Below are 58175 nucleotides of genomic sequence, written 5' to 3'. Positions count from 1 at the left end.
ATTTCAAATTCAAGTTGTCTTCTAATTCAAAGTTAAGGAATGACATCTCCATCGACTTCGGCTCAAGGTTATGGTGCGAACATGGGCGAGCACCATTCAGAGGTCCCACTTTCAACCTGTGCATATGATATGCAAATTGGGATTTGTCGTACCATGTACAATACTGCACAGATGCTGAAGATTACACTATCATCAATTAAATACTACATGTCCCTAGAAGAAATAAATAAGTAAGTAGCATTACACTACATCTCCATGGAAAGACAAAAAGTACAACATGTAGTAACTTTTGCGTATTCCAAAAGAAATGTACTCCAAGAGAATTAATCGTTGGGCATACAAAGAGTCTCCACCTTGCTATATAATAAGTGAAGTTTCTTCTCTCCCTACTCACAACCATCACCATCCATCTCTTGCAATGACAGATCTTAAGCTGACCCCATTATAGAAGAAAACACCAACCAAAAGCCATAAAGTCATTACACCAAATAAGAAGAGGATGAGGTTGGATCATGAACCTTCACCTGTAAAAAATGTGGATAAAATGTGCAAGACTCTGAAGCAAGAAAAGACAAAGTTGAAGAATGAAATTTCTGAGATGTTCCGTCGGTTTCTGTCTGCGGGAAATGTCCAACAAATTGGTGAATTGTTGTTGGATAATCGTCCTCTTCTCAAGTTGTATGAGCTTTACTTGGAAGTAAAGCTCGATACGACAAACAAAGATCAAGAAGGAGGTTCGAGCTATATCCCGCTGTTGATCCCAGATTCGAGTACACGTGACGTGTGATTTGGTTTCAATGTAATTTGGTTCCAAAAATTGGGTTATCATGTTTTTTTATCCAAGTTACTCCGCATTTCCTTTCTATTTAATGTCTCAAGCATTCTTCTAAGTGTATTGTATCACCAAATTATAAGAGCCACAAGTCACTGCAACTATTAATTTAGACGATATTAGTCATTTAACACAAATAAAACAAAAAAAAACACATCAAAATAGCAAATGCTATGAAATGAATATTGCCAAGCGCAACTATATCTTTGTCATTATTCATCCAATAAGAGGAAGATTGCTGATTATGGCCAGCTTCAATCTGTAAGGACCAGAGCTACAAAGTTGGTTTGAGTTTAAACTTTGAAGATGATGATGGGAGCAACTTCAATCCAAAACAGCCGATTCGAAATGAGGGGTTGGAGACTTCGCCAGCAGCGGAAGTAACACACGAGGGACCGACGACATCTGAAACACCGGTTGTAATAGAACTTTCAGCTTTCGTGGGACATAATGTGGTTGGCCGACCTTGGGTGACCCTACTTCGTCTGTCACATAACACCCTTTAAACAATAAATTTCAGTAGAAAACTTGCAGAACTTAGGTCGAACATTTGGCGTGCAAACAACTCAACCTTCAATCCTAACAACTGCTGAGGACTTAGGTCGAACATCTGGCGTGCAAACAACTCAACCTTAAATCCTAACAACTGTTGAGGACTTAGGTCGAACATTTGGCGTGCAAACAAATCAACTTTGTATCATAACTCAGCCTTCAATCCTAACAACTGCTGAGGACTTAGGTCGAACATTTGGCGTGCAAACAAATCAACTTTGTATCAGGAAAATACATATTTCAATTGTACGTTGATTTTTTTTGATTGATTCATATTTTAAAAGATGTACTCATTTAGCTTAAATTTGGTTAAGTTCAATGTACAATCTCCATATAGTACTACTCTTTGCAAATGAAGATGTGGAAATAATGAGAGAAGGAAAGTTTAGAGAGAAAAGAAGATGATAGAAGACAGAGAGAATGTCGACGAAGCAAAAAGTAATCTTTAATTTCCAATTTAGAGTTAGACTATTAAGTTGGAGTAGTTAATGCATCTTGAATTTAAATTTTAAATTTGAAAAATGTCAAATTCTGGAGGGAATATGAACTGAAAATGATGTAAGGATATTTAAGTAATTTTAATTTTTTAATATCTGTAAATTGAATAAATTAACCCTATGTGGCTGACCATAATATGGCCATTTAGCACCACTCTTTGAATAAATCATATCCAACAACAATACTCTTAGGGCATCAGCAGTGGGGAGCCCTAAAGCCTGCCCTATGCACCAGCACGTCAGCATTTTATCCCCCTACCCTTCCACCTGTAGTGGGGCGCCCTAAGGCGTGCCCTATAGGTTTTGCTATTGTTTTGTTAATTAATTTAAATGTTTTCAATTATATAAATGCAAACTAATTAAAAAACACAACGATTAAATGAAAAACGGCAAATACTACATTGATTAAAAAAAAGTTACACGGGTTAGAAATAAAAACAAAGTTCTACTCTATAAGATTCCCAACTTCCGTCGCAGCTCATCGATCAACCCCTGGAGGTATTTGGCTCTGACCGGAACCGTACACTTCATGAGGGCGTTGTGCGTGTCCAACAACGTCCGCGCCATCGAGGCCGTTGCCTAACTCCGAGTAGGCAAGTGCCGCCGGGGTCGGGTCAGGATCGGCGATGGGGAAGCGGCTTGCGAGGAGGATGTCGCCTTCACCTTCCCCTTGTTCTTGGCAGCCTTGACGCCTATGGGACGCCGGGAGGAAATCAGTGTGTTGGAACTCTCTTCCTCTATGTACGTCCGGTTGAGGTCCACTGGATGAGTTCCGATTTCACTGCTCGTGTAACCACCAGCGTCGGTGGTCTTCGTCCTCTTCGTCGCACCGGTGTGCAGAATCCCGCCTTGGAACTTCTGCTTGTCCCTCAAGAGCGCCCAGATGCTGAAATGCTTGAAATCGCCGTACAGATACTGGTAAGACAACAACGCTCTATCACGCACATCGTTCAAGCTCTCGCCACTTCCCTGCTCCCTCGAGCACTTCTCGTACTCCTCCACGAACAAGTTGACTTGCTTCTTCACCTGATCCCAGTGCTTGCGAAGCTGCTCCCTATGGCGCTTATACGCGGTCAGCGGCTTTGCCTTATTGTAGCGCTCGGCGATGCGCTCCTAGTACGCGAGCTGTTTTTGGTTGTTCGCCAATATCGGATCCTCCGATATATCCACCAAACACCTCGCCAAGACGAGGGTTTCATCCGGTTGGTAGTTCGTACGTCGGGGGCGTACTGTTCATTCGTTGCCGGAGGTGGCAACTTGTACGCCCTGTACTTGGTCAGCTTCTTTCTGGCGGGGGCGGCAGCGGTTGAGGGGGCGGCGGCCGAGGGGGCAGGGCGAGTTGGAGACGGCTCCATGTCAGAGAGACCGTACGAATTCGTACTGAAATTGGGATCGTACTGCCTGTTGGGGTCGAACGACCGATATTCGTCAGGTTGTGTACCTGGGCAAACGTACCGTCTCCAAACATCGGGTTATTGGGACTTGAGAATCCATTTTATAGCGTAAGTTGAGAGTGGAAAAATGAATCACAAGGTTACAAATGAAATGTGGGGTAGGAGTATATATATAAACACAATTTTTGAATTTAAAAAATGAAATAAAAAAAAAAATGCGTTGCATCGTCCGCGCTTCGTCCGCGGACTAAGCTTAGGGTGAGGACGACGCATCGTCCATCGTCCGCGCACCCACAGTGGCTGACGATGGCGCGCCCGAGGCATTGGGGGCCTATCGTCCGGCCCACTGTGGATGCCCTTAGATGGTAAATATCTGAAATCTGAATATCTATAACTAAATTGAATTTTTAATTTTAGATTGGACTTTTTGGATTTTAGATCGGATAACAATTAAAGCAAATTTTGTATTTTCAGATTTATTTAAGATCGAACATATTAAAAATTGAAAAATATTCCAAAAACCAAAATATACTCCTCCCTCTACTATTTTTTATTATAACTACTAAAACTTAAATTGAATCGAGACATTCCTTCCATTCATTTATTTATTTAGAATTTAAATGTTTATGTACTTAATTAAATGGTGTGTTATGATTCTTAAATTTAACTCTAACATTTGTATGTACTCTAAATTTATTTAGACTAAGAAGAAATTATTATAAAATTTTATGATGTTTTATTTGATTTTGGGTTTTGTGGTTTGGATCCAAACTTGTCGAAAAATTCAGTTGGATCGAACTTATATTTTTCATAAAAGTTAAGATTTTCGAATCAGATTGGGTTAGAGTGAAAATCGACTCAAAATCTGAATGAGCACTCTAAAAAGTATGAGATTGTAATAAGCTCATATCGATTTATGCTCCATTTCACTATTTGAATAAGGTTGTTGGGATCGTGCTTGGTCAAATGGTTTTTGACTAATAATAAATGTTACCAGATATTTAATTTTGTGAAATTAAATGCAATAGCGCTCCTAGTAGATGACCGTAGTATATTCATTTTCTCAAATCCGATTCATGGTGAGTGAGAAATAATATATTAAAGTTGGTTGCAATAAAGCTAGAAATTAGCTATGGGAAAAACCAAGGGATTAATTAACTAAGTGTTAATTATCCCACATCGGGGATGATAGACTTCTTTGATGAAGTATTTAATCAGATGAATTATCATGTGTAATAATTATCGTGGAATAAGACGGGTGACAGAGCCCACACGCGCACACGCGCGCGCCGCCTCCGCCCGCCCGCGAGCCGCGCACCGTGTGCCTTGGATCTTGGATCTTGGCAATTGGTCTTTGGGCTGTGGAACTGGTCGTTGAGCGTGGTTCATGCCCCGCTTGTTCTTTTTAGACCACATCAAACTCCACTCTATCCCTGATGGACCCCGACTCATGGTGGTCCTGGTCCACGTCATGTCCCTGCTGGACCCCGACGCACAACGGGAGACAAAAGGTCCTCGCTGGACCCCGACACACAACGGGAGTCAAAGGGTCCCCGCTGGACCCCGACGCATAACGGGAGATAAAAGGTCCCCGATGGACCCCGACGGTCCATGGTGTATCCTGTCGTGTAGCATGTCCAGGTGCATCGTGTCTTTTCAGCTCCCACTGGCTAGTGCACCAGTCAATAACCCCCAGCGGTTACAGTCAAGTCATCATGGCACACATAATGTCGGCTGTTGACTCCATCAATGCCCTGCAGGTGGACTTGGCCTATAAATAGGCATGCATCCATTGCATTCTACAAAGAACATATAAGCATACTTGCATACACGCTCTCTCCGTCTCTGCATTGTCTTCCCGTCGAAGCTCTGCCCTCGCCATCATCTAGTTCGCCGGAGCTTGTTGCGTCTGCGGTGCTGCAACGAACAAGACGAAGCCGTTTCATCATTGGGGACGACACGCCAAACCGAGAGCACTACCGGGGCGTATCTCGTCTTGCAGAAAGATGACTCCTCGACTCGGCTTACAAATTATATCTACGGTTTATAGTTTCTAATTTGTTATTTCAATTCAGTTTATTTCCGTTTAGTTTCTTCATGTAAAAATCATGGATTAAATATGCCCGGTCAATGGATTTTGACCAAGTAATAAATATGACGAGACATTTAATTTTGTGAAATTAAATGATATAGCGTCGATCTACATTTTACGTAGATAAATGTAGTATATTCACTTTCTCAAATCCGATTTCCGGTGAGTGAGAAATAGTGGATTAAAGTTGGGCATAATTAGCTTTTAATTAAAGCTTGGAGTTTGAGCTTAGGGAGTAATTAACTAGTGTTAATTATCCCACATAGGAGAAGTAACACATATTTTAATGTGTTTAAATTAAGTGACTTTATGTTACTTAATAATTATAGTGGACCAAGATGGGTGAAAGAGCCCACATGCGCGCACACGCGCGCGCCGCCGCCGCCGCCGCCGCCGCCCGCCCGCCTGAGCCCGTGCACGTGGTCGTGGCCGCGGCCGCAGCCGCGGGCCCAGGCCCGATCCCGATCTCGATCTTAATCTTGGACTTGGACTTGGATCTTGGCAATTGGTCTTTGGGCTTGGTGCTTGGCTCAAACTAATCTTTTTAGACCACCGCCGAGTCAGCAATCCTAGTGGCTTGACACATCGTCAAGCGAGGCACAGTCACGGCTGCCACATAAGAAATCCACATGCTCCACACGTGAAAGGCACACTCCTACCACACGCCTGTAACCGACGACGGTTACGAATTTGCCATGATGAGCCTTCAATGGCTTGGTTGACCCTGCATGGTGGCTTGGCCTATAAATAGGCTAGCCATACCACTGCATTAGCTACACACAAACAAGCATTCTCTGCATTGTCTTTCTGTCGAAGCTCTGTCCTCTCCTCCGTCCAGTTCGCCGGAGCTCTGCTGATAGCGGTGCTGCTTCACCAGAGACGTAGCCGTTTTACCTTTCGGGACGACACGCCAAACCGAGAGCACTACCGGGGCGTATCTCATCTTGCGGGAAGAGGCCTCCTCGACTCGGCTAAACTTTGTTCACGGTTTATTGTTTCTTTTCGTTGTAATTTCAGCTTCAGTTTCTCCATCTGTATTCCTTCCTTTTGGGTTGTATTACGCCCGGTTGTATCTCTTGTAATCCTCAGAAACGACTCCATATTCACCACAATCTAACGGTGTTGCAGAACGCAAAAATTGAACTATAAAAGAGATGATGAATGCACTGCTTTTGACTTCAGGATTACCACATAACATGTGGGGGGAGCTGTTTTGACAGCCAACTATATCTTGAATAAAATCTCTCTCAAAGGAAAAGATGTTACTCCTTATGAGTTGTGGAAGGGAAGGAAGTCATCCTACAAATACCTCAAAGTGTGGGGGTGTTTGGCAAAGGTAATGGTTCCTCCACCCAAAGAAGTTACAATCGGACCTAAAACGGTTGATTGCATCTTCATTGGATATGCACTTAACAGTAGTGCATATCGATTTATTGTTCACAAGTCTGAAATATCGACTATCATAGTAGGAACAACAATTGAGTCGAGGAATGCTGTATTTCTCGAAAATACATTTCCTTGCAAAGACAAGGAAAAAGTCTCAACCAATTCTGAGACAAGAATTGAAGAAGCCACTAGTTCTAAACCAGTGGAAGAAGAAGCCACTAGTTCTAAATCAGCGGATGAGGAACCTGAATCGCGCAAGCGTGCAAGGCCCGATCCAAAAGATACAGTACTAAGACGTGGTAATAGAGTCAGAACACCAAAAACATTGGGTCCTGACTACATTGCTTTCATGTTGGATGAAGAACCAACATCGATAAAAGTAGCCTTTGCTGGCCCAGACGGGCTGCATTGGAGAGAAGCTGTTCAAAGCGAAATTCATTCAATTTTGCTAAACCACACTTGGGTGTTGGTAGATCTACCTGAATGTGCGAAACCTCTAGGTTGCAAATGGGTACTTAAAAGGAAATTTAAGGCCGATGGAACAGTGGATAAGTATAAAGCCCGATTAGTAGTAAATGGTTTTAAATAAAAGGAAGGACATGACTTCTTCGATACCTATTCACCCGTAACAAGGATTACATCTATCTGAGTGCTTCTCGCTATTACTGCATTGCACAATCTTGAGATTCATTAAATGGATGTAAAGACCGCGTTTCTAAATGGTGAACTAGAAGATGAAATATATATGGAACAACCCGAAGGGTTTGTAGTACCTGGACAAGAGAAAAATGTATGCAAGCTCGTAAAGTCCTTATATGGATTAAAACAAGCGTCATTGCAATGGCACTTGAAGTTTGATAATGTGATGTTATCAAATGGGTTTAAAATCAACGAGTGCGACAAATGTGTCTACATCAAGAGCACTAATAACGGCCATGTTATAGTGTGTCTATACGTTGACGATATGTTAATCTTGGGTAGCAACACTCAAGTAATTAACGATACAAAGGCCATGTTAAAGAGAAACTTTGACATGAAAGACATGGGTCTAGCCGATGTAATTCTTGGAATGAAGATTCTAAGAACGTCTGATGGAATCATCTTAACACAATCACATTATGTTGAGAAGATATTGAATAAATTCAAGCCTATGATGGCTCGCCGGTTAAGACTCCAATTGAACTCGACGTTCACTTGAGCAAAAACAAAGGCGAGCCCGTTGCACAAATAGAGTATGCACGGGTCATCGGGTGCATTATGTACTTGACTAATTGCACTCGACCTGACATTGCTTGTACCATGAACAAGTTGAGTCATTACACGAGCAATCCAAGCAAAGAGCATTGGAGAGCTCTTGTGAGGGTTTTGAGATATTTAAAACATACTCAAAATCTTGGGCTACACTTCTCGAGATACCCCCGGTACTTGAAGGGTACTGTGATGCGAACTGGATATCCGATAATAGAGACTCACTTTCAACAAGTGGATACGTCTTTACTATTGAGGGTGGTGCTGTATCGTGGAAATCCACAAAACAGACATGTATAGCCCGATCAACAATGGAATCGGAGTTCATTGCCTTAGATAAGGCGGGCGAGGAAGCCGAGTGGCTTAAGAACTTCCTTGAAGATATTCCATGTTGGTCTAAGCCAGTGCCACCAGTGTTGATCCACTGCGATAGCCAAGCGGCTATTGGAAGGGCAAACAATGGCTTCTATAATGGTAAGTCTCGACATATACGTCGACGACATAACACCGTGAGACATTTGATCACAACAGGGGTGATTACAATTGACTATGTGAAGTCAATAGATAATCTAGCGGATCCGCTAACCAAAGGGTTAAACCGTGATCAAATGAATAAGTTGTTAGAGGGAATGGGTTTGAAATCCACAAACTAAAGAATTATCATAGTGGTAACCCAACCATGATAACTGGAGATCCCAAGAACTTGGTTCAAAGGGACAACTAAGCTATGAGAGTTCATGAGAAACACTCAACTATATCTATTCACTAGAGAGCAATAGAGTGTTGGAGAACTTGCCTAGTGGTAAAGGCTAAGTCTATGACTTTTAATGGTTCTTAAGGATCTCAACGAGATGGAGTTCTCAAAGAGACCAAGTATGGCAAGGTACTTGACTAAGAATCACCTATGTAAGTGCGAAGTGTGGTCGCTTCATAAAACACACTTATGAATCCAAAGTCGTGTCCAAGACCGCAATGGACACAAAACGTGAGAACGGATGAGGTTGAGGTGTTTAAGCGTTAACACCATTGTCTCGGTGCATGCCGTGGGGGATTAGTTGAAAGCATCGTGCTACTAAGCCGCATGTGTATCTGATGGTGTCGACTATGGAGGGTTCAAAGCCAACAACTACCTATCCTTATGCTTATATACCTCTCGAGGGTTGAGCTTGTGTCTGCATGCATATGCATTCGGCTATTTCCACTCATGTGGGGAATTGTAAAAATCATGGATTAAATATGCCCGGTCAATGGATTTTGACCAAATAATAAATATGACGAGACATTTAATTTTGTGAAATTAAATGATATAGCGTCGATCTACATTTTATGTAGATAAATGTAGTATATTCACTTTCTCAAATCCGATTTTCGGTGAGTGAGAAATAGTGGATTAAAGTTGGGCATAATTAGCTTTTAATTAAAGCTTGGAGTTTGAGCTTAGGGAGTAATTAACTAGGGTTAATTATCCCACATAGGAGAAGTAACACATATTTTAATGTGTTTAAATTAAGTGACTTTATGTTACTTAATAATTATAGTGGACCAAGATGGGTGAAAGAGCCCACACGCGCGCGCGCGCCGCCGCTGCCCGCCCGCCTGAGCCCGAGCCCGATCTCGATCTCGGACTTGGACTTGGACTTGGATCTTGGCAATTGGTCTTTGGGTGGTCTTTGGGCTTGGTGCTTGGCCCAAACTAATCTTTTTAGACCACCGCCGAGTCAGCAATCCAAGTGGCTTGACACATCGTCAAGCGAGGCACAGTCACGGCTGCCACATAAGAAATCCACATGCTCCACACGCGAAAGGCACACTCCTGCCACACGCCTGTAACCGTCCATGATGAGCCTTCAATGGCTTGGTTGACCCTGCATGGTGGCTTGGCCTATAAATAGGCTAGCCATACCACTGCATTAGCTACACACAAACAAGTATTCTCTGCATTCATAAGCTCTCTCCCTCTCTCTGCATTGTCTTTCTGTCGAAGCTCCGCCCTCTCCTCCATCCAGTTCGTCGAAGCTCTGCCCTCTCCTCCATCCAGTTTGGGGATGACACTCCAAACCGAGAGCACTACCGGGGTGTATCTCGTCTTGCGGGAAGTGGCCTCCTCGACTCGGCTAAACTTTGTTCACGGTTTATTGTTTCTTTTCGTTGTAATTTCAGCTTCAGTTTCTCCATCTGTATTCCTTCCTTTTGGGTTGTATTACGCCCGATTGTATCTCTTGTAATCCCCAGAAACCAACACTTCATTCTTCATTGGGTCGTATTACGCCCGGTTAGTGTATCTTTGTATCGTAGTTAATCATTTTCAACCAACAAAGGTCGTTTTGCTCGTCGTGCCTCAGATAGCCACTTTCTCATCCTGTCTCTTGTTAAGTTCTTCATTTCCATTAATATCTTTAGTGGCTGCGATTATTAACTTTCTTTGCATTTGATTTTGTCGATTATTTTGGTCCATGACTATGGTTTCTAAGTATCTTCGTGTTCGAATTTATGATTTTGTCGATAGGGTTTTGATTGGTACCATTCCATTTCACCATTTGCTGATAATTATGATTCTCGATCGATGGATCTGGTAGCGGTGGTATCGCTTGGTTTTGTGCCTATTCATTTACTATGTCGATTATAACGATCAAGATGCCTTTATCAAATAGCTCTAACTAGATATCGACACACCATTTGATATGATCATACTCATATTCTCTTCCCGTTCTTGCATAATGCTTTTGTGCCATTTATTTAATTCATCATGTGCTTTAAGTTTCCTTCCCTTATAGTTTTCTATTTGGATGTTAGGGATGCAAGAGAAGATCGTTCTATTTAAATTAGTTACTTTCTATGTGAGTTAGCAATAATTATTTTCACATGCTACTTAGACCATCCACTACGCTGTCTCTATACCGTCCCTTAAACCGTCCCTTAACTACTATTTGACCACTATTTGAGGGCCCCACTGTCCTTTTTTCCTCCATCCCTTAACTAAGGGACGGAACCTGCAACGCTCCGTCCCTTAACTGTCCCTTATTCTGTCCCTTAATTATTATTCATTCAATTTCATTTTTTATTTTTTTTTTACAACCCAATTAAATTTAAACAAACACAATTCATTAAAATTAAAACAACATTACAACTTAAACTTAAAAAAAAGGAAAAAAAGACATAATTAAAATTCTAAAAAATAAAAAATGACATAATTTAATCTTCTCCGCCAAAGTTTTCCCAAATGTGCTCAATTAGATCCTCTTGGAGTTGGGTGTGGGCGCTAGAGTCGCGTGTCCTTGCCCGAATAGCCAACCGTTCTTGTATAGACGGATGCGCTCCACTTCGCGGCGGACTACTTGCGGTTGAGCTTCCGGGGGATTCGGGGTCGAACCAATTTCTCGCATCGGGTCCTTCATCTCGGACAATCATGTTGTGCAAGATTATGCACGTATACATGATGTCGACCATGCTCTCCATGAACCAGGAACGAGCCGGGGCTTTGATGATGTTGAAGCGCTTGGAGAACCCCGAACGCCCTCTCCACATCCTTGCGCGCAGTCTCCTGCTTCTGCGCAAAAAGAGCATGCTTTGGGTTCGCAATCCTGCCGCACGTCTTCACGAAGGTCGGCCACTTCGGGTAGATGCCGTCGGCGAGATAGTACCCCATTTTATACAGCCGGTTGTTGGCGACGAAGTTGATGGCCGACGCTTTACCATCCAAAACTTCGGTAAAGAGATCGGACTAGTGGAGCACGTTTACGTCGTTGTTCGAGCCAGGGACCCCGAAGTACGCGTGCCAGATCCAAAGCCGGTAGTCGGCAACGGCCTCGAGTACAACAGTTGGGTGGGTGCCTTTGTGGCCGCTAGTGTAGGACCCCATCCAAGCCACCGGGCAATTCTTCCATTGCCAGTGCATGCAATCGACACTGCCAAGCATCCCGGGGAATCCGTGTACTTGTTCGTGCAGGTTGAGGAGGAACTGACAATCGTCCGTGCTTGGCCTCCGGAGAAATTCGTCACTGAAGGCTGCCCGGGCGTCTCTGCAGAAGTTGAGCAAGCACATGCGCCCAGTGGTGTCTCCGATGTGGAGGTATTCGTCGAATATGTCGGTCGTTTGTCCAGTCGCAAGCTGACGGATGGCTGCAGTACATTTCTGCAGCGTCGTGTGGCTGGGACGGCCGACCGCGTCGAACCCTTCTCGGAAGAACTCTTCCCGGGCCGCCAAAGTATTCGCTATGTGGAGGAATAGCGGTTTACTCATGCGGAAACGGCGACGGAAGTAGGTATCTCCCCAAATCGGGTTATCGCAGAAGTAGTCGCGCACTAACCGTGCGGCGGCTTCCTCCCGGTTCCGATTGATGTACTTCCGGGAGCGTCGTGGGGATGGCACGGCTTCCTCCGCCTCTCGTTGTCGATCTTCTTCAAGTGATTGTTCCATTAATTGACGCATTTGCTCAAAAGGATCCATTTGTTTGAGTTGATTTAAGTTGGAAATTGGAGTGATAGAGAGGATTTGAGAGGAATAGATGTGTGTTTGTGTGTGAAATGAGTATGAAATAGGATTATTTATAGAGTAAATAAATAAATAAAATTAAAAATAATAATAATAAAAAATTAACGGTAACATTACCGCTTGAAATTTTTTTTTATTAAAAATCGATTTTTTTTAAAAAAAATGAATTATTGCGGCATCCGTGACGATGCCCACTCGCGGGCCAGCGAGTGGGCGTCACGCATGCATCGGGGGCGCGCCACGTCGCCCGGGCGCGGGACGGGCCGGCGCGTCCCTTGTCTCGCGGATGCGGGCTACGGGACGAGCTGGGGACAGGCTACGGGACGGGACGAGGGTTGCAACGCGTCCCGCGGCGGAACCGTCCCTCCGGGACGGAACGCGAGCCCCGCGCGGGACGCGTAGTGGATGCTCTTATGTTTATTGAATTGAACGCTCTCCCCAAACCCACAATAGAACATGTAGTCTTGGAAGTCAGGATGAGGGGTCTTGGGCGACGTTGGATTGAAAGAACACGATGTTAAATCAAATTCTGTTTCTATATTTCCCACTAGATTTAGGCACTTTAGGTGTCTTAATTAGGGAGGTAAGCGTAGCCAGCAATTCATGGGTTGACCCGAATAGCCCGCCAAATTTATAGGGTTAGGGTTGGAAATTTTTAGCCTGATAAAATTAAATCCAGATTAGCCCGCAACCCGTTAGGGCCAGACTCAAAAACCCGATGGGCTGGCCCAAAAACCCGATAAAATTTCTATTATTCTATTTTTTTACTCATAATTTGACACTTCATTGATTAATTTTATAATATAGATAACTAAAAAATAACTTTCAATTTTATATTAAATACAAAAAATATATATTAAATTTTTACTAATATAATAACTGATAAATAAATTAAAAGCTTCAATTTCACTTAAAAAATATTTAAATTTCTAAAACAGGCATTAAAATTTCACGAAATATCTCAAATATTAGTATTTGATCATGTTTATGATTGAGTTTAAGCATATATATCTCAAATTATCATAACTAAATATTTTTATATTTTATGAATGTAACTAATTTTTGTCCTTATTTATTGGATTGATCGTTTGCTAATCTTATCAGTTGCAACCCGATGGGTTAGCCCGGAACCCGAGCTTTTAGAGTTAGGGTTGAACCTTTATAACCTGAAAGAAATTACAACTCTATTAGCCCGTACCCGATTAACTCACAACCCGAGTAGGGCGGCCCGAAACCCTATGGGCCGGCCCGATTGACATCCCTAGTTTTAATATTTAAACAACGGAATTGAAATGGTAAAGACAAAAAAAGAACCTCTATATAGTACGACTTCATGTGTTGTGGATACAATCAATTTTTACATTTTCTAAAATTCTAAGTGGTAGTTGCAAAACATCAATTTGATGGAAACATTGACGTTTTTAATTGCCACATCAGTTATTTTGCAAATCATCTTCAATTATAGGGACCAGAATACAAGATTTTAGCCGTCTCAATTTATTCCTTTTGATACATGTTTAACACTGCCCCCACTGTTAATACCACAATCAAATGGACAATAACCCAAAACCGGGAGAATTAGCTTTAGATCCTTAATCCCCATAGCAAATTGCATTAGAAAAAGGTTAGTGATTTAGAGACATAATGTTTCTATGCCATAATGTCCCTATGTCACTTTGCCATAAACTAATTTAAATATAGACTAATACACCCTTATGTTATTTTGGTAGCATGCAATTAAGTATAGTTCTATTTTAGATGATTTAATGTGAAGAACAATCCGATGGAATATGATAAAATTAAGGTATGTCTCCAACATCTTCTACTCACAAATTAATATCGTTAAAATATTTATAAAAATGTGAAGTAATAGTTGTATTTTCCTTTTTTTTCTCTTTCGTTTTTTTCTTTATATTTTTATTAGTACCTTTCTTAAAGTATATATTCTTTAATTTTGTATTACAAGTTTTTTTATTAAGATTTGACTAAAACATTCCCAAAATTAAAAATTAAAATTAATTAATTTTTCTTGTGAAGTAAATAATTAAAATTTAAATAAAATTATAAATTCTCAAAATCAAAACCGTAAAATAGTACTCCCTCCGTCCCAAAAAAATATGAACTTTGGTTTTGATGCGAGTTTTAATGCAAAATTGATAAAGTATGAGAGATATAGAGAAAAAAGTAATTGAAGTATTGTTAGTGGAGAATGAGTCACACCTCAATAGAAAGAATATAGTTACCAAAATTAGAAAATGTATATTCTCGTGGGACGGACTAAAAAAGAAAGAATACATATTTTTGTGAGTATTAATATATCATATAACAAATTCTGTTTGTTGCTTGCTATAGTGAATAAACTAATAATTTTAATAGTATTTTATAAAAAATAAAAAAATATTAACCATGTATCTTTAAAAATATTAAATAGACGTGTTAAGAACATGAAATTATATTTATTTAAATTATGGACACTACAACGTCGATCAACACAATTATCATATATTCTTAAATCTATTTAATACTATTTTATAGATATGTAATTAGTATTTTCTCTTTTTTAAAATAAAATATTAGAATTTTTAGCTCAATTCATTATATCGTGAGTACTATTTGTCATATGTTATTAAAAGAATCTTGTGGATTAAAAGTAACAAAATGAATAAGTTTAACGATATTGAAAATTACAAATAAAGTTATTTTTGTCATATGTTATAAATCTTATATTATTTACTACTCCTACATTTTATTAAAATTAGATAACAAATTTTTTAATATTTCATATATTTAATTATTTTTATATTAAATTTTTCCAATTAAAAATTTATAAAGACTAGTTTTATAAGAAAATTCATCTAATTAATATCATTATTTTATTTGAATGGTGAAATGTACAACAAATATATATAATTAATGAAATTATAATACTTTAAAGTTATAATGATAAGTCTTTAAATAATAACAAAAAATTGTTCATGCAAAATTTTTGGGTCCTATGATGCCAAAATAATTTGGTATGTATGCCTAATTATATGCTATTCATAAATAAGCGTATTTAGTACACAAATTAATGCAAGGGTAATAATGTACATTGCATAATACAAATTTAATTAAAAATAAAATATAATGTATAATATATCGTCTATCATAATCTAAAGTGCTGGTTTAATGAAAAGATATTGATACCATTTTTGGAGGGAAAATAGAAAGATGAATTGACTTTTATTTCTTTATTTTATTTTAAGTATTGTCCAATAAAATTCTAGCTTCTTGAGGAAGTTTTGAAACACTTTTAAATAGGGCTCTGCCATTATTGAATCTGCATTTATGTATTGTGGACTAATTTTCTAATTTTCTGATTGAGTGTATAGGGGGTGGTTCTGCTTGGAATCCGGCGATGGCACTGGTGACAACTCCGACAATGGCTCTGGCGAAGGAACAAACATATCAAATTAACAAAAATCTACTTAGAATATTTCGATTTATATATTTCTGAAACTTTGAATAACTTAATATTAGTTTTAAATTCTATACTCTGAAACATGAAAAAGGATACTTCACCGGGGAAGAGGCCGGCGTCGGAGATGCACGGCCGGAAAGTAAAGGTAGCGGCGGCAGAAGGGACGGAGGCAGCGACGACGATGGAAGGGACGTAGGTAGCAGCGGCGGCTGGAAGAGAACCATCCGGTGGAAGAGAGTGTTGCAATCACAAATTATCATATGCAATGAGCAAGCTGAGGTGGAGAGGAATAAGCCACGTCAACAAGTGAGTGTAATCGTCTAATATGAGCTGGCGGAATTGAGCTGACTCAGCGAGAGTGTGTAGCTATAAATAGAAGGCAAATGGTAGTTGTTATTCAGTCATGACAATTGTGTGAATGTGTGCGTGAGCACCTTGGGCTGAGGATCCAGGATCCGAAGAATTTTATCAGTTCTCTTTATCGTTTTGCTTTCGTTATCATTTACTTATGGCATTGTTTCTCTGATCTCATTATCAATCTACATTCAGTGTTTATCTCGTTCCATTGCTGCGTTCAATTGTTGTTGTGTTGATTGTGTGGTTGGTTGTTGTGTCGATTGGTTGTGCGTTGCGATCTTAGCTGGATCGGGCTGGAATCGCAACAAGTGGTATCCAGAGCTGTTCATCCTCGGACAGAACGGCGACGCTAGCTACGAAGGTGAAATCCTAGGGCGATGGAAGCTGAGAGGAGAATTGGGGAAAGGTTGATCGAGGAGGTTGAGAGGCGAATTGGGGAAAGGTTGATTGGGCTGGTCCAACGGCAGGAAAAGATCAATGCTCGATGGGACGAGATGTTGAAGGCAGTCACGTCTATAAAAGATCGATTACAAGGGAGCAGTGGGGCAACTGCCATGGTAGATGTCGAATCTAACCTTGAATCACTTGTGGAAGAAGATGATCTGATCGTTCAATTGCGGAGTCTAAAACAGATATCACATATTCGAAGTTATATTGAAGCTTTTGATGAGCTAAATTCTAGGGCTGGTATAGAAGAGGATCAAGCATTGAGTATATTTTTGTCGGGGTTAGTAGATGAAATACGGGTACCGGTTTGTATGTTTGATGCTTATGCTCTCTCTAAGCTTTAAGAGCTTACAATAACTGGTGTTTTCTGGTGTGACCGTAAAGAGCGACATGAGGATGAAGTATATTATTCTACGAAGGATAGTATTCGGAATCCAACTCTTAAAACTGAATGGAAATTGGATAGTGAAATGGAAGATGAAACACATGCAGATGAAGAGATTAACCTAGATGCTGAAATTGATGTATTTGAAGAGGAAGAAGCTGACATTGAGAAGGAAACTGATGTAACTACTCCATAAATTGCTTCTGATACTGCTATTCAAACAGAGATGGATCAATCAACTACTTATGTTGAAGCTGCAACTGAAGTACTAATGGAATGTTCTCTAGATTCTGCTCATTGGGAATCGAAATCCTTGCAAAATACCCAAATTCAGATATGCAGGGATCAATCATTTCCTGATCCTCATATTGAAGAAATATAAGTGAAAGCTGCAATGGAATGAGAGGTTGCAGATATGAAGAAGGTGGATAAGGATTCTGAGCTGGATGGCCTTATGCAGAGTGAGGGAGAGAAGAAGAAGATGGGTGAAGCTTTGAGGCATTTTGGAAATCGGAGTTCTGAATGTACGATGATACTTAGAGTTTGGCAGGCGAGTGTATTAGACGGGGAAGTGAAGATGAAGCACATGGTGGTCTTTGATAGTTCTGGGGCCTTTAAAGGAGGTGGTATGACTAGAGTTGTTTATAGGCAAGTTCAACATGGTGAAGTAATTGGTAGGAATTTGGGGAAACAAATTGATCTAGATGTGGAGAGTGCAGCGATAAGGCAGCTGAAGATTTTTCAATATAGAGATGAAAATTTGAATAAGATCATTGAGCATTTCTATGTGCATTTTGGGCAGAGATTGGGTAGATTTTTCAGAAATGGTGTGTATGGACAGTTTGGGTCTCCACAAGTTCGAGATATGTTAAATTGTTTTGGTGTTGGGAGGCTGTTGACGGTGACGGGAGGACTCATTACAGATGAGGGGGCTGGTGCTTTCAGTTTTGTGAATGACTGGAAGGAGCAAGGTTTATTTCTTGAGTTCATTAGTTCAGATTATGATATTATGCTGATGGATCTCATTGTCACTGCTTTGGGACTGTATATGATGATAGCAACAACAAACAGTGGCTACATGGAAGCTGCAAAGAATGCCATGTGACTGTGGCTGCAAAGGTTAATGAGATTGTTGTTGCGGTTGTTGTTCGGGTTGGAATGGCGAGTGTTGTTGAGAAGGAGACTCGAATGGTGATTGTTGCGGCGACGGATGAGAAAACTGCTGGAAATGGTACCATACAATGGCTGTATTGGGTTCATTTGTCTGCGGTAAAGACGAAGCTTTTGCAAATCGTAGCTAATAGGGTCTTCGACGGTGGCGACATGGATGGGCCATTCATATGTATGCTCCACATGGGAATTTTTTGTTATATGATACTCCACACTCTAAGTGTAGCTCGTATGAGTTCATAGTCGTGCAACGATGCAACATGGCATCGCCAAGCGCTTTGGTGGAATTCACGGATGAGATCAACACTCGATTTTCATTGTTCCTTGAGGACAAGGAATTCTATGGGGGGAGTATTGACAACAACTAAATGGAAGATGCAATGGAAATCTTATGGAAAGAGTATGGCTGTGGAGGGAGAGCCGATTATGCATGTGAATGATGCTTTTGCAATTTATGAAGAGGAGCTTGGCAATTCCAGGAATTTGTTCTTATATTTTGGTGCTGATGCAAGGGCTGGGAAGAGGCTCGATAATGGTAAGGTGAAGGGAAATGAATCGGAATAGTACGTTGCTGTATTTTCAAATTACAAGACTTGTTTACAAGCAAAGAAGTTTATGGAAACTGAATGTCTAGCAAATGCTAGCCAAAATGCCCAATTGAGGAAGCTTGCTACCATTTTGAGTGTGATAAGGAATCTAAAGAGGTTGTTTGTTAGATTTCCTAAACTAATGATGAAGACGAAATTAGTATTAATTTTGTTTTGTGAGTTGTTGAGAGAAGCTGATATGCTGGGAGCTTCAAGGATTAAAGTTGTCTGCCAAGGCGCTCATGCTTGGGGTTTGGAGCAAGGACTTCGAGTGAATGCATCTAAGGCTCTTCCTTCTTCAACAAAGGAGACGATGACAGTTTGTGATGTTCTAAACTCAACACTTGATGAAGAGATAGCCCCTGATTCAAAAGTCTTGGTAAAGGGTGAAGAGGTTAGCGAGTACCACGATGCATATAAGCTTACAAAAGGGCTTTTCGACAAGTTTGGTCCAGAGGAGAGGGGGTGCTGGATACAACCGTCACTAAGGCTGGATTTCTGGAATACAAGTTGCCGCAATATATATATTACAGTTCAAGGCCTGTAATTGAGCCTATGACATTCCCCTTCTCAATGCAGGCTATTGATCACCTTAGTTATTCTGTTGGTAAGATTAAGCACTGGAACTTATCCTTGTGATTCCTTGAGGACAAGGAATCTTAAGGGGGATGGATTGTTGCAATCCCAAATTATCATATGCAATGAGCAAGTTGAGGTGGAGAGGAATAAGCCACGTCGACAAGTGAGTGTAATCGTCTAATATGAGCTGGCGGAATTTAGCTGACTCATCGAGAGTGTGTAGCTATAAATAGAAGGCAAAGGGCAGTAGTTATTCAGTCATGACAATTGTGTGAATGTGTGCGTGAGCACCTTGGGCTGAGGATCCAGGATCCGAAGCATTTTATCAGTTCTCTTTATCGTGTTGGTTTCGTTATCATTTACTTATCGCATTGTTTCTCTGATCTCATTATCAATCTACATTCAGTGTTTATCTCGTTCCATTGTTGCGTTCAATTGTCGTTGTGTTGATTGTGTGGTTGGTTGTTGTGTCGATTGGTCGTGCGTTGCGATCTTAGCTGGATCGGGCTGGAATCGCAACAGAGAGGGAGACAGCGACGGCGGTGCAGGTACTGCAACTCTGCAAGAGCCATCCGGCGACACCATGGCCGGCCAAACAGACAGTTAAGCGGGATGGAAGGAAACCCGGCGAGCACGGCGGTGGGCGTGGCGGCGTCGATTGGCAGAGAGAGGGATGTGGCGAGGCAAGGCAACGAGAGGGGGGGTGGCGAGGCCGATTGAGAGAGAGTGTGGAGGCACATGAGAGGGAGATAGAGGCGTGATTGGGGGAGAGATGGAGAATATGGAAGCGCAACTTTTATCGTAGGGTTGGTAGGGTTTATTTGGGTTTTTATTGAGTTGGATTTTTGGAAAATTTTATACCCTATTGATTTTCTTTTTAATTGAATATAGTCCTAAATTATTTATTATTGTGTCTTAAAAGTTAGATTTAATTAGGACTATTAATTTATTGGATTTACTATATACTTCATAACTATTTTTCAATTTTTTTTTACAATTAAGTTATAAAAGTAGTAGTATATGTTAATTAGTTTTATATTTGGATTAAAATTGGAATTGTGCTATATAGTTTAGTTTGCCTTCCATTTATTTTAGGTTAAAATTGAAATTTAATACTTTATTGCAATACTTTTTTTCTGAATTAATTCACAAGCTAAACGACAATACAAATATGTGATGTTTACAATTTTCATCCTATAATTAATCAATTAAAGTTTTAATTCTTATATTTTAATTAGTCTCTAATTAATTAAACAATACTACTAAAGAGTTGTATAAATTACGGAATAAGATGAAATTATATATATTTAAAATTGAATCTAACTTATAAAGTTTGTAAAACTTCTAAATATAAGAGTAGTGTAAATTTCATATTATTTAAAACAAACAAGATGCATAAAATATTATCGTTATTTTAAGTGATAATTTACTTTTTATACGTGTATGTGGTGAGAAGTAAGAAATCTATTATTTCCAATATTAAAAACTCATTTAGTCTTTAGCCATATATATCAAGTTATGCTACGGTCTGAAATTAAAAGGAAGAAATAAATAGTCAACTAAATTGTGATTATCGGATAATACAAATTTTCCTAACTTGACTTCTGAAAGAAGTTTTAAATTTTTATGATTAAATTATTCATATATTTAATGTGCATATGTTTAATATTCCATATAGGGCTGATAATTCGGTCATCGGTTAGTCGGTTAACCGATGACCGAACCGATCACCTCGGTTCTCGGTTAACCGAGAACCGCCCCATACGGTTATCGGTTATATTCGGTTCCAAATTCTGCATGTCTTGATCGGTTCTCGGTTAGACCAAGAACCGATCGGTTTAACCAATTATTAAATTAAAGAACCGATTACACACTAAAACCGCAATGCAGCGCAAGTGGTGGCCAAGGTGGGAATTTTTCGTGTGCAACGTCCAAGGATCAATACCTGTAAACTACATAATTTTTTTTAATTCGGTTCCGGTTCGGTTAACCGGAAACGAACCGAACCGAGGCCAATTCGGTTCCGGTGCTTCAGTCTCGGTTAGACTTGGGCTCGGTTAACCGTGTTTTCAGTTCGGTTCTAACCGAACCGACCGAATTACCTGCCCTAATTCCATATATACTCCATTTTTCAAATTAATTATTTTAATTAAGCTATTAAATTTATATATATTAGTTTACCTTGGATTAAAATTGGAATTGTGCTAGAGAATTTAGTTTGCCCTCTATATAGGTTAAAATTGAAATTTAATACTCCCCGTCCCACAATAATTGGCACTCTTATTGTGGGTACGAGTTTTAAGAAATGTAAAGAAAAATTGGTTGGAAAAGTTAGTGGAATGTGGAATCCACTTTTTTATATTGGTTATATAATAAAATGTGAGTGAAGTGGGTTAGTGGAATGTGAGACCTACTTACTATTTATGGTAAAAATGAAGTGTGGCAATTATTGTGGGACAGACCGAAATGAAAAGGAATGACAATTATTGTAAGACGGAGGGAGTACTTTATCGCAATACTTTTTTCTTAGAATTAATTCACAACCTAATCTACAACACAAAGATGTAATCTTTACATTTTTATCCTATATTTACTCAATTAAAATTTTAATAAATTTTATTTAGTCTCCAATTAATTAAATACTACTACTAATTTTATTAAAATAAATTATGGAATTAGATAAAATCATAAATATTTAAAATTAAATCTAACTTATAAAGTTTGTATAACTTCATATAATATAAATAGTAGTGTAAATTATCATGTATATCCTAATATAAAGTGGCAGTTGGGTGAAATACCACAAATATCCTTTTTAGCGGGAAAAAGTTACTAAAGTTGTGCCTTTTAATGATTGTCAATAAACAAATGCATTTTATAGGCCCATTCTCATAGTAAAAAGTTTATTCTTACATATCCAGAGTCCATCATAGTTTTAGATATTACTCTTACTTTATTCTATCATCTACTACTCTTTTTATCTCTCCTAATTTATTCATTTATCATATCTATTTTATTTTCATTTAATTCATCTAACGCAATTTCTTAAATGTGTTCGTAATGATAATGTTTCTCATTTTTAAGAATTTGTATTGATAGTGCTGTAGTATGTCATTGAAGTGTGATTGCTATGTCTGTATTAGATATTTTAAAGTATATTAATTAAATTTTTTTTGAAAAAAGTTGCATTTAATTAATTAAAATATCTAGTTATTTATCTAATTTACTGTTATTGTGCATTTCTTATTCCAATTATCTAATTTCCAATATTTGATCTTTATTCACACATATTTTCTTTATTTGTATATTTTATTCTAATTAACTCATACTCTTTGATTATTAGTCACACATCTTATTTTTATCATTAATTTTATTATTTTTACTCCACTTAGATCATAAATTAAAATTCTATAAATGTTTCATTAATTAGGGAGTAATAAATTATTCATTTAGAGTGAGATAAGTACATTTCTATTTTTTTAAATCTTCATATTGCTTTAAATTCTTATTTTTTATATATTTATTATATTTTATTTTCATTATTTGAAACTTTTATGTCCCGTGCATAGAACAGGTGTTAATACTAATTACTATTTAAACCCCATTATGATATTGACATTATGTCTAAAAATCATTTCTCTTAGAAAAATTGGTGCTACATAACATTCGAATTTAAATTCGTAGTGACCAAAATACTTGTCCAGCATGTAAAGAAGGTTACAAGGATTAGGTCATTTAGAAAGTATATTAATGATTTGACTAAAATAATTATTCTTGGATGAAAGTGACTATTAATGCATTTATTGCATTATACTGTTGTACATTAAAATGACAGTCATTTTACCTTCCAAATACAGAATTTGCTAGTAAAAGTAAAACGATGAATATTCCAATATTGATTTATCGAGATTCTAATCGTACGCCTCCCCGCACCCAATAATCATCTCTGGTGCGGCGGCCATTGATCTCTCTCTCACACACAGACACAACTCTTAACCCTCAAACAAAATCTCTGTGAGGATTTAGAGAGAGAGAGTAACTGGAAAATGTCTGTGGGGCGGACGATTTTCCTGCAGTGCCCATCGATCCCGCATTTCCCTAATTCATCCTCTTCGCCCAACCCCGTCGCAGTGAAATTCACCGTCTCATGCTGCTCGCTCGCGTCGCCGGCAGCCGTGGTTAACGGGAACCTGGAGAAGAGGTCTCACGACAGGAATGAAGTCCGCCTCGGCCTGCCGAGTAAAGGCCGAATGGCTACCGACACTCTCGACCTTCTCAAGGTAATGACAACAATCACACACATAAAGTTAAATACTAGTGCAGTGTATTTCATCTGCTGATTTTGGTTGCGTTACGAACCTTACTCACCATTCCTCATTTATCCTTTTGTTTGTGTTGTTGGCCGTGAAGGATTGTCAATTGTCGGTGAGGCAGGCTAATCCGCGGCAGTATGTGGCAGAAATTCCTCAGGTGCGATTACTTTCTTTTGTCGGATATTTTGATTAATCTGTTTGGGAATTTATGCAAGCATTTTACTTACTCTGCTAGTCACTGTTAATCTCATGTCTTTCTGTTTGTTTTGTGGGAGACGTCTCATTTATTTCTCTTTGGGAGATTTATAGCAATATTTTGTTCAGTTTGTATGGAGTAGTTGCTAACTAAAACTCATGTTTGAATATATACCCGTGGGTCCTTATGTTTACCTTTTGTAAACTACATATTCTTAGAGCCCGTCCCTTCATATGAATTTCACCTCTGACAATGTTTCTGGAGGGGGGTGGTGGACATTGAGGCAATATGATCCTCATTATCCTTGGTTTGAGGTTCAAGTAGGTTACCAGTAGGTCTGATTGTTGGTAAAGACAGGTCTCAAAGTAACTATTTGCTATTGGCAATGGATATGAGTGTGATTGCACATTAATGTGGAGGAAAACAACCTCAGAAAATCGATAAACATGATGGTTGTGCAGCGGGTGATATATAGGGGTTTTGTTGGAAGGTAATCATTGGATGATTTACCTAACTTTGAGTATGTTTTACATAAAGCTAGCTGGACCGAGAAGGCCTACTTGTCTGAGAGGGTGCAATCTGTCCAGATGACGCTGATGCAACCTGTCTTAAGCTTTAACCAATTGTTTCTTTCATTAGTTTGTCTGTCAAAAGGAGTAGCAAAGTTGATGGAAAGTAAAAATAAAATTTTGATGGAAAAATCATTCTCAACATGTCTTTTGGTAAGTGGTTGCATGACCTAAAGAATTGGGGAACTGGGTATTGCAAATATATTTAAAAAATGACATTGTATTGGGAAATAGTGGCGGTAATTCCAAAAAATTAAAATACTTTGATGTGGTGTAGGGTTATTGAAAGCAAATATGTGGCAAGAAATGGGATGATTACATTGTTGGTAGCACTAATCCTCAAAATCCATGGAAGAGCAATCACAAGTTTTATAATGATTTCATCATTCAATAAGGGGCCTTTCTAGAGGTGCTAGGCGACTAACGAATTGTTATCTGCACTATATCCCCATTATATCACATCTCTTTCTCACCAGTCACCACAAAATCCTATTGAATCCTTTGTCTCTCTTTGTGCTCTTTCTAAAGTCAATTGAAGGAGTTGAAGTCATAAATTCAGGATGATATTAGGTGAAGGGCCGTGGATCAATATTGAAAGTTCTATTGCACAATGTTTCATACTATAACTTTCTTATCCCCTTTCCATTCTTTAAATACTTTTTTGGGGGATTACTAATCCCTTTGTAATGACTCAACTCATTTTTTTATTGCTATATTTTTTTTATTATCAGGATTACAACTATACTCCACCTTTCTCAAATTTTATAAGTAAAACCTGAACATGACACAACCCATAATTTTGGTCCTGGTACTAGTATTCTCAAAATGTTGCTTAGCAAATTTCTCTTTCTCATCGCTAGGTTATTGGGGGTGGTCAAACCTACATTGACCTTAACTTCTATAGGTTTTAAGAGCTTGCATGGATTCCTGAAATGTCTTAGATGTATTGTTTTGGAATATGAAACCTTTGCATGACATATTAATCATAATATGCATATGTATGTCGAATATATGTGCTTGCAAAACTATGGAGAGCTTGTGCATGTATACTCATATAAGCCCTACTATCTTAACATATAGTGTAGAAATGATAAATAGTACTCCCTCCGTCCCACAAGAATATGCACTTTGGGTTGGGCATGAGTTTTAATGCACAATTAAAAAAAAGTAAGAGAGATAGAAAGAAAAAGTAATTAAAGTATTGTTAGTGGAGAATGAGTCCCACCTCAATAGAGAGAAAAAAGTTTCCAAAAATTGGAAAGTGCATATTCTTGATGGACGGACTAAAGGAAAGAGTGCATATTCTTGTGGGTCGGTAGGAGTAGTATTTCTCACAATTGAACCAATGTAGTCTCTCATCTGATGGGTGGACTTTCTCATGTTGGAGAAAGGTAGTCGATTTTGCCATATATTTCTTGTCAAGTGTACTAACTCAGAACCTTCTCTACATGTGTCAATGTATTGTTGACTTAAAACAATAACCCCCTAAAGAGTCTATATTTGTTTATACATCCTAGCATTTGTTTATATGAAAATTCTCACTCTTCACATATGTATCGTTTTATAGTGTAACTAAGTTTGGCTACTTTATATTACAGATTTCAAATTTGGAAGTTTGGTTTCAACGCCCTAAAGATGTTGTAAGGAAATTGGTATCTGGAGATTTGGACCTTGGAATTGTAGGCTTGGACACTGTCTTGGAATTTGGACAGGTAAGTTATGGTGTTGTCCTCTGGTTTTCTTAATACTGTGATCATTAGTTGCTTTGCCCAATTAGTATAGGTCCTACAGTCTTCCTTGCTCAAGCTTGCTTGATTGAACCTTTATCTGACACTAGTATATGCATGAAGTAAAACTTAGCCTCCACTGATGGGCATTTCTCTAATTATCTTAATGCACATTTCTTGATTTCGATTGGCAACTTATTGTACTTTGGATTTGATAATCAACATTTGCATACTTTGCAGGGAAATGAAGATCTCATTCTTGTCCATGACTCTCTAGACTACGGAGATTGCCGTTTATCTCTAGCAGTAAGTAAATGGCTTATTGTTGTGCTATCAATATGCAAACTCCTGTTATTTAAGCTCTCATACCAAGGAAAATATCCCTTTTCTGTGTTAGATTCCCAAGTACGGCATATTTGAGAATATAAATTCGTTGAAAGAGTTAGCTGAGATGCCACAGTGGACACCTGAAAGACCTCTAAGAATTGCCACTGGCTTTACATATGTATGGTTTATATGAAAATTCTCATTCTTTACCTTTCTTTTTTCCCTCTCCTTTTTCTATTTATGATTTTCTTTCAGTACAGAAGATTATGCTTGACCAAGAATTTTGCATGCAGTTGGGTCCTAAGTTCATGAAAGATAATGGTCTTAATCATGTAACATTCTCAACAGCTGATGGTGCTTTGGAAGCAGCTCCTGCTGTAAGTAATAAACTTTTTGTGTTTGTGATAGTGTATGATGGTGCTACTTAATAATTTGTTGGTTTCTTTCCACATTCCTTTTCCGTGTTTCTAATTTGCTTATGATTTTGCTATTCTTCCCTTTTCTATTTTACATATGTATATATGCATGCATATATTCTCTCTGCTTCCTATATGGACCAGATGTTACAGAGAGCTGAGTGAACTGTATATGAAAACAAGTAGTACTTGATTTTCCAGAAGTCCAATCCATATTAGTGATTCTGCAATCTGCAGCAATACACATTGTTTGTCACGTGAACCTAAAACCTCTAAGATCACATAGTCTCATGAAGCTTATTTGTTTTTCTTTTGCTCAAAGTTGAACTATAGAGGGGCATGGGGTTAGTGATTGAAGCCTGTGATAAAGAAGAGATGCGTACTTAGTCAGTGTTAGTTAGGATTTGATTAGATTTTATTTATTAATTTACTTCTTTAATTAGTTAGTTGTTAGCAGATTTGAATTTTGAATTAAGTTGTTGCAGATTTCTCTCATTTTGTAAGTCTATATATTGAGGCTCTTTAAGTGGTGAAAACGATCTTTTGGAGAGATCAGAATTTAGACGGCGTAGCCGTGGCCTCCTTCGTGAGGATTGGCCTCCTTCGTGAGGATTATTTCTTGTTCCAGTTTGATTAGTTATATTGAGTTCCTTCCCTTTTTCGTTTATCTTCTTGTTCATTAGTCTCGAGCCTTTACTCCTAACAATTGGTGCGGTGAACGATGGTCAACTCTCGGGGAGATTCACGCCTAGACGGTTTGGAGAAGGCTACTGAAAAACTCAACGCCCAGCTCCAGCAGACGAACGAACGGGTCTCGGCATTGGGGTCAAAACTCGACTCCATGATAGAGGAAATGCGTGCGGGTTTCGCGGCCCTCAACCACAAGTTCAGAGCAACGCCGGAGGACGGTGCTTCCTCTGAAAATCGGGAATCTAATTCGGTGCCAGCCGGAAACAAATCAACGTCGCCAATGCCAACTTTTGATGGATCTGAGCCTCTCGCGTGGCTCGCGAGGGCAAACCAATATTTCCTCGTCAACAAAACATCATCGGATAGACGTGTCGACGTTGCCATGCTCGCCATAGACGGACCAGCCAAGCCTTGGAAGCAATTGCTCGTTCATCGCTGCCCCTCCTTATCGTGGGACAAGTTTGTTCAACAGCTCTTGCAACGTTTTGGTGATACCATCACATCAGAAAGCTGCGTCGCTGGCAATTCATCCAAGTACAGTAGTAAGGATCCTTTTTCTATTGTCTATGTTGCAAAAAACCAGCCAAAAATTCCACCCAGAACCAGCAATAATTCTGCAGCTATCCTACCCACCGTGACAACACCATTGCTGTCCTCTAGCCTGTCTACAACAGCCCTGCAGGAGATACCGCCTATTACCACGTCAACAATCCACCCTGATATCGATACCAAAGCGGACAATAAAACACCCCTACACTTGGTAGTACAACAGCCTATTCATATTTCTGTTTTAGTGCCCCTGCCATCTCCTACCAATCCGCCTACACCAACAGTGGTGACAACACCGTTGTGGTTCTCGAGTGCTGATATTTCACTGTTTCAGCCCTTCTTCCCTTTGCTGCGACGTACAGTTCCTGCAGCTGCTGCCGGGCTGGCCACAATCATGTATCTACCTCTTCTTGTTCATGGGCACATTCCTTGGTTCAGCTTTTCACCTCCTGGCCAGAAGCATGAATGGGAGCCTCCACCGAACCATGTAATTGGTTTCAGTTTTGAGCTCAGCCTTGAGGGCAAGGCTGTTTTGAGAGTGAGGCAATTGATAAAGAAGAGATGCGTACTTAGTCAGTGTTAGTTAGGATTTGATTAGATTTTATTTATTAATTTACTTCTTTAATTAGTTAGTTGTTAACAGATTTGAATTTGAATTAAGTTGTTGCAGATTTCTCTCATTTTGTAAGTCTATATATTGAGGCTCTTTAAGTGGTGAAAACGATCTTTTGGAGAGATCAGAATTTAGACGGCGTAGCCGTGGCCTCCTTCGTGAGGATTATTTCTTGTTCCAGTTTGATTAGTTATATTGAGTTCCTTCCCTTTTTCGTTTATCTTCTTGTTCATTAGTCTCGAGCCTTTACTCCTAACAGCCTGCCTTGTGGATATACTTTAGTTATAATTAAATGGGTTGGATCTACTCAATTTTGTTTTTTTCTAGAAGCTTGAAATAATATTTTCATGGAATACTGTTCAAATAGTTGCTTGTCAAATTTAATAGTAAGATTTAAGAAAAAGGAAAGCAGATACAACCCAATAGCTACTATACTCATTAGAAAAAGCTTTGTTTTTTGTCCCTAAAAGTTGTCTTTATGAGTGCAAACAGCCCTTTTAGTTTCCATCAGCACAACTGCACAACTAATGCAGCAACTGACTTTTGTTGTTTATGTACAGCATGGGCTGTTTTACTTAGCACCAGTACGTTATGTTTGAGCTGGCATTGTTATCTTTCTCATGATTCAAGCTGCAGCAGGATATCATAATATGGTGTTTTTTAGCACAATGATCATCATAAAGTGTATGTTGATTTCCGAGAATGCTGCATTCCCTACATTTAAATCAACTGTCAGAGAATTGGGGTAGAGACAAACCCTAATTCAGTTTCATTATGTTCTAAAGTGATATGGTAAGCCCATAAAGAATCTCGAAATTCACAGCTTTCTTACTAGGTGAACCTTAGGAATATATTTGAGCAACCTCGAACATTGCTTGCCCATTTCCTAAAATCATACACATAAGTTTATATGCACCAAGTCACACGTAATTTGTTAAGTTAAAGCATTCACTTAATCATTGCGATGACTGCTGAATAGTTGATGTTAGCGGTTTGTATTGTTATGAGTTGATTATTCCTTCTTGTGCCTCTGTGAGCTGTATTAAACTACTCATGTTTAAATTGCATCTATGTATGTCCTGTATTTGTCTATAGATTTTTAGTGCAGCATCACAATGCTGCAATATTCTCCAAGGTCCTTGCTTGCAGTTTATGGATGGAAGCATAATTTCCTGCATTAGTTTTGATGTCATTCAACCTATAAATACTGATTGCTTTTCTCCCTTTCACCTCCTTCAAGATGGGGATAGCTGATGCCATTGTGGACCTTGTGAGTAGTGGAACCACATTGAGAGAAAATAATCTGAAAGAAATTCAAGGTGGAGTCATCGTGGAAAGTCAGGTAACTGCTTTAAGGTGGACTCAACCTGGTTGCCAGTGTTTCTGTTCACACTATCTCCTTTGACCTTGGTTTATCATTTCAGGCTGTACTTGTGGCCAGCAGAAAGTCATTGATTCAGCGAAAAGGTGTGCTAGATATAACTCACGAAATGCTGGAAAGACTGGAAGCACATTTAAAAGCTGTTGGTCAGTTCACGGTACGAGTTGTTTCTTTCTTGATGTTGACTTATTTGTTGCATTGTAGTCTTTTATTTACTTCCATGACAGGTAACTGCCAACATGCGTGGAAGCAGTGCAGAGGAAGTGGCTGAGCGAGTTTTAAGCCAACCATCATTATCTGGGTTGGAGGTCCGGCTTGCTTGTCCTGTGCACATAATGCTATAACACATTTTATCTGTATGAAAGCATCTTACTTGGTTTCATGCCTTTTGTACACAGGGACCTACTATTAGTCCAGTTTTCTGCAAGCGTGATGGGAAGGTAGCTGCTGATTATTATGCTATAGTTATTTGCGTGCCAAAGAAAGCTCTGTACAAATCTGTTCAGCAGCTGAGGATGGTGAGCAACAATCTTTAATCTTATACTATCTATCAGCCTATACTCGTGCATGTATTAGTTGTCAGCAAGGTTTGCTCTTGGTTTCTGTCGCTCATCGTACCGTCTGTCTTCTGATGAGATAATATTTTACCACCAACACTCTATTCTTATGACTTCTAAAACCTGCATCAAATGATGTCTTGTTTGCATGATGATCTGTATACCTGCTCAGCGATGTGTTATTTACCTGCTCGATGCCATATGTTGATACTGGATAGTCTCCAAACCCGTTTGATGAATTTCCAACTTAACACATTCTCTTGTGCAGATTGGAGGTAGTGGAGTTCTTATTTCACCTTTGACCTACATCTTCGATGAGGAAACTCCAAGATGGCGTCAGCTTCTTACAGTTTTGGGGCTCTAGATATATGATCTGTCAACATTGCTTGGTGAAGTTGAAGCCCAGCCTTCTAAATAATTGTTTCCTACGGATTCTGTTATTTAATTTTATTTGTAGAATTAGTTAAATCATCTCATGTTGTATCAAAACTGTTTCTTGATCACTGTATTATCCGTGCTTTGAAAGACTTCAGGTGCAGTGTTGCTTCATGTAATTTGACCTCGGTAGAAAACCATCTGGAAAACATTTTTCATCATCACTTTCTTTTTTCTGTTTATTCATCCTTTTTGTTACCATCTGATCTGGAAATAACGTTATTTCTGTGGATGTGTACAAATTGCCAGTGTTAGAGAATATGGTAATTCAGATTGTAATAGCATTGTATCTGTAATTTGCATATGTTGTATGATCAACGAAATATGAGATGAAAGACAAGGATACACTACACATGTAAATGAGAGATAAGAAATTAACCATTGTAAAACATTTCCTCACTTTGGGAATACACTGTTGGGTCGTTTCAATATACAGTATACACTAGCAACCTCCATAATCGATGCTGAGAAGCATATAATTATTTTATAGCAGTTTTCGCATTGAAGAGAAAGGGAAGAGATTGCTGCAGCCTTCTGCATAACACAAACCAGCACAAATTTCTTAATGGCACAATGTAAACAACAGTCTTGACATATGTAGATACCTCATGCAGTTTTTAAATCGTTTTGCATATTTAAATATCACTCATTGCATGGTATCCTGTACCTAGATACCTCATCAGAGACATGATTGCCATTTGAGATGTATCTACGAGAGAAGCTGAACCGCTGCAATGGATGGAATCTTTTCTCGAAGTTTCTGGGTCACAGCAACCCGAACAGTCATTACACCAGCTGCAGGACCTGATATTCGCACTTTGACTATTGGCTCCTCAATTTCTACTAGTTCCAAATCCCCACCAGCTGCTCCAATGAGGTAAGGTCTTATTTCTTCAAGCACCTAAAGGAGAAGTTACCAACATTAGTCCTTTATCCATTTGGAATAAAACGGTGACAATAATGTTTAAAATACATATATGAGCAGTGATGATATTCTTGATGTCATAATCCAAAACTCTTGGTGCGAAAAAATGATATTCTTCGTATTTTGGTGATACTAGAAGTAAACCAACAAATGAATCTTGTAATCAAGGAATAAGACCTCATCAACCTCTTCCTCAACTTCTTGAAACAAGTTTGCCCACTTCTAGAGGTAGAGGTATAACTATAACACATCCTAGAGAAACATCATCCATGCTTCAAAATTTTGGATAAATTGGCATTTCATCACCCAGGATTTACAGGACGATATCCACCTTCTAAAATTATAGCCCATAACAATTAACAATCAGGCAATATATTTATTGAAACCCAATACTAATCCCAATCATGCGATCTCCATGCCACTTAGCTCAGCGGCAGCAGAAAATTATCTTAAATCACCAGTTAAGCCCCACAGAGAAGTAGAACTTTTTCGGACTGCAATATACAGAACGACTTCTTATTTCCTCAGCCACAAATATAATTATTTGAAATATTCACCTCTGTGCTGGAGACAACTAGTTGATCCGGATGGTACAGGCCAAAACCAATTGATACAATATAAAAATAGTTTTTAGCTCAAACCTCACATCTTATTTTTGTAGCTGGGGATTCTGTTGGAGCTGTCAGGCAGAACTAATAATCAGAAGACCTGTAAAAGTGTTCTAGAAGTGCTAATTGTGAGGGCAAGTTGGAAATGGGACACTGTTATGAAGCGATATATTGTTTGTTAGGATTTTCTTATAACTAAGACCACACATAGTACAGTGCCTCTAACACCTCCTGCGGGTTAAAATGCTTGAAGTAATCCACAACACAAGCAGTTGCCATTCTGGAATTTGGCCAATCACACCATGGGCTACGTCCTGCACTGTCCTCATTTCTTTTCACTGTCTAACAGGATACTTGGTCTCAAACTTTAAAGTGTTTTTTCTTCTCTGATAGAAGGCTTAAGCTCTCCAGCATTCTATTTTCTAGTGGTTTCATGTCTTACTCAAACAAGTCTTTTCAGTAGGGATAGTGATGCATAGGTGGTAAAATAGGGCTCTTTCATTTTCAGAAATATTGTAAGAAGAGCGATTGACCGAGGCCAATTTTGCAACTTGATATGGTCAATCTAAATCATTTGGTGCTCAACGTACCATGTTGGTGCAGGAGCTAATTCCATGAGTCAAAGCTATTGGTTGAGAATGAAGAAAATGCATTCTTAGGAGTATAGAGGTAGTAGCAAGGGTGGAACAGCAAGTAGGAACCAAAAATGTAATTTCATGAAATTAGCGCATTTATTTTCAGCAGTTTGTTGTTTGAAGAAAACTCTCACTTTAACTGGTATTACATGAAAATAAAATAAGAAAAAATAGATGAAGAATTTTAAGGCTCAAGTCTATGCAGCAGATAAAGCAGGCTGATTTATATGCTTCAAGAGCAAGGGATCGAGCAGAAAGCTATGGTGTTTGCCAATGATGAGTAACAATCAGATATCAAATAAAAAAATTAAGGCTGGAGATGATAAACTCATTCTGATATAATAATAGTCATTTGTGGTAGGAGCTTTATAAAGAACAATGCATGTTGTAAATACATTGTTTAGTTCCTTAACTTCCTTTTAAAAGGAAGATATGGCCAATAAGGTTTCTAAAGATGTGTATAAATAAAGGATAGAGAATGGCAAAGGACAGATGACAAGTCAAGGAGCCACTCTGCAAACTATTAGGGCCTTGAAATGAATTTCTCTGAAGTTTCACCTTCTAACTGTTCAAGGGAAAATTTAAATGGTATAATCTTAACAGAGAGGTCAATCACTGCATGTCAATTTAAGAATTTACAGTCTACAAGAGCCACTGAAACCAATACGAAGTTCAAAACAAAAACATAAGGCTAAACATATTTCAAAATATAAATATTAGGCTTGCACTCACTCAACCTTGCATAAGCCACAAATACTATTATCACTTTCAATGAGCTAAAACTTAGTTTACAAAGTACTACTACTACTTTTAGCAAAATAAAAGGATAAAGAATAATAAATGTTAAAAAAGTATTTACCTTCTCTATGTTCTCTTCATTCAGCTCTAGGCCTGTTTCTTCATCAGGTATTGATTCCACTGCAATAACTTCAGGGATCTTTTCCATTAAACGGCGCTCAATGCCCATTTTCATTGTCACAACGGAACTAGGACACGATCCACATGCCCCTTGTAATTTTAGTTTGACTACATTTCCATCAATTTCATGCAATGCAACATTGCCCCCATCTGAAATAAGATAGGGTCGGATCTCATCCAACACGCTCTCAACATTTTCTGCTGTCAGAGGCAATTCCACAGCCGAATCAGGAGTGGCAACAGCCTTTATTCCTGCACAAACATTGCATATATTTATACATTAGTACCGCTACGGTATATTTAGGAAATGAAGACGAGCATTATTCAAACATGGCCACAACCGAAAAATTCATGCCAGAACATATTAAAGGAATTATCATATCACACTAGTAAATCCAACTATCCAAAAAACAATATCTTTCTTACATTATGATGACGTAATAGATAACAAAACAGACAGTAATGAATTATTAATAACATTCACAAATACCACAATTATTCTCTGTTGAATGGCTGTGATTTTGACAAAACATTGCAAGTTCTCCTTCTCATTATATTTTCATAATAAATTACAAACTGAAGGTCAACAAAACCTTAATTTGTTTGGAGTTTAGAGACGTCATTAGTAATTTTATCATCTCAATAATTACATAAAACAATTTAGTACTCGATTTCATATAACCTCATCCAGCAATAAACTAGAGGACATGTCTCAATCAGTTCATCATATGCGCCCAATTATCAAAATTCACAAAAAAAACAGTCATTTACCAAACGCGGCTTTCACACAAATCAAACAACATATACGAACCCTAGGATTACCTGGCCGACAAGTTGAGCTTGAGCTACGCCGCAGCTGATATGACGAGGACGGAAACACCCAATTGATTGTACCGAAAACCGAAATCCGAGCGCCGAATAAGCTCGAGACCTGCATAAAAGCCACGATAAGATCATAATCCCCAATAGCAACAATAAAACCGCAGCTTCATAACCAATATATATACAATCGAAGGGAGTGGAAAGAATAATTGAACCTTAGGTGAAAGAGGAGAGCGTGAGAGGGCAGGGGCAGAGGCGGAGGAGGAAGAAGAACAGGAGGAGTCTAGGGTTTTGTGGAGCTTGCAGCTGTAAGCAAAGGGGGCGGAGGGAGAAGTAACCGCCATGGCCGCATGCATCGGAATCGATGGGAGCTTCGGTTCAGAGAGTTGCAAAAGCCAAACGGAGAATAATTTTTATGGTTAGTTTTTCTTCCGTCTCTGCACCTTAATTTGAAGGCATCTTTTTAACAAGTACTAATAACATTAAAAATTTAATACTACTACTAAGATAACAGTCAGTTGATTTTTACAAAATAATAGCTTTATTCATGTCCACGAAAAATAATTTTATAGTAAATAATAGTACTATAAAATAATTAAATTCAGAATCACATTTACATGGGCATTTCCACGTTTTAATTTTCACTTTTCCAATTCATAACCTTCCTTATTTTTACTATAAAATAATATTAATAATAAAATGGAAAAACAAGTATACTATTAGGGCATCCGCAGCGGACGTCAGACCGGCGTGCCGGACGTCCGCCATTGTGTGCATGTGACGCGGATACGGACATCCGCTGCGGACACCGCAGTTCCGCGTCCTTCCGCTGACGTCCGACGCGACATCCGTGCGGACGTCCGCCATTGCGTTGACTCTCACGGACGTCAGCGCGGACGTCCGGATTATTGCATTAAATTTTTTTTAAAAAACTCTATAAATACATCTCGTTGTACTTCATTTCATTCGCACCACTTGTATTAACGAGTATCTCTCTCTAAAATACTTTCCTTTCGAAGAACAATGGAGCATCACGATAACGATTACCCCGCTACAAGCGAGTCACAGTCGCCTTATTTTCCCGGCGGCGGGAGTACGTCGGTGTCCACCGCGATGCCCCAAATGCCGGGGATGATGCCCCAACCTCAAATGGCGGCGGGGATGATGCCCGGGTACTACAACATGTACCCGAAGTGGTATAGTATGATGCCCCAAATATCCCAGATGCCCGGGGCGAGTGCCGGAATGCCCCAAATGCCAGGGATGATGCCCAGAATGCCAGGAATGATGCCTGGAATGCCAGGGATGATGCCCCATATGCCTGGTATGATGATGCCGGGGATGATGCAGGGGTCGCCGGCGGCTGCGGGGGGGAGTAGGCAGGGGGTCCCCCAATCACCGGTGGACAACGTCTACCGACCCTATATGGATTTACTGTCGAAGGACAACCCCCCGAGTTCTCCTCTCGAGACTCAGTTCATTGGCATCGACACGTTCTCGATTGAGGAGTTGGAGCTATCTCCGATCCGGGATTCTCCCACAGACGCACCAACTACGATAGGGAGGAGGAGGAGGAGGACACGGAGAGTGAGGGGCAGGGGACGGGGCAATACCTCGCCCGTCCCGATGTACGGTGGTGAGGTGGGGGAGGGGTCCAGCGGGAACAAGAGGATCGTCTGGAGCATGGAGGAGTGCATTGCATTGTCAAAGGCGTGGATCAGTGTAGTGGAGGATCCCTACGTCGGGGCGAACCAACACATCGACAGGATGTGGTGGCTGATTAGCCAAAGTTACCTCCTGTTCAAACCGCCAGGGGGGAAGCCTCACAACGGAGAGCAATGCCTGAAACAGTGGGAGCGGCTGAGGAGGCAGCTCAACCGATTTGCCGGCATTTACACAAACAACCTCCGCTCAGCAACCGGCGGCATGTCTTCCAAGGATGTGAAGCTTCTGGCGCACCAGCAGTTCCCCCGACAGTGAAAAGGGGTTCGGGGAATTCAAATATTGAGAGGTCTATCTTGTGGTGCAGTCTTCGTCTAAGTTCACTGCGGGCGTTGAATCTGGCTGGCCGAAGCGGACGAAGATCAGCGCCTCCGGGGAGTACAGTACCAGTGCTGGTTCCCACGAACTCCCCCCGCCGAGGCAGAATTCCCGACACCCATATCGTCGAACCGTCGCCGTCGCCCAGTTGGGAAAAAGGCGGCACGCGGACTGCGAGAGGAAGCGCCAGCGGATCCGCTGAGGCCCAATCGGCAGTGCTCACCCAAAACAATCCCGAGAACCCCTCATTCGCCCGCACCGCAGCACATGAAACCTTGTTACATGCGATGGTTGAATGACGCCAATCGACCAACCCCCATTACAAGCGGTCGCTTAAACCCCTCATCAACAGTGTGCGGCGCGATTTGAGGTTCGGAGACATGTCGGGGAATGACGACGAGGGGGGTGGCGGTGGCTACGACGACGAGGGTACTGGCGGCGGGGAATCCGAGGAATGAGTCGACGGTTTTTTTATCTATGTAATTTTTTTTTAATTACTATGTATGTTTTTTTATAATTATGTGTCTTTTTTTTAATAAAGTGGTTGTAAGATCTCCGTATTTGCGTCGAATTTTTAATTCCGTAAATTGTTTATATCCGTAAATTATTTAATTTGTGAATTTGTGAATTTTTATTAATGTGGGAAGTCCGTCGGGATGTCCTTGGGGATGTCCGCCACTGTGCAGTAGGATGTCCGTATGACGTGGCATCCGCAGTGGGAAGTCTGTATGACGTGGCAGGAGGTGTTTTTGGAATGTTCGCGAGGATGGACATCCGCGCCACTGCGGGTGCCCTAATTGATTTGATTGACTTTAGGATAGTAAAATCCAACTTTTGCTGCTAATGTATGCATATGATTTTATTTCAGGACACTGTTAATAAAAAAAATTCTACAATGTCATATATAGATCTTTAGTGGTAGACGTTCTTCATTGAACATTTCCCTTCAATCATTGTAGAGGTAAGAAGTACTGCAAAATATATCTTTCAGGAAAAAAATCGTTTGCTTAAAGAGTGTTGATAATCAACCAAAATTTGGACAACCAAATAAGGATATATTAGTAATTTTATGTATTAGTTATATATTAAAATATTAAATGCAGTTAGTGGATATATTAAAATGACTATATTATCCTTCAGCCTTTTTCAATTTTTGAACTCCCTCCCTTTTAGGATTTTTCAAATTTGAATTTAAAGATATGGATAAAAAAGTAAAAAATTAATTCACAAATTTTTAAAACATGACCTCAATGTTCTGCACATTTCAAATTAAATTAAAGTAAGATGTACCAGAACATATTTATAATATTATGTACTGTACAAATTATATTAAAATATTAATTAATATATTATATAAAAATACTGTGTACACAATATTTTAGCACTTTTACTGTTTTTACGATTTTAAATATTGAATGTGTTGCAAAACAAAGCTAATTTGATGGTACACTAATACACAACCATAATGCTTTAAATTAAGAGAGAGAACATAATACTGTGTTTTATTTTTAAAATTCATCCAATTTTTTGGATTAATCCATTCCATCAAATATAGCTCGACCCATCCAATTATTTTGCTAGATTCATCAAATTTATCATCTTCATCAATTTTTACTTATTTTTTGGGATTCATTTTGTTAATCCTGAAAATCGACCATCCGTTCATCTTCCAATATCGAACACAATAAAAAATCCAAAAAAACAAAAAATCGAAGAGTCCCAAATCTGCAAAAATCCAACAAAATTGAAGAATATCCTAAAACTTGCATTCTCCAACTTTGAAATTATAACTTCATATCAAAAATTAAACATTGACAGCAATAAAACTCACAAACCTAAAAATAAAAATGCAATTCCCAATCAAAAATTTCAAAATCAAAATGCAGAGAACAGCAATCCATAACTCAAATGCAATTCTATCTTCAAACCCACAAACCCATATCCAAAAAGTTAAAGTCTGAAAATGGCTCAAGAAGGTAAAGACACCTCTCTTCACCGCCAAAACTCCGCCACGTCGGAGGACCATACCAAAATGGTGGGTGGCGCCGTGGCGGCGAGGTTAGAAAACCCTAGATTCCCTAATTGAAAGTTGAGGAATGAGGGAAAGAGAAGAGAAAGTGCGAATAGGGAAAAAGAAAAATGAAAGGGGCGGGCGGGGTGAGGTCTGAAGCACGAAGAGCGGTGGCGGCGTCGATCTGTTGCCGGAAATTGAAGAGTAAGAAGATCGGTGAAGGGATAGGCCGAGAGAGAAGATTGAGAGTTGAGAAAGGAAAGAATTACTTAATTAAATATTAAGTGTCATAACATGTAATTTGTTTAAGAAAAGAAAACGTGTATCTTACTAGTTACGATATACGGAGTACTTATTAACCTAAAATACATTAAAAAATATTAGTACTTAATATATTATATAAAATATAATTAAAAATTAAGTATTATAGCATCTAATTTGTTATTAAAATTCCTAATTTTTGCTAAGAAAAGAAAACGTATATCTTACTACCTATGATATACTAGTAAACTAAAATAATACTCCCTCCGTCCTAAAAAAATATGTTCATTTAGGACTGCACGAGAATTAAGAAAAAATTGGTAAAGTAAGAGAGAGGAGGTGAATGGTAGTTAAAATAGTGTTAGTGGATAGTGGAACTTATATTATTAAATAATGGAATGTACATACTTTTGTGGGACGGACGAAAATGGAAAGTGCACATATTTTTATGGGACATGGGAAGTATATAAGTATATAAAAATATTGCGTACACTTAGATCTTTTAGTAGTAGCACTATGTACGTTATTATGTACGATATATTAACCTAAATTAAATGAAAATATTAATTAATATATTAATATAAAAATATTGCGTACACTATATTTTAGCACTTTTACTATTTTATGATTTTGAATATTGAATGTGCAGCAAAACAAAGCTTATCTGAAGGTACACTAATACACAACCATAATGCTTGAAATAAGCAATAATAATATCAATGTATTATAAATTTTTTGAAGAGGTTTTTTTCTGTGAAGTTCAGACTGCAATATTTTAAAAAATCTAATTTTGAAAAGTAGAGAATTAAGTTACAAATTATTAAATTCTTAAAATCAAATTATTAGTATATCGTATATCAAATTTAATTTGTTTCATGATATAGTGAGTAAAGCTAAAAACTCTAATATTTTATAAAGCAAAGGAGAAAAAGTTAAATAGATGAGTTAGGAACATGTGATTATTTTTTTGATCTAATTTCATAAATTTAAATTTGGTAAATTGATTTGATGAATATCTACTTTGCATTGCTAAATAGCATCGAAATTTGTGAGATTAAATCTTGTAGGAGAATATATATTTATTTAATATATTAAAGTAAGAGATATCTTGTATAAAATTTTAATTAAATCAAAGTAAGATGCAATCAGTCAATAGTAACCTAACTTACATTAAAATATTAACACAACATAAATATATCAGTATTCACTGCAAAATCAGTCAATCTTGATGACAGACTGTGCTTGATCAAAATATCAAAATAATTAATTTCACTTATTCAATCATGGCGCAATGCCAGAATTGGTGGAAAGGGCGCAAATTTCATTTTGGTTAAACATTATTTAGGGGTAAGAATATAGTAACTAATAGTTGAGAATCTACGTTGAATTTGCTTTATATCATTAATTTTCTCTCTCTTTATTAGGAGTATAAGTTTTTATAAATATTCTCTCTCGTCTATTTCCATATTCCTATTTCGTCTATTGTTACGATTTTTTCTCCTTCAAAATCTGTTGGTCATCTTCCCTCTTTGGGCTCTTATTGAAAACAATTTCTCATTCATATTAGTGATGAGAAAATATATCTACAAATTGAAGGCCCCACCACAATAGGAAGCATGGAAATTAAAGGAAAACAAAATGGCAGATAAAATAACGGGAATTGAAGTTAAAAAATTGCTAGTCATGGGACGAAACAAGTTAAATACACTGATAAGCGAAAATAAATAAAAATTCACTTAGAATATACTAGTATAAAATAAATAGCCAATTATTTAAATTCTTCTTTAATTAATGCAGAATGATATATGCACACCAAGTGTTCGATTAAAGTCTTAATTAATTGTTGGGGTTAATTCAACATCCACCAAGTTTTTAAACTTTTATCCTTGATTTATTGGAGTTGAGGAATGATATTTCCATCAATTTTAACTCAAAATTACTGTGCAAACAAATGGAGACTTTCACATTGCAGAATATACATAATGAAGATCACCAATTACATTAAATAGGACAAATACTAAGAAGATGATATTGAAATCATATTGCAGAAAACAAAATAAGTCCAGAGAAGAAAATAAACTACTTAGAACATTGTAAACTGAATTAAACATCGACGGAAATCAAAATAAACGAAATGCTTAGAACATAGTAGTGAACTGAATTAAACATCGCTTGAGCTATCTTGGGTTAACACCACAGGGAATAGGCTGGAAGATCCTTCTTGATCCTTTTGTGTAGTACCCAGCTTCATGTCCATAAATATATCATACAACTTCAACAAAGGAGGGTCGTCCAATAGCAAGCCATCAATTGGTTGGTCGTTACCAACCGATGAAAGCCGGCGGAACAACTCGTTCACTTCTTGCTTCAATTTTGTCTGGGCTTCTTTGAGGCTCCTGTACAAGGCTTCCAAACTTTTGGTGGGAGATGGTTCATAAAGGCTCAACTTTTGCTTCTTTGTTGGTGTTTCGTACGTCGTAGCATACTCCCTTTTCGGAGTTAGGTTCCTATTTGGGGTATTGGGTTTGGGACTTTTTGTGGGAGTATTTTTCTTGAATGGGGTATGTTTGGAGCTTTTACGATCAGCCATTGTTAACAATGAATAATGAGTGGAGTGTAGAGAATAGGACTCACTATTTATAGTTAAATATGGACTTTTGGATACCCAAAATTAGTTGTGTTTGCTTTGGAATCTACAATAAGAATGAGTGGAGTGTAGGAGTAGTGAAATATGGATGTTTGGATACTCAAAATTATTTGAGTTTTCTTTGGAATGTACAATGAAGATTAGGGCTGGGTCGATATGATATACCGTATCAAAGATTTTGTTTCGTTATCATACCGAAAATATCGATATGAAAGAATTTCATATCGTTATTGTTTCAAAAGTTCGGTATACCGAATTTTGGTATACCGAAATTTCGATATACCATTTAGAATACCTGTATACCAAAAAATATAATTTCAAAACTGAAAAATAAAACTAAAATTAATATAATTTTAACATAGTAAAATAAATTATACTACTACTATTATTATTATTATTATTATTATTATTATTATTATTAATATTATTATTATTATTATTATTATTATTATTATGGCTGCCAGTGTCAACATTTTTTTTTTCAGAAAGAGAGGGAGACGTTTGAATTCCCCCAAAATCAGTAAGGTGAATGAGAGAGGGAGACGTTTGAATTCCCCCAAAATCAGTAATCTCATCATGGCTGCCAGTGTCAACATTTTTTTTTCAGAAAGAAGAAGGGAGTAAGGTGAAGGAGAGAGGGAGACGTTTGAATTCCCCCAAAATAGCAATCCCATCATGGCTGCCAATGTCAACATTTTTTTTTCAGAAAGAAGAAGGGAGGAAGGTGAAGGAGAGAGGGAGAAGAAGACAAATGAATTTACAGCTGTGTGCATGGGTACTAACATCTATTTTTATCTAGGGAAAACTTTATATAAGTATACTACTGCTATGCAGTAATTCTTAGTAATATTTAGTGTGTTTCGAGAGATTTGGGAGTACTCAAATTTGTACTCATATTTTTTTATTTTTGGAATAATTCTATTTGCTAATTTTCTTGCATTTATAGTTCAATAATTAATTTATACTTCATAATTAACAAATTATTTTACGTATCTCCATAATATCACAATTATGTAATACTCCATCCTTCCCCAGTTTAGGAGTTAGAATAATTTATGACATGAGTTTTAAGAAATTGGTGGAGTGTGTAATAAATGAAGTGAGATGGTGGAGTGCAATGTTTTGAAAACCAGACTGGTAAGCGAACCGACAAAGCTACTAGTTCACGGTTTAACTGGTCGGACCTATTCAACCACTGGTCGGGTCGTTTTACTGTAGCATATACAATTAAATATATATTATATAAATATATAGAAATTTATAACAAGATATGGTTGAATTTTATCAAAATTTATATTTATAACATTACAATTTAGTGAATTACAATATGTTATTAAAATTAGTTCATGGTCGAACTGGCCGGCTCATCCGGTTCAATACGGCTCAATGTGCTGGCGGTTTTATGCGATGAACCGGACTGTAATGGACGCAGGTTCGCTGCCGAACCGGTCCGACCGGCCGGTGCGGTCCGGTTTTCAAGTCACTGTGTCACTTTAAGAGGTGTTGTTATTTTTACATTGCAACATTAAATCTTAATGACGAGGTTTGATTTATCTCAATCAAGACTAATGTCGTTGGTATTTCTCTTACTAACCAAATGAAACAATTGGTTACTTACATTAATAAAAAAGGTTGGATGAGAGTAAATTACTAATTGATCTATCTCGTTTGTAATATTAGATCTTAAGCATATTCAAAATTTATCTAATCAAATGCAAACGTTATTAAAGGGGTTGGATGAGAATAATCACTAATTATTAAGGCAATTAAAAAATTATTTTATCAAATCACCAATTGATCTAGTATCTATTTTGCATTATGAGATCACAATCACGACTAGGGCTGGGGAAAAATATCGAAAAAATGATCTAGTATCTATTTTGCAATATGAGATTACAATCACGATAATGCCATTAATTTGTTTTTATTACAAATCAAATAGTTACTACTACATCCGTCCCACAACAAGAGTAACATCACATTTGGTGTGAGCACGACTTTTAATAAGTACCATTTATGGTAAAAGTGAAATGTGACTCTTATTGTGGGACAAACCGAAATAGCAAAATATGACTCTTATTGCGTGACGGAGGTAGTAGATGACAATAATTCACTCATTGATCTATTTAGTTTGCGACAATTTGAAGAATGACGAGGTTTGATCTAGTTCACTTCTTATCACAAATGGAATAGTTCACTCTGATCTATCTATTTTTTGTGATATTAGACGTCAAGTATATTACAATTTGAAATGCATTCATATAACATGGATGCAGCCCGTGACGGATCCAAAAATTATATTTCAAGGGGTCGAACATAGTAAATAAATGAATGAATAAAATATTTAAATAATGGGAAATTGGTCTCTAAAACCATGAACTTTGCCTAAAACTTGGTATTTCCTATGAACTATGTTATGAACTTAAAAAGTTATTTAAAATATTATAAAATATATCACGGTTGCCTATGTTAAATAAGATTTTGATGAAAATATCTTATTTGAGTGAGTTTGGGAAATACCAAACAAAATGCAAAGTTCATGATATTATATACCAATTTCAAAGTTCATGGGAAATACCAAATTTTAGGCAAAATTCATGGTTTTAGATACCAATTTCCCTTAAATAATTAATATTATAAAAATACATTATAATTTAAGGGATATTATCTTTCAATGCGAGCGATAGTAGATTCATACGGATATCCATATTTAAAAAACGACTTAGAATATATCACATGATTAAAACTATTTGTAAAATTTTGTATTAATTTCAATCTCGTCCAAATATGAATCAACTTTTTTTTTTCTTGATTTACAGTAGCACTAGAAGAACCACAATATATTTTCGAAAATACCTCTCCATAGATCTAAAATCTATACATAAGGGACTATATTCGAGAAATACGTTGGAGAATAATTAATGTGTAATTCCACATAATTGAGATTCATTAATGAAATACATATGAAATAAACACAACGATTTTTTAATAATATACTCCTACAACAATATAATTTAATATGAGCATGAATTAGCACAGAATTTAATCATAATTCAAGTATTCAATAATCGAAGAAACGATGATTTTTCTAATATACTCCTAGACCAATATAAACAATTAAAAAATAAAAACTACTCCATGTAATAAAATTATTCAAATATAATCAATAAACAATGTTCATTGAAAAGCGGGCAAATAAAATCTGCTCCGCCTTCTACTTCCTTCCCGCCTTTTCTTTCTTTCACTATTACAGAAAGTTAAAACTCCATAACACACCCATTCTTATTTTTTTTTCTGGAATCTGCTAAATTTCTTCACAAGAAGTTTGTCTCTGGACAGTGAGGTGAGGAATGGCATCCCCAACAACTTCGACTCAAGATTATCATGCGAACCCGGAGACTCCACTTTCAACTGGTGGTAAGTTTATGGTTGTCGTTGTCATTAGTCTAAACTTTTATGTATGAAATAAGACACGGGATTGAATAATGAGTTTATGTGTTAGAAGTTTTATATGAAATGAGACACAAGATTATTCTGGTATTGTCCTCTTTGTTGCTAATGCAAAAACTTTTTTTTTTAAATTATAGATGCTGTTAGAAGGGATATGATGCATGAACTTTTTGGATCTTCCGCCGAAAGCGAAAATAGCATGGAGCATGAAGTTATGAATGAAGACGATGGAGATTCCTATGAACTTTCAAACCAAATTGAAGAAGATGGAGATGAGAATATGGAGGATGAAGAAGATTTATTTGGAGCTGATAAGCATGCATGTGAAGAGTTGATGAAAAATGGGCCTCAATCTGGTTTAGAGTTTGAAAGTAGAGAACGGATCTTTGCAACATATCAAGCTTTTGCGAAGGTAAAGGGATTTAGTATTATAACAAGAACTGCACGTAGTGATAAGTATCTTTTGCTCTCATGCGGAAGGGCCCGAAAGCCAAATGCAAAGAAATACACTAAGAAAATCAATTGTCCTACTCGTTTGAATGCGATAAAACAGGACAACGGCAATTGGAAGATTTCAACATTTTGCAATGAGCATAACCACGATCTAGAGCCACAACTTTCTGAATTTATGCCGGCACATAGGCACCTGACAACTCATTTGAAGGTCCTTTTAGAGGCATATGACCGTGCAGGATCAAGGTTATGTAAGAGTGTAAGAACGATGGAAGTTCTTGCCGGCGGGCCATCTAATTTAGGAGCTTCGACGAGAGATTGCAGAAATCATGTTGACAAAATGCGGAGGCTAAGACTAGGAGATGGAGATGCTAATGCCATTCAAAAGATGTTTAAGAGGCTGCAGCAAAATGATAGAGACTTCTTTTATCTGATCGATATTGGTGATGATTCTAGACTTCGCCATGTCATGTGGATTCATCCGCGGAGTAGGGCTGCATACCAGGATTTCCACGACGTCGTGAGCTTTGACACGACTTATCTCGTCAATCAATACAATATGCCTTTTGGAACTGTTGTGGGGGTTAATCATCACCACCACTCCATTCTATTAGGATGTTGTCTATTGAGCGACGAGCGTGCAGAATCATTCAAATGGTTCTTTAGTAATTGGCTGGACGCAATGGGAGGTGTTCAACCGACGGCAATTTTGAGTGATCAAGTTGAAAGCATTACGATCGCATTGAGAGAAGTATTGCCTGACAGTATCCACCGCTTCTGTTTGTGGCATATTGTTTCGAAGAGCTCCAAGAAATTCAGAGGTATCGCTAATTTTGAAATGGCTTGTTTAGATTTCAATCGAGTGATACATGGCAGTTTTAGTATTCCGGAATTTGAAAATAATTGGCTCGATTTTCAAGTTAAGTATAACTTACATGAAAATAGTTGGATAAAAAACTTATATGAAATAAGGCAAAGTTGGGTGCCAGTATACTCAAAGCACATCTTTTGGGCTGGCATGATGTCGACTCAAAGAAGTGAGTCAATGCATGCATTCTTCGATAATTACATCAATTCGAGGAGTACTTTGAAAATCTTTGTTGAGCAATATGAGATTTGTATCGTCGATAAGATTCGAAAAGAGCTTCAAGCTGAATATTCGACGAAGTGCAGGCCTATCACTTGTGTGTCAGAGTTTAAGTGGGAATCACAATTTGCTAAGGTATACACTAATAATATCATGGAGCTTCTTCAGAAACAAGTGAAAAAGATTTGGAATTGCAATCTCATTTTGTTGGAGTCAGATAGTAGCTCAATGGATAGATATGATATTACTGAGACACGTACATCGAGCAAGTATCCCTCTCCCAACGAGCTACATTTCATGGTTGAGCATCGGCCTGTTGGGGGCTATTTTGATTGCAATTGCAAGAAATTCGAGAACAAAGGTATTTTCTGCTGTCATATATTGAAGGTTTTGGTATTCAAAAAATTGATCATGTCAGCGAAAGATATATTTTACGGCGATGGCGGAAGGATGTATATAGGCCACATTTTAGCATTTCTTTTGCGGGTGCATATCCACACATGTCCAAGGAGTATAAACAATTTCAAGAGATGGAACAAGAGTTTATAAAATGCAGCAATTTGGCAATCGATTCGGAGGAGAAAATCAGTTTTGTCAAAGATAAGTTCAAAGAAATTCAAAGAGATCTTAAGAGATGGAAACCTGCCGGCACAATTTCTCTTCGAAGCCAAAATACATCTGAAGCAATAGAAATTGATGCAGGTAATATTCCCATTTTAGATCCGGTTGTTGTCACTCGCAAAGGAAGGCCAAGGACTGCTCGATTTAAAGATCCAGCTGAAAATAGGAAAGGTCGTGGCCGTGGTCGTGGTCGAGGTCGAAGTGGAGTTCGTGGTCCTTCTGTAAGTTGATATTCCTATATTTTGTGTTATAACTATGTGGCATATGCATTATATTGCCACGAGTTTAGTTGGTGGTATGGAATTTGAAATAGTTACTTTGAGATTGTTCTGATATGCTTTGTTTAGTTTGACAGAAACAATTTATTTTGTCTTGGAAATCCATCTTGTGAAACATTTGTTTTTTCATATGTTATTGATATCAGAATTTAAGTAATTTGGTCTTGTTATCTTTGGAAGAATGTATCTAAAGTTTTATTATGTTCCTTTGAAGTGCTTGATGTTTTTTACATATGATTGATTTTTTCTGCATTATGAACTGACTCAAAACTAAGGGAATTAGTATTTGCTTACAATATACCATAATTTTATGTTCGTTAATCATTGTTGCCATTCAATATGAAGAATATCCTAAGTTTGGCTGTTTAATGGGAATGAACAAATTCATCCTTTTTTCATTGAATTTTGTTGGAAATGTGATGAAAACAAATTTTCATGTAAATTTAAAATTTTTCATCTACCGTATATGTTGATTCAAATAAATTTGCATATTTGAAATTGCAGATTTGATACATTGAAGTATTTAGGTATTTTGTATTTAAGGATAATTTAGTAATCAAATTATATTATAACCAATAACAAAATCAACGTGAACAAAACTGATTTAGGCATACAGAGTATTAAAATTTAGGGTTGTTATGTATTTACAGTTTATATATATTTATCTTTATTATAATAGAATACCACTTTTTTTAAAAATATTTTTGGTTTTATTACTATAAATTTTAACACTTTTAGTTATTTTGCTTAAATAAACTAAATCTTAGAGTATATAAATATATATGAATTGTTGCCATTGGTGTGGGAGAAGAAATGAGAGAGAGGGGAGAGCGAATAAATATGGATTTTTGCTGATAAAGTAGGAAAATTGTGGACGTGGTTGTTGCAATTTATGGGGAGAAGAAAATGGAAGTGAAGGAAAAATTGAAAAAATAACGCATGAAATAGAGATATAGATATGGATGATTGTGTTGGACAGTTGGCATTAACATCAATAATCATGGAAAGATGAAATGAGAGAGAGAGGGAAAACGAAGAAAAACAGGCGCCAATTTGGAAAGTTTTGTTATAAGGGCAACAAAGTAAATGCAATTACTATTGAATCGGACATTATAAATAAACCGGTTTTTTTATATTAAACCAGAATTTTGGTTGTCCAAATTTTGGTCACACAGTTTTATCGTTGCTTAAAATGTACTAGTACGTATATCAATAGAAGTGAGGATTGAATAGTCAAGCGCCAACAAAAATAAAGACTTTTTGGGTACTTAATTATATTCCTAAATGCCGCACCATTCAACACATAAAAGATGACATGTCCTGTCCTGTTTAGTTTGAGTCAAATTTGCTTCCTATTTAGTTCGACTCAAATTTGAAACTATTTTTTATTGTCAACTCATCTACACAACTTACGGGAAAAATGACATAGCAAGATAATAAATCGATCACTGTAGACCAAGTCGATACCAACAAAATTTTCAAGTATGTCAAGACTTAGAGAAAGTTTGTCGCGAAAAATGGATGAGTATTACGTAAGAGGTTCTGAAGCGCAAAAAACACAATTCTGACTACCAACCAAGATGGGCGCCAGATTGGTCCCCACTTGTTAACAAAAACAAGAAGAAGACGAGATGACATTGAGCAACGCCCAAAAGGGAAGAAATTAACGGGTGTTCGAATAGCATCTGATCAAACGAATGATGCCTTATTTTGTTATTTATTACTGCAACAAAGCCATATCACAAATGATCGAATAACAATTGAGTCGTATATTTCATTAGATTATTCCGAGATAAATGAGTCATTTTTATTTTGGCAAAACTTACTCCCCTTTCTTTTACTTTAGTCTTTCTTCCTCTCTTATAGTTTATTTTCAACGAGTCACTTGCAATTGTCTCGCAACTGGCTTGTGTGACTGCGTTACAAATGACCTTATTCTCATCGCTTTAAATTTTAACGTATCAAATTTTTTTAAAATTTTGTGCCTAAAACAATTACTCAACTATTATAATACTTCTAATTACATTTAATGATATTTGTAGGTTTATTTAAATAGCGGACGACGTCTGGTTACCATAAATGGAGTATATTAAATACCAAAGTGTACGATAGTATTAAAAGTACAAGGATTTTTGATGGACTTAAATATCTTGGGGAGGAATATTCTTTGCCTTGCCTGAAATCGAAACGATCAAGATCAACCAAAACAGAAGATCAGCTGCAGCTATCAAACCGACAATGACGATTGCTCTCTGCTTCACCCCATCATTCTGCCTCCAGAAACAGTTCATCACTCCAAAACCCCCACTTCATAGCTATACTAACCCCATCACTATTTGCGCCACACGCTCCAGATACTCCATTACCCTTTCTACTAGATGCAGCGTCAATCAAAATCCTGAAAGTTTTGCAGCACTGGATAAGCCCAGATTGGAGGAGTGGCTGTCCGCTGCTGCCAGCTTGTACCCTGTTTACGTCACAGTTGGCGGAGTGCTTGCTTTCATCAGACCCTCCACATTCTCATTTTTCGTGAATATGGCCCCCAATTCCTATAGCTTCACGCTGGGGTTAATCATGCTCTCTATGGGGATTACTTTGGAGTTCAAAGAGTTGATCGATTTGTTCAGGCAAAGACCACTTTCTGTGAGTTCTTCTTCTTCAGCATTCCAATATTTGAAAATGTTGACGCATTGGCTCTCTTTTTGGCATTAATTTGGGTCAGATCAGACTAGTGTTTGCTAATCTGTGTGATATTGTGATTTTGGAGTTTATATGGGATGCTATTTCTAATGGTCTCATTACAAATCATTATTGGTCTCAATTTTTTTTGGCAAGCGATCCCTGACTGTATTCAACTATTCATGTGGATTATATGGTTAAGTGCTATTTGAACTTACTATATTTGTGATTTATAATTTCAGATTCTTTATGGATGTGCTGCTCAATACACTATTATGCCTTCTTTTGGATGGATAGTTAGCAAGCTGTTGGGCCTCTCACCATCTCTTACAGTAGGTTTGATACTTCTCTCTTGCTGTCCAGGAGGAACAGCATCCAATGTGGTAAGAACAACTTCTAATTCTTTGCTAGGCATTATTGAGAATGCACCCGTATATTGATTTAATGCCTCCTACGATGAATTTAAGCCAACCCTTATCATTTTATTTTAGCCAACAAATGATTATTTACCATTTTGGTTTGTATATTTGTGGCATAAAGCAATGATAATGTATAAGTTACGAGTTTAGTTCTTACGACCTCAACTAGAAAATTTGGCAAAAAAGGCTGTAGCAATAATGACGGAAACTTCATAGGATGGAAACAAAACAAACAAATACTAATGAATTGTACATATATAGAAACTAAGAGATGCTTGCTTAAGAAAATGAAGCATACACAAACGTCACCGGCTCTCTGCCAGTGAGTTAAACAACATTGTCTACTTATAAAGAAAATGACATCATTTTGAAAAACATCAGCAAGTTTTCGAATGAATCCAAACTTCATGGGTTGTCTAACTGATATTTAAAGTTGCGGGACAGTCTAAAATTTGACCAAACTTCATGGTTTCCCTGACAATCTGCCCTTGCCATTATTGCAGAAGCTTTTATTTCATTCCCTTTTCTAAAAATAGTGTTACAGGTCACCTTACTTGCTCGAGGAGATGTTCCATTGTCAATTGTAATGACAGTATGTACAACCCTTGGAGCAGTGATTCTTACTCCTCTCTTGACTAAAATTCTCGCTGGAACTTTTGTCCCTGTTAATGCTGCTAGCCTGTCCATGAGCACCTTGCAGGTGAAGCTAGAGCCATACTTGACTTCCCCCTGTTTTTTCTGATATTCATATTTATATATTTCATGAATGGTCTTTTGATTTCGGTACAGGTGGTAGTTGCTCCAATTTTGCTTGGTTTGTATCTACAGAGCAAATTTCCTGAAGTTGTGAAACTACTGACTCCATTTTCCCCACTAGTAGCTGTTATTGCTTCCTCATTGCTTGCTTCCAGGTTCCAATTGTTCCCTTGAATTGTCCTACCAAAAACACCTCCCCTCCCTCACACCCGTATTGCTATTTGCTTAACCTTGATGCCATTCTCAAAGCGCTGTCTTGTTTTGTTGATTCCAGTGTATTCTCAGAAAATGTCATCCGCCTGAAGTCTTCTTTTGCCGCATCATCATCATCTGCTTCATCTCTGATTGATAGTGCTCAATCCATGCTCTCCAGTGAGTTGGGTGCTGTTGTACTTTCAGTAATATTGCTCCATTTAGCAGGTTTCTTCGTTGGGTAAGAGTTTCAGCTTACTTTTGTTTTTGTTAAATGTATTCTTGATAGATGATCTTTATATTGGATGATGCATTAGTACATGAAGGTGCTTTCTGTTTTGCTATTATGAGGATCACTAGTTTCTGGTGCAGTGATCATATGGTTCTTGTATCAACGAGCTAGTACGGAATCAATAATTCACATCTGGGTGTTTTGTTAATAAAATGAAAGACTTCTGATTGTTAATATCAAAGTTAAACACTTTCATTTGGCAGTTAGTTGCTTTTATTTATTGTTCATTCTTATAGTGACACAGTTCACGCAGTCCATAACGACGTAGGTTGGAGAGTTACTTATATTCTATTATCTGATCCTTCAGGAGATATTTGTATTTCTCAGTTGCTATTCAACAACAGAAATGCCATATTTATATTTTTGGTATTTCTTCAAGGAAGTGAGGAACAGATAAAACTAAACCTAGTATGAGAATTCTCTTTAGGATATATTGTGCTACTAATCAGATGTTTAGGTCAAGAAACAAAAACAAAATTCTAGAACATTCACTGAATTTGGCATTTCTAGTTTGTTGTTTTTTCTTCTCTTGGTTGCTGTATTAATATGTTCTTTGATTAAAAAGACTATTAGAATTAAAAGATAAATAGCTAGATGATGATGTTATGCAAGTTACTTTTCCACTGAAAGTTCCATTGTCCTCACACAAAGAGATCAACTCAATATGTCCTTGTTCCATACTTCTGTTCTTGTCTTTTGCATTAGGTGATGCATCTTTGTAATACAAAAAATGCTTTCTGCTTTATCCTTCATTTATAGCAACAATCGTTTATCTTCACCATTGTTAATAGCTAAAGACTAGATGCAATAACCAGTTTTGGAATCCTATTTTCCTCTGGTTTTTGAGCTTACTGATAATAGGCGTACTTCATTCTCTGAGCAAGCTGATGCCTGAGAACTGCATCTACTGTCTGCTCAGTAATTCATTTGATTATAAAAAAAAGAGTGGATGATTTATGTGTGCTTCTCATACTATTCAGTTACCTTTTCAACTTGCAACTTTTTTTTTGTCCGGTATTAATTACAGTTTTACAATCCGCAAATAATTTAAATGTTGTAATATTCTATACAGACAAAGCACAGTTGTCCGAATATGTAATGGAGTTGGATAACGACTAGCAACATAAACAGGAATTTCACAGCAAAAGTGTGGACTGTAATTAACTTTGCTGATTGAGATCTTATGGAGTGACATTTTGGTTATGCTGGTTTTGCTTCCTTCTAATTTTTTCATTTTCACTATACTTGATGACTTCATTGCCATGCATGCAATTGGCACACACGGAAAGTCTGTTCTTGAGCTGAATAGTGTACCTAAAAATACTGATTCTCTTATAGGTATCTATCTGCTGCTTTAGGTGGATTTAAGGAACCGCAAAGGCGCGCAATATCGATTGAAGTAAGCCATCCCTTTAATAGCTGATCTCTACATTCCGCAAAATTCTAAGATTTGGTTTCAAAGATGGTCTCCAAGGCGTTGAATATTATGAAGGAATTTCGAAATTATAATGTGTCTGTTCATTTACTGAAGTTGTGAATACAATGATTTTATTGACATTTCCTCATTTCTTTTTGTTGGTCATATACCATTGTAGGTTGGCATGCAGAATTCCTCTCTGGGAGTGGTTTTAGCTACGTCCCATTTTGCCTTGCCATTGGTTGCATTACCTTCGGCTATGTCTGCAGTGCTCATGAATATCATGGGCAGCAGTCTAGGCTTCTTCTGGAGATACATTGATCCGTCCAATCAAAAGGATGATCTTGAAGTCGCTGAAGAGTGACGACTCACGTCTGCTTTTGGTAAGGTTTCGCCATATAAATGATTAACTAGTTCTGGTTAACCTGCACTACAACGTTCTGTCTAAATTCTGTGGGGGAATACATGACTTGTGCTTGCGAATAACGGGTGCTAATATATGCATGATCCATTAATTCTGTCTTGGTAGATTCATAGCAGTTGTAATCGGGCGTAACTACTATTTTTAGATATCCAGGCCATCACCTAAAGCAAAACACCGTAACTACTAGTCTCTTCGTCTCTCCTCTGGTCGTAGAAATAGGAAACAGAGTGAAACAGCACCTTGTTATTTATATGTTGCATTTTGTTCATAGGTAGAAAGAATCCAAGCTTGATGGGGTACCATATTACTGTGTTTGTGGCCTCTTCTTTTCTAGAACCGTCTGCCTTCATCATCGCCATCGCCATCGCCATCGCCATCGCTAGTGTTGTTACTATCTCTACATAATATAATGCTCCAATGATCAAATTCCTATTTCATGTTCCTTTTTTGGTCTGCATTGGGGGGTCGAATTGGGCTGCCCACCATGTGCAAGAGCGTCGCGGTTATTAGTTTTGTTTATTATTTTCTTTTTTAAAGTTCCCCCATTTCTATGGTAAGTACACCAAACAAGATTTTAATTTGTAACTTTGTACAACTGATCCTCTTTTTCTTTTTTTTTTATTGAGTAGCTCCATATAATGCTATACTGTACTACTATACCATTCACAAAAAATAGTCATGTTTTATCATTTTGGGCTGTTCGCCCAAATAATCTCTATCTATTTATTGTATGTTTCACTCGCTAATGAGTTGAGTACCATTTTCTGCTAATAACATTTCCATAGTTTTTCTCTATATCTTTATTTTTAATTTACCAATTTTGATTTAAAATATTATTGTATTTTAATAATTGTTCATAATATAAGTGACAATTACAAATTAGTACCATAATTATCATTGTTGTTAACACTATACATCATCATTAAGAGCAATAAACAGCTTTATGTTCTTCTGTGACAATTTTGTTTAAGATTTTCTACGCAACATCATTATGACAATGTATCAGAATCAAGAAGATTGTGTCCTTCATCACAACACATAATGAAGAGATGAAGTTCTAATTAAGATTAATACAAGTAAATTAAAATAAGTAACACAACTTTTATACTTATAATAATAATAATTATACAGCCCAAATTCACTCTCTACTTTCAGAATAATTTTCTTATGGATGGTAAAGTATTACTATAAACTATGATGAATTTATGATTCCGTGCAGGTTACATATATGAGAATTAGTTAGAAAAATGAACTGGCTTGTAAATCGGATGATGATACGCTTTCAGAGATTGAATGATTGGGTTGAACTTTGAATCCTAACACCATCTTGTAGTTTAAATTGAGAAGTAATGACATGTAACGTAACATACGTGCATCAATATTTTAGACATGTAAATAATTTTCACACGTAAACGCAAATAAGGCTACATAAGGTATATTATGCGTACGTGTATATATATATATATATATATATACATAGGGTTGTGATCAATTGAGATTTTTTAGCCTAATTGAGAATTGAGATGCATTATAAGCCACTCATTTTTATTAAATGAGTGGTCCAGAATTTGCCACATGGAAAATATTTTTACATTAATTAATTGTGAAAGGGCATATTTGTAATTTCATCATATATTTTATTTAATAAATATTTTTTTTTTATTTTTTTAAAAAATTTTATTTTTTTTTTATTTTTTTATTTATTTATTTATTTTTTTTATTTATTTATTTTTTTTTGTCAACTACATATACAATTCATGTCAACTACACACATATAATGTCAACTACATATACAATTCATGTCAACTACACACATATAATGTCAACTACATATACAATTCATGTCAACTACACATATATAATGTCAATTATAAGCTATTGACATTTGATGTGCAGAGCTATTGACATTTGATGTGCAGACTACACATCGTAGTTGACATAATGTCTCAGTAGTTGACATCGAGCGAAAATTTAAAAAAAAATTTAAAAAAATTTAAAAAAATTAAAAAAATTAAAAAAATTAAATTTTTTTTAGTTGTTGACATTTTAATACGAGTTGTTGACATTTGATATTCTGGCTATTGAAATGAAATGACGATAATACCCCTTAGTTGACATAATCTACTTGCAGTTGACATTTCAAAATGAGTGGCTGAAAATGCATCTCAATTCTCAATTAAGCTAAAAAATCTCAACCTAACAAGACCCTATATATATATCTCCCAGTATTATAAGTAGATTAGTAGTTCATAATAAAATCTTATTCTATTCAAGTTATTAGAATTTTTTAAAAAGTGATAGTACTAATTACTAAATATGCCTGCCCACACGCGCACCTACAAGAAATAAAAATTGAAAATATATGATATTTCCTTATATTATAAAAATAAATTATTAAAATAATATAAATAGTAGGAAGAATGAGAGAAAATAAATTAATTGTCGTAATTTTATTCTAAATTGATAAGAGAGAGTAAGCATGTAAAAGTATTTAAATGTTAATTTATGATCATTACTAAAATGTTTATTAATATAATGTTGTATGATAAGACACAATACGGTTGAGTGATTACTCTCTTTTTATGGGATGGATGAAGTATATTTTATCAATTCGAAACGACCAAGCCCAATATATCAAATTGTTGAGTGCAAATTCGTCTCACATGAATACGTGTTTCCAATTCTAATAACTTTGACATAATTTGGGAGTGAAAAATAAATAAATTCGTGCGGGTATGATTCACAATAGACAATATTAAACAAATTCGGAGTTCAGATATGCAGTCAATACTCTTAATAAGTGATATCAGAGCCTCACTTTAGGTCATATCTAGAATGACTCAATTTTGAGCCCATGGCTAGAATGATCCAAGTTCGGGCTGGGTCCGAAATGACACAGATTTTGGGTCGGGCCTTGAATTACTCGAAGTCAACTTTAAAGCAGGAAATGTTCCTAATTTGATATCAACATGAGGGGGGGGGGGGGGGGGGGTTAGTAGAGTGTCATTCAACTTCGGTGCACAAGTAATTGTTTTTTAATTACATTTGGTTTAAGGTTTTTTGGAATGGCTCAGTAATAAATCTATACAAATTTGACCCAAATCGAAAAATATTAAAATAATGTTAAGGTTTAGATGTGCAGCCGATGGTATAACCACTTGGATCATTCTAGGCTACATTGTAACATGAATTTATTTATGCACTATTACCAAAAAAACTTCAAACTAATTAAAATGGGAAACACTAGTCGATTTGTGGTGGGTTTGCATAATTGCACCAAACACACATGGGATAATAACACCCACAAATGAAGGGCAATTGAAAGAGTAAGTGAGCCATACAACAATTTTTTGTCCACATTCTTGGGCTCCTTCGAGGAAGCTTCCTACAATGCAATTTATGACATTTTTTGTAATTAAAACAAATCGATATTTTCAATTCATGTCATTTTTGTTAGTAAAACAAGACGATATTTTCGTAACCTCTTATCAAGTTAGTTGTTGAATAAAATTGTACGTCCTAGTCCTACACTGGTCCCGAAATGACTCTTCATTTTTTTCTGCACATGTGATTTGATTTGTTTTAATATTGTCTGTTTTCGATATGTACACTATATAATGACAATATAATATCACACGAATATATTTTTAAAACCAAATATAGTGATACTTTTTTAATAGGAGTGACTTACATCTTACTACAACACAAAGGATAAGGACAACTTTATGGTAAAAGAATATTCCCCTTAATTAGTTCTACAAAGTTCAGAACAAATGACCAAATTGCAATTTTGTCTAGTACACACTACATAGTTTTGAAATATTTTATTTATGTTTGTTTTAAACAAGTGCAAATTCTCTTTCCGTCCACCAATTAATATCCCATTTTACTATTTTCATCCGTCTATCAATAAAAATTCTATTTATTATTTTTTATAGTTAATCTCATATTCCACTAACTTCATCTCACTCGCATTTCATTACAAAACT

General features: G+C 37.2%; 4 protein-coding genes across 6 annotated transcripts; 3 read left to right on the top strand and 1 right to left on the bottom strand.

The window, feature by feature from the left end:
• The first annotated feature begins 23386 nt into the window (after nt 1-23386).
• On the top strand, nt 23387-31433 carry LOC121792346 (ATP phosphoribosyltransferase 2, chloroplastic-like). The gene is made up of 11 exons (XM_042190251.1): nt 23387-23758; nt 23889-23948; nt 26155-26268; nt 26524-26589; nt 26681-26788; nt 26904-26987; nt 30119-30220; nt 30303-30416; nt 30487-30567; nt 30658-30777; nt 31085-31433. Exons 1-11 carry the CDS (start codon nt 23525-23527, stop codon nt 31178-31180), a joined length of 1179 nt encoding a protein of 392 aa, XP_042046185.1. The 5' UTR covers nt 23387-23524; the 3' UTR covers nt 31181-31433.
• Nucleotides 31434-31607: 174 nt separating this feature from the next.
• Nucleotides 31608-35630, bottom strand: LOC121792347 (nifU-like protein 2, chloroplastic). 3 transcript variants are annotated; one of them, XM_042190253.1, is made up of 5 exons: nt 35375-35630; nt 35160-35268; nt 34279-34589; nt 31919-32152; nt 31608-31785 (listed from the first exon to the last, which is right to left on the bottom strand). In XM_042190253.1, the coding sequence occupies exons 1-4, from the start codon at nt 35513-35515 to the stop codon at nt 31961-31963; spliced, it is 753 nt and encodes a 250-aa protein (XP_042046187.1). In that variant the 5' UTR covers nt 35516-35630; the 3' UTR covers nt 31608-31785; nt 31919-31960. The 3 variants fall into 3 exon arrangements, with proteins under 3 accessions (XP_042046187.1, XP_042046188.1, XP_042046186.1); XM_042190254.1 differs by having other exon boundaries at nt 31927-32152; nt 35375-35629; XM_042190252.1 differs by having other exon boundaries at nt 31608-32152.
• Nucleotides 35631-45468: 9838 nt separating this feature from the next.
• On the top strand, nt 45469-47959 carry LOC121778881 (protein FAR-RED IMPAIRED RESPONSE 1-like). Its single transcript, XM_042176275.1, has 3 exons — nt 45469-45535; nt 45706-47560; nt 47665-47959. Exons 1-3 carry the CDS (start codon nt 45469-45471, stop codon nt 47957-47959), a joined length of 2217 nt encoding a protein of 738 aa, XP_042032209.1.
• A 2174-nt stretch (nt 47960-50133) lies between these two features.
• Nucleotides 50134-54875, top strand: LOC121792345 (probable sodium/metabolite cotransporter BASS2, chloroplastic). The gene is made up of 8 exons (XM_042190250.1): nt 50134-50650; nt 50929-51069; nt 51650-51805; nt 51895-52016; nt 52136-52294; nt 53684-53744; nt 53941-54145; nt 54458-54875. Exons 1-7 carry the CDS (start codon nt 50246-50248, stop codon nt 54124-54126), a joined length of 1230 nt encoding a protein of 409 aa, XP_042046184.1. The 5' UTR covers nt 50134-50245; the 3' UTR covers nt 54127-54145; nt 54458-54875.
• The last annotated feature ends 3300 nt before the right edge of the window (nt 54876-58175 follow it).

Source organism: Salvia splendens, chromosome 2 (genome assembly GCF_004379255.2).
Source record: "Salvia splendens isolate huo1 chromosome 2, SspV2, whole genome shotgun sequence".
NCBI classification, from domain to species: Eukaryota; Viridiplantae; Streptophyta; class Magnoliopsida; order Lamiales; family Lamiaceae; genus Salvia; species Salvia splendens.
This window is presented reverse-complemented; position numbering and strand designations above follow the sequence as displayed.

Coding starts and splice junctions, on each gene's coding strand:
- LOC121792346 (XM_042190251.1), top strand. CDS start 23,525: ATGTCTGTGGGGCGGACGATTTTCCTGCAGTGCCCATCGATCCCGCAT. Junction 23,949..26,154: donor ATGTGGCAGAAATTCCTCAG/GTGCGATTACTT, acceptor TTTATATTACAG/ATTTCAAATTTGGAAGTTTG. Junction 30,568..30,657: donor CATCATTATCTGGGTTGGAG/GTCCGGCTTGCT, acceptor TTTTGTACACAG/GGACCTACTATTAGTCCAGT.
- LOC121792347 (XM_042190252.1), bottom strand. CDS start 35,515: ATGCATGCGGCCATGGCGGTTACTTCTCCCTCCGCCCCCTTTGCTTAC. Junction 35,269..35,374: donor GCTCTCCTCTTTCACCTAAG/GTTCAATTATTC, acceptor GCTTTTATGCAG/GTCTCGAGCTTATTCGGCGC. Junction 34,590..35,159: donor AAGCTCAACTTGTCGGCCAG/GTAATCCTAGGG, acceptor ATGTTTGTGCAG/GAATAAAGGCTGTTGCCACT.
- LOC121778881 (XM_042176275.1), top strand. CDS start 45,469: ATGGCATCCCCAACAACTTCGACTCAAGATTATCATGCGAACCCGGAG. Junction 45,536..45,705: donor GACTCCACTTTCAACTGGTG/GTAAGTTTATGG, acceptor TTTAAATTATAG/ATGCTGTTAGAAGGGATATG. Junction 47,561..47,664: donor TACGGCGATGGCGGAAGGAT/GTATATAGGCCA, acceptor TATAAAATGCAG/CAATTTGGCAATCGATTCGG.
- LOC121792345 (XM_042190250.1), top strand. CDS start 50,246: ATGACGATTGCTCTCTGCTTCACCCCATCATTCTGCCTCCAGAAACAG. Junction 51,070..51,649: donor GAGGAACAGCATCCAATGTG/GTAAGAACAACT, acceptor ATAGTGTTACAG/GTCACCTTACTTGCTCGAGG. Junction 53,745..53,940: donor GGCGCGCAATATCGATTGAA/GTAAGCCATCCC, acceptor ATACCATTGTAG/GTTGGCATGCAGAATTCCTC.